General features: G+C 42.5%; 2 protein-coding genes and 1 non-coding gene across 3 annotated transcripts; 2 read left to right on the top strand and 1 right to left on the bottom strand.

Annotated features, from left to right (window-relative positions):
* Nucleotides 1–24152: 24152 nt before the first annotated feature.
* Nucleotides 24153–24660, top strand: LOC135707599 (large ribosomal subunit protein eL20-like). The gene is made up of 2 exons (XM_065229465.1): nt 24153–24350; nt 24418–24660. The coding sequence occupies exons 1-2, from the start codon at nt 24153–24155 to the stop codon at nt 24574–24576; spliced, it is 357 nt and encodes a 118-aa protein (XP_065085537.1). The 3' UTR covers nt 24577–24660.
* Nucleotides 24661–37094: 12434 nt separating this feature from the next.
* On the top strand, nt 37095–37166 carry TRNAP-UGG (transfer RNA proline (anticodon UGG)). Its single transcript has one exon. It is a non-coding gene; the product is annotated as a tRNA-Pro (tRNA).
* Nucleotides 37167–54764: 17598 nt separating this feature from the next.
* LOC135707616 (NEDD8-conjugating enzyme Ubc12-like) lies at nt 54765–55318 on the bottom strand. The gene has a single exon (XM_065229480.1). It carries the CDS (start codon nt 55314–55316, stop codon nt 54765–54767), a length of 552 nt encoding a protein of 183 aa, XP_065085552.1. The 5' UTR covers nt 55317–55318.
* Nucleotides 55319–72089: the final 16771 nt, after the last annotated feature.

The following is a 72089-nucleotide window of genomic DNA, read 5'->3' as shown; positions in this document are numbered from 1 at the left end:
TTTCAAAATAAGCTGAAAAGCTGTTCCAAAGAATCGGTTCATCTTGGGAGAGTTGAACCAACAATCAATACGAAACTAACGATTTTAAATTGGCTCACCACTTTAGTAGCCTATTGGTCCCAAGCAAACGATTAACGTACCCTATTCTAGTTGAAACACTATGTTTGTTTTGATTCGCTATGAAAGTTTGACAGATAACATCAGGGGTGTGTGGATTCATGCAGAACATGCAAGGGTGAGTGAAATAGCTTGGGACTGCTTGGGACCGTTGTTCTGGTACTGAGTGAGCCAAAAATAATAATGATTTTCTTCGGGACCCAGTGGTCTTAGAGTTACCTCTATGGTTGAACGGGTCAGAACTCAGAACCGCTCAGTAAGATGATAAGCTCACCTCTAGCAACCGGTGGAAACTAACGATTTTAAATTGGCTCACTGCTTGACTAGCCTATTGGTCCCAAGCAAATCGATTAACGTACCCCATTCTAGTCAAAATTCTAGTACTACACAATGTTTGTTTTGATTCGCTATGAAACTTTGACAGATAAAATGAGGGGTTAGTGGATTTTCGTATGTTTCAAGCGGTGCATCGATTAGCTTGGGACCAAAAAGAGTACCAGAGCTGAGCCAAAAAGTTGAGCTCGTTTCTTCAGGACCTACTTGCTTGAGCTTGAGCTTGATTGACCGCCCACGGTTGCTACTCTGTTATTGCCAGATCAGCTGTAATTACACAGAGAACCAATAGACGATGCTTGGGACTAGCAATCATCCTCAATGTGTAAAAACTGGTGATCTTGAATTAGGCAATACCAGCGCCGGCCGCGCCCGAACACAGGTCAAGAAAGGAATGGGAAGGATTGTGTTGACATGACACTCGCTTTGATGGAAGCCGAGAACACCTCTGCACTTCCACGAGGAATCACTGGGATGTTGGATAAGAGGGTTGGGTTTGCAGCAGGGTTCGTTTTGGTAAACGATAAGCTGAATTAATGTCCTAACGATCATATAACGCGAAGGAGCTTGGGACTAAACCCACGGTCTTCTGCTCAGTAAGCAAAAACGTTTGCCACTAGGCAGACGAGCACCTTTTTAATCACCGAGTTGCTGTTATTACCATGTAGTCATATTAACAAATAAAACGATTGACGAATCTTGAATGTGGATGGGCCTGAGATTAGACTCATGATGTTCTGCTCAGTAAGCAAAAACGGTTGCTCTAAGGCCACCGAGCCCCTCATATCACATAATACCGTTGCTCAAATTTTTGTATCCATTCAAACCCGGAACCAACGACAACAACGAGTTTCGCAAAATACACGATACACAAGCGATTTTACTATAAATCTCTTTGATATGTAAGGACCTGGGACCGCGTTTTTCTGCTCAGTAAGCAGGCCACTGTAACCGACGATCTTTCAAATCCGAAAACTAAAAACTACGAAAAAGTACTTAGGCCTTCATTAAGTTCCACATTCACGCGACGTACAATGTTTCAATTTGCTCTTTACGCATTGTTCAGGCTAGGCCCTTTTCAAAATTTACGAGAGAAATACGCACAATCGTCACCTACCTCGCAAAACTGGTTCCAAACGACAACAAAGGCATAAGCAACGATGGATTGTTGAACTTTGCTGGCTCCGGTGGTGTAGTGCACAGCAAAAAAATGTAATATCGATCAACGTAATTCAAGCTGATGTATGGAATAATGATGTAGGGTAGATGTACCAGTCACGGCTATACGCTCCTATTATGATGTGTTCCAACTATGGCATATAGGATTTCCATAGGCCATGATTGGAAGAGAGAAAACAAGGAGGTATTAGTATTAGTTATATGTAAACAAACAAAACAAAAGTTAGATAATGCGGCACTGTAACTACTACTATTTTAGAGGTATGATTCGTCATGTTTAACTCAATGTTTCAATTGAGGCAAACTATCTATCTTACAATTACAAAAGCAAACCTAAACTTACAATTATATGCAAATGCAAAATGAAACTTGACAAATCATCGTCAATTCCCTTATTCCAGGGCAGGGCCTGACGATTTGAATCTAATTTTGATCAGTGAACGTGCACCATATGGTACATTTTCTCACCATGAACCTATGATTTCCAGCCTATCTGAACTATTTAATAAATGGAAGCCATAACATGGGTTACGCTCCCCCTAAGCGGGCCCTCCGCATCCTGTCTCTGTCTTATCTCAAATACAAAATGCCAATGGTGTGAATGTATCTATATATAACTTGGAAATGACGTACAATCAAATAAACCCGTAACCCACTCACTTGGTCAGGCTTCAGAATCGTCCAGTGGGCAGTGCACTCTACACTCCAAGTTCCCTTTTTTTTCAAATTTACCGCAAATTTGATATTTTACCCATTGAGTGTTGATTAGTCACAATGAAACATTGTGACAGAAGTTGAGGTTACTAGTGTATTAAATAATCTAGGTCCTATTTAGGATTATATCTGAAAAATCCAAATCTGGCCAACGCCCACCCTAAACCTAAACCTGTTCTAATCCACCTGAAATGACTAACGAATGGAAGACTTTGACTACCCAGCCATGCAATAGTCTCATTCCGTGCCTTATGGCAACTTGATGATTCTATTGCGCTCATCTTTTGGCACCACCCAGGGGAGACTTGGTCCTGTACCCAATGCTTAACTTATCTCCATTCCACTCAGCTACTCGCAATTTCTTGTGATATAGTGGGCGGAATATTATTATATGAGACAATTCAATGTAGACGTCTTTCCAAATTTGGCAGATCGACAGGTAATCGGTGAGTTACCACGATAGTTGCTATTCAACAACTCGACAACGTCCCATGGTCAACGCCTGCTATGAGAATTTCCCACTGCAGACGCCAACGAAATGACGTCATCGAGCTATCGATCAACTACCCTGGTTATCGCCTGGTACCTTATAGCACGATGCTAGGAGGCGAACCGGAAGAATCGATGAGCTACCTCCCCCTCGTTTCTTCAGGACCTACTAGTCTTAGAGTTACCTCTATGCCTCTAGTCCCTATAGGCTAGCCTATAGGTTCTTACAAGGTTGTTGCAATTTGCGTTTCGGCAAATATTTTCAATAAAAGAGCACCCATTTTCATGTTTTTGGCCACCCTAGTGAAAACACAGCGAAGCAAAGGGGACAACGCGAAGCGAATGTACGTAAAAGTTACCTTTTATAGCTCAACTTTGTCTTTGCTTTTGCAAAAATTGCACGCACTATGTAGGAAGATGTCACCTTTGAGAAACTAAAAAAAAACTAAGAAGAACCCAGTAGAACCATAGAGGTAACTCTAAGACCACTGGGTCCCGAAGAAAATCATTATTATTTTTGGCTCACTCAGTACCAGAACAACGGTCCCAAGCAGTCCCAAGCTATTTCACTCACCCCTGCATGTTCTGCATGAATCCACACACCCCTGATGTTATGTGTCAAACTTTCATAGCGAATCAAAACAAACATAGTGTTTCAACTAGAATAGGGTACGTTAATCGTTTGCTTGGGACCAATAGGCTACTAAAGTGGTGAGCCAATTTAAAATCGTTAGTTTCGTATTGATTGTTGGTAGAACTTTATGAAGAGTGTGATATACGATACGTCCAACACAATTAGTAATGCAGTCACTAATTAAGTACATCTGGCAACACTTATGCCAACATCGGACTGGATTTGAACACCACATGTTAGCCTGGATTCAGCAATTTTCATAACAAAAACATACAGATTTAAAAATGATCCATTATGAAAAACTATCCTATGTGGACTTTGAATGATTGGCCTGAGTTTATCCCTATTCCGACCGAAACAATCACTCAAAACACGTCTCATTTTCACAATAGTGCCAACTCAGCATCCTCAACCAAATAATGAAGAACGTCGCGTTCGTTCTACCTCGAAGGAGAGAGCGGGAAGGGTTCACTCGCGCGTGGGCTTTCTATTAGCGAGCCCGAGCCACCCTTTTTTTATGTAAAAACTCGGGGCCAGCATCAGCAGTAAAAATAAATTTTCACCACCCAAACCGCGCGTCTTGGACTCATTCCACCTCCCATTCTCCTCCCTTCTCTTCGACAGACATTAAGAAGAAAGAAAAGCAGGCCTTGCTTGCGCTAAAATCGCTTCTTTTTAGCCATCAGACGACTTGGCCGGGTTGCTTGGTTGAGGCGAGGCTATTAAAACAGATCCCGTTTTCTTCGCGATTTTGCCCGTTATTTTTCTTTGCGCTTTATTTCCTACTTTCTGAAAGAGGAAGAAGAAGAAGAAGAAGAAGAAAAAAGGATCCCCCTTTTTTTTCCTCTTTACTCGCCGTTGGAAATGAGTTCAAGTGAAAGTGGGATGAGGAGGTATTTGCTTCCACGGCAATTTTTCCTCTTCAAGCGCATTGGCGGGGTTGGGAGGAATGAGCGGCGTTTGAGAAAAGGAAAGTCGTGTTTAAAATATATAGCCGATATTTTGTACTTTTACTCCCACTTTCGCTCGAATCTTTTTTTTTTTTTGTAGCTTGTCCAGGGCAGCGAAATTACCAAAAAAAAAAGTAAATGAAGGGGGGATGGAAACGAGTTTCGGTTGCTGGCTCGAAATGACCTTCCGGCCTGGTTGGTAATTCCGGGACGTAAAAACACACAGCGTAAGGGTGTACTCAAAATTCATGGCGCACGATTTTAATTGCAAAAGCATAAGTACCAGTAAAACAACATCAATCTTGTAGTTGCAATTTTAATTTGTCCATTTGTGCGGAGGGGGTTTGTAAAATTAAAGCCAATGGAAATTTTAGCTTTGGAATTTTTTTTTTTTTTTTTTATAATTACTTTATTTGTACAGGCTCAATCGAATAAACTTTACAGAGCCGAGTTATTCTTTGCGTTATACATTATTACTGTCTTAAATTTAAAGTTAAAGGAACTGGACCGAGTACTCGCGGTTGTCTCGAGGTTAGTGGAGATTTACAATTTTTTGGATGGGAAAAGGGAAGAAGGAGGTTTGAAATGTGGTTTACGATACAACTATTTAATTAATCCTAAAGCATGAAATTATTTCTATTCATCTTGAAAACAAACATTGAAAAAAAAACCCACACGTACAAAATACAAACTAAACACAAGGTTAATCAAACTTACAATCTAAGGTTAATATCCTTAAAGTAAACATATATGAGTTTCATAAACTCCAGATCGCGTCTAGCCAAAATATCCCGAACTGGAACATTAGGTTGTCTACCTCGAGCCCGAAGGGAATCATAAAAATGTGATCTGACTCCACGATACTCCGCACAAGACCAAAGGATGTGATCAGCGTCCTGGTAACCTTGTCCACATTCACAGAGATTGCTGTCTCCCAACCCCACACGGAACAAGTGAGCGTTTAGACAATAGTGATTGGACATGAGACGAGACATCACGCGTATGAAGTCTCGACTCAAGTCCAACCCTTTGAACCATGCAAACTTCGACACCTTAGGGATAATTGAATGTAGCCATCGTCCCAAGCTCCCTTCACTCCATTGATGTTGCCAGCTAACGAGCGACTGCTGACGATAAATAGAGAAAAATTCACTATAGGCGATTTGTCGATCATAAATGTCGCCTTCCATAGCGCCCACCTTCGCAAGTGAATCCGCCTTCTCATTGCCTAAAATTGAGCAATGCGAAGGGACCCACGCGAAGGTGATGATGAAAGAGCGCACGGATAAAGCACTAAGCAGCTCTCGTATTTTCAAGAGAAAATACGAGGAGTGCTTTACCGGCCTAATGGAACGGATAGCCTCGACAGAACTGAGACTATCCGTAAAAATAAAGTAGTGGGCTGGAAGAAGTGAAGCAATAGTTTCCAAAGTGTAGTGAATTGCTGCCAGTTCAGCCACATACACAGAACAAGGAGCTTCAAGTTTTCGAGAGGCGCTATGAAATTCATTAAATACACCAAAACCAGCGGACTCCCCTATTAGAGATCCATCTGTGAAAAACGTTCTTGCAGAATCAACATGGCCAAACTTTGCAGCGTATAATGACGGAGCAATCATAGGGATGATGCTCTGGAATTCCGCAGATTTCCTGCGTCATAGATAAATCAAAATTCACTGAATTGCCGAAATCGGAGAATATTACACGATTGGGAATATTTCTTGAAGGGCTGACATCCTGTGTTAAATATAGGTAGTACAAAGTCATAAAACATGTTTGAGGATTTAACTCCAGAAGCTTCTCCAAATTTTCGATCACCAGTGGGTTCATTACTTCGCAACGGGTGAGGAGCCTCAGAGATAACTCTGAAAAACGGACGGATAGAGGCAACATGCCCGCCAGCACTTCGAGACTCATAGTATGAGTCGAGTGCATGCATCCTAACGCGATACGAAGACAACGATACTGGATCCGTTCCAGCTTGATGATGTGCGTTTTAGCTGCCGACTGGAAGCAAAAACTACCGTACTCTAAAACCGATAAAATCGTTGTCCGGTAAAACGTCAGAAGATCTTGTGGATGGGCTCCCCACCACGTTCCGGTAATTGATCGAAGGAAATTGATCCTTAGTTGGCATTTTCGTCTCAGATACTCAATGTGGGATCTCCAGGTGCATTTGGAATCGAACCAGACCCCAAGATATTTAAAGGACATGGAATGAGTGATCGGTTTACCCAAAAGTTGAAGCTTCGGTTGTGCTGGGCTATGCTTCCTAGAAAAAACGACCAACTCAGTTTTCTCCGTGGAGAATTCGATACCTAGCTGAATAGCCCAAGTAGACAAATTGTCCAAGGTATCCTGTAAGGGTCCTTGCAGGTCAACCTCTTTTGGCCCTGTGATAGACACTACGCCGTCATCTGCAAGTTGTCTCAACGTGCAATTGTCACTAAGACAATTGTCAATTTCTCTAACGTAGAAATTGTACAACAGGGGGCTTAAACATGAGCCTTGGGGGAGACCCATGTAGCTAAATCGAAAAGCTGTAGAGTTTCCATGAGAAAAGCTCATATGTTTTTCTGACAGCAAATTGTACAAAAAATTATTCATAAATGGAGACAATCCACAAACTTGGAGTTTCTCTGAAAGAACTTCAACGGATACTGAATCAAAAGCCCCCTTGATATCCAAGAACACAGAAGCCATTTGCTCTTTCTTAGCAAAAGCCAACTGAATTTCCGAGGAAAGCAACGCGAGACAGTCGTTCGTTCCCTTACCCCTACGGAAACCAAATTGAGTATCTGAAAGAAGGTGGTTCGTCTCAACCCATTTGTCGAGGCGAAAAAGGATCATTTTCTCCATCAATTTCCGAATACACGACAGCATCGCGATGGGCCGATACGAATTGTGATCCGACGCGGGTTTATCAGGCTTTTTAATGGCTATCACCCTCACTCGTCTCCAATCGTCGGGAACAATATTGAGCTCCAAGAACTGATTGTACAAGTTCAACATGCGCCTCTTAGCGACGTCTGGGAGGTTTTTCAGCAAGTTGAACTTGATTCTATCAGATCCCGGGGCAGAATTGCCACACGAAAGGAGAGCGAGTGAAAGTTCCACCATTGAAAAAGGCTGACTGATTTCGTCTACCGAATTCGCGGTTTCGCGAGGAGTCAACTGCGACGGCACGGAATCCGGACACACTTTTCGCGCGAATTTAAGAATCCATTGATCCGAGCATTCCTCGCTTTCGTTGTTAGTAGACCGGTTACGCATTCTTCGCGCCGTACTCCAAAGCGTATTCATAGACGTTTCGCGCGACAATCCGTCTACAAACTGCCGCCAGTAACCCCGTTTTTTGGCCTTGATGAGGCTCTTGAGTTCGCGTTCAAGAGATGTGTATGCGTCGAAATGCTCGCGTGTTCCGCGTTTCCGAAAAAGTTTAAACGCGTCGGACTTTTTACGGTAAACCTCCGTGCATTGTTGATCCCACCAGAGCGATGGTGTTTTCTTACGGATTGACGATCGCGGCACCGGTCGTGTTTGAGCTTGAAGGGCGCTGTCGACGATGAGATTAGAGAGGAAATTATATTCCTCCAACGGCGGAAGCTCTTCCACTGACGATACTGTATCGTCTATCGCGGATTGGAACTTAGTCCAATCGATGTTACGGGTTAGATCATACGCGTTAACGGATTCTGACGAGTTGAACCCACTGGCAATCGAAATTTTGATCGGCAGATGATCACTACCGTGCGGATCCTGTATTACATGCCAAGTGCAATCCAACGATAGTGAATTGGAGCAAAAGGTGAGGTCTAATCTGCTACCATTCGAGGATGGACCAGCCAAACGTGTTACTTCTCCATTGTTAAGTATTGTCATGTTGAAGTTGTCGCAGAGATCATAAATCAAAGTAGAACGGTTATCATCGTACAGCTCCCCCCAGCCTGTACCGTGGGAGTTAAAATCTCCCATGATCAACCATGGAGCGGGAAGTACCGCACATATGTCGAAAAGTTGTTTGCGATTAACAGAGACTCTAGGAGCAATATATACAGAAGCAATACAAAGGCTCTTACCTTTAATGGTAGCCTGACATGCGACAACTTCAATACCGGGGAATTCGGGAAGATTCACTCTATAGAAGGAATGGCACTTTTTGATCCCCAAAAGTACCCCTCCTCCACGTGAATCCTCACGATCCAATCGAATAATGTTAAAATCAAAAAAAGGGAGATCAATTTCTGAAGAAAGCCATGTTTCACAGAGGGCAAATGCATCGCAATTATTGTTATGGACTAAATACTTGAACGAATCTAATTTCGGAATAAGACTTCGACAATTCCACTGTAGAACAGTGATCAAATCCCCGACCTCGTTTGGAAAATTATCCATCGAAGGAGATGATAGCTGCAAGAAGGGGCCATTTTGAAGTCAATTGCTTCAAGAAGGATTTCACAGTCGGAAGCAATGTGAGGACAATGCTTTTCAGAGGATCAGAAATGTTGAGGTATTTGAGAATACCGTCCGCAATGTCATCAAATGAGAACAGCCCAGATGAAGAAGGGGTTTCTGTTCTTAAAATTGGGGCATCAGGGGTTTTGGATGTCCCCGGAAGAGGTGGAAAATCCTGGGTATAATCAGTTCTGCGGAATCCAGGAGGAGTAGAAGTCTCCTTTTTTCCACCACTCCTTGATTTGGGCAAGCTGATTTGGAGTTCTTGATCTGCAACTTTCCGCGAACGGATGCGTTTTCGTTTCCGGGCAGAACCTTCCGGAAAACTGAAAGAAACTCCCTCCTCAGCCAAGTCAGAGCCAGACTCGTCATCTGACAAAAGAGCGAAGGGATTTGTCTCGTTGGTCGATGGCTTGGCTGTCTTAAGCATTTCTGCAAAAGACCGCCTGGAACGTTCCTTAAGGGAGCGTTTCATTTTGTCCCCGAGCTGTTTGTACGCCGGGCACGACGAGAGAGCATGAGGAGGAGTTCCATTGCAGTACACGCATTTTGGTGCAGTAGCTGCGCAAGCGCCATCCTCATGCTTCTCCCCGCATGTGGAGCAGCGTGCCTTGTTGCCGCAGTGGGAGGCCGTATGTCCCAACCGCTTACAATTCTGGCAGTTCATGACCCGAGGTACAAACAACCGCACAGGAAGACGAAGTTTTCCCAGCTCGATGTATTGAGGAAGGGCAGATCCAGAAAAGGTCACCCGAAACGAGTCTGTGGGGGTAAAACTCTTTTTACCCTCGCTGAGCGATACTGACTTCATTCTATGAACGGCCAGTATCTTTACCGGAGGAAGCAAGGGGTTCTTGAATCGGCCAACCGCTTGCTTCTCCAGTATCTCGGGGTTCAGGCTCGCCTCAGTGACCACGCCTTCGATCTCCACATCAGAGGCTGGAATGTACACCCTATATTCCAGTGTGAAAAACTGGGAAACAGCAATTTCATTGGCCTGTTTCAGGTTAGCGACGGTCACACGAAGTTTGTTGTGCCTAACCTTCGTTATTTCGGTCACGGCAGAGAATCGCTTTGTCAGATCATCAGATATCTGAACAACATTCAAAGGTTTGTTTTGCTGGGCTGAAAATAGACAACCCATGGGCCAGTCGAGTCATTCGGGTAGGCCCGCAATCTGGAGCTTTTCTCAGCCTGCCCATTGTCAGACTGAGACGACGAACCATGGATGACATCATCATTTTTCTGAGATGAATGGTCATCCATGTCGTCTTCTGACAAAACATCCATTTTGTTCAACTAGTGGGAGCGCAAAACGCTCTCCCACTGAACGCACAGACGCAATACACAGAAAACACTACAAACACAGAAATACAAAATGAAAATTTAACTAATGGAGGAGGAAAAGAAACAAAAAAAAACAAAAACTTATCTGATAATTCTATACTACTACCACCGAGCGTTATATGTGTAGGCGTTTACGCAGATGGCTGGAAGAGACGCGCTGCGTGGATGACCTTCGTTGTGGTGCACTTGATCGAGGCTCGGTACTCAGCGCACACAGGCGCACGATGATTGATGAACGATGTAGATATAGAAACGGGTGCTCACAATCGATGATGATGATACGTGAGCGGGTATGCGTAACCACGCAACGATGATGCCCAAATTTGTTTGCGAATTTCCAATAGCACGGATTAATCTTTCCGAAAATGACACTTTCTACTAAAAAAAAACTCACTTTTCGATCAATTTACCGGGAACTATGCCAGGAGTCACTTAGTGAGAAAAAAAACTGATAATTTATATCAAGCGAATACCGAGAAAACTTCCAAAACAACGGAGCGCGAAACAAGTCGACCGTACTTCTTGCTAGGACGCAGTGAGATGAGCTTTGGAATTTATCAGTCAAAGAAAAAAAAAACGAACTTCTAATACTTTCTGGCCGTTCACTTAAGCTTCTTATCGCAAATAATTAGGCAGAAATGGACCACTTTGCGGTGCGAAAGGAAAATCGTGATGACTACGAACAAAGCGTTTATACCAAGCGTAGCAAATTTTTATGAAGCAGTCAAACGGCCGTAGCGAAGAGCTTTTCTGTTCAACGAAAGAAGAAAAAAAACACGGAACCGCTTATTGACGTGGTTGCAGTAGGCGGTGGTTTTTGTTTATCTTTTCTAGCGAAAAAAAAAATCATTTCACTTTGTTGTCATCCAGCTCCTCGCCCGATCCAAGCAACCATCGCACCACATTAATGATTGACATTTGAATAACTTGATTTGTGTGGCCTTTTGGTTCAATTTCAAATGCAAATTGTTACTACCCTGTAAAATGTTCGTGGGTTCATCATAATCAAAAATTTAGATTATTGTGTCAACAAAAGTTTTTGTTTTGTTCTGGCTACTTCTACCAACAATGCACGGGCGGCACTGCGCTCAATCAGCGCGCAATTATCGACTCTCTCCAAGAGCTTTCCTCCTCGCCATGACAGCATCAAAACTCAAACCCTACTTCGATGATGATGGTGATGGTGGTGGCTGTAGGGGGTGGGGTTTCCTGTTTTCCTCGCTCCTGCAGACAGAAAGTGGACGCGCTCGCTAATTTGCCGGCTTATCTCTCGATTGTACCGGGATAATAATGAAATAAACAAATCAAAAATCTTAAATGCAAATTACCTTGGGTTGCACAGACGGGGGTAGAATTTAAATCTGTTTGATCCATCTAAGAGCTGAAATCATGGAACCACCGCTCTTTAAAATTCAATTGTCAAAACTGCTTTTCGATTAACCTCGAGAATGCTGTCAACAAACATTGGTCCCCATATACCTATATTTGCTTCCTGTAGGTCACTTCAGACAAGCTGCCTTTCCCATAGCCCTGCCTCCACCAGAAAAAAAAATGTCCGTTAGAACTCGGTCAATCGTTTCCCATCCACCAGAGCTGACGTTGTCATCTCAATGCCCGAAATTTGCATTCAAAGAAAAATATATTTTCCCATACACATCATTTTCACACGCACGGCGCATCCCTCATCATTCACCTAAGATTTCTACGACGAAATGGGCCCTAAACCAGGAAAGGCAAATAATTCGCCACTTGATTCTTATCGTTAACTCGCAATCTTGCTCTTTGCTATTTTGTCATCGAAGTTGGCTGGCGACGACAGTGTAGTGTACGGTCGGCAAAACTGATGACAAAAGCCCGCAAACATCTTTCGCCCATCATTCCGTCGTCGATTGTCGTCCAATCAAAAAGGGAAATCGAATTCAAATTATTTGAGGCCAACAATCGGACTTGGTAAAGGGAAGCATAATCGTGTGGTTTGATCGACCGTTGTACAGTAGTTGCAGGGAGAGGATGTGGTTTGCCTGTTTTGTATCTCGGGACGTTCTAGTCACGATAAAGAAAATGAATCTGAAATTTAGAGCGATCTAGTGCTCACTGCAATTCTAACACACTCTCGCAAAAAGTGTGATGAATGTCATTCATACCGAAAATGATCAAGGGATGTCATGTCACCCGTCAGCGACATTCACTACTCATGAACTTGTTCGGTTGTGATTATCTGGTGCAAGGTAGCCTCAAAACTGCTCAACTAAGTGATTAATTAATTGGGACGAATTATGTGAAACAAATCCATGAAAACGGTAAACGACAATTTTTCGAAACAATTTGTAGGAAATTGCCATCAAATAAAAAAATATATATTTTTCTAACAAAATCAAGAATTACTTGCCTATCTCAGAATCCAGCTCGGTGGAAAATTTAGAAAATTTGTGGTGACTGATGTTTTGAACAATTTCGGGCACTACTTCAAAGTAATAGAGGTTCAAAGAAGAAAAATCATTTAAGGAGTTTTCGAGAAGAAACGTTGAATGTTTTGAAGAAAACACACTTGAACAGTTCTATCAACAATCAATATGAAACTAACGATTTTAAATAGGCTCACTACTTGACTAGCCTATTGGTCCCAAGCAAACGATTAACGTACCCCATTCTAGTCATAACTCTAGTACTACACAATGTTTGTTTTGATTCACTATGAAAGTTTGACAGATAAAATGAGGGGTTAGTGGATTTTCCTATGTTTCGAGGGGTGAATCGATTAGCTTGGGCCATTTCTTCGGGACCTTCTGGTCTTAGAGTTACCTCTATGTTTCTATTCCTATTGATTTTGTCGTGGGATGTGGTGAGAAATGGTAGTAAATCAAGGGGTAAGACAGCACCTAATCATGAGCAATTTTAGAGTTGCTTTTGAGGCACCTCGAGTAACTCACATTGCTCAGTGAGCAAGATCACTGTCATAAATTTGCATTCTCTCTTTTCACATCACAGTAAAATATGAAGATGCGAAGCCGAAAAGCTGCTGTCAAGCAAAACAACAACAAACAACCGGCTTTATGTGGTAGAAGAACTCGATCCGCCTGACCAAATACTCCAGAACCGGCAAATTATACGTACCCCGCCGTCCTCCGATACTCGTCGAAGCGATCCCGTTCCCATCGCTCATCAACCTGCCGTTTTCTGCGAAACACCACCGAGATTCTGCTCCGGCCGTCAAAGGAAGTCTCCGTTGAAGTTGAACATAACTTCTTTAAAGAAAATATTTCATCCAGGAAACAGGTTGTTTTTTGTTGATCCTGTACATGGTTGGATCGGATTTACTCTTGAGAATCTTCAGATCGCCAAGAACCCTTTCCTTCCACTCTTTCTGAACCATCTGCAGTAGCTTGGAGCGAACGCAGAACATTTGTTCTTGGTCTTCCTCACCGGTTTTCACTTCGATTTCGTCGGGTAGATCGATGATGGGTTTGGAGACCGGATGAGGATCGTACTCACCGGAAATATTGGGAGCTGTGTCTTCATCGTCCTCCTCCTCTTCGACTTCAGCAGTGTCGATGCTCTGGCTGAACATTCAGGGGTTGTGGTTGGCAGTGTTTCCTTCGGAGCTGGAATTGGGAATCGGATGATAATCGGTTTTTATCCAACAGGGAAAACATTTCCTATGTATGCCAGTGATTTTCCACAACGATTTCACGTTCTTCTCGGTGGACATCTGAAAACGATTCCTGTGTTTATTTTACGAGAACAAATCGCATATCCGGAGCACTTTGAGATTTGGGCGTAATTGCTTTTGTAACAAACACGTCTATCGCCTATTTCTCACGAATAAAAGAACAATTTCACGAACAAACTATACCAAATAATAGAGGAACCATTCCTCTACCTGCTACTGTTGTTAGTTTTTTAGATTGAGCTTTAATTCGCGAGAAATCGACAAATGATGTGTTTGTTTACAAAAGCAATTACGCCCTAATCTCGAAGTTCTCCGGATATGTCCACTTACCTACAGTTAATTCACATTCAACTTTTTGAAACGGAGAAATACGAACAAAAATCACTTCCATCACAATAACAGCAGCAACATCAGCCAATCGGCACAGAGCCATTTCCTGAACAAAATCTGGAATTCACATCGTTTCAATAGCCGAACAATTCTATTTTGTTTACAAGCAAGACTTACGTCTAATATGAGAAAGGGATAAACGGAGTAAGCCAAGGAGTAAGACATCTTTACTCTGAGTTGCTCTTTTGCAGCGAGATCCTCGCGACTAACTCAATGTGCGTCAAAATCTAATTGACGTTCATCTATGTTTCTGTCAATATACTCCTCGGCTTACTCCGTTTACCGCCTTCACATATTAGGCGTCATTCTTGTTTGTGAACAAAATAGAATTCTCGCGTCAGTTTTCAATAGGTCCTATCTACATTGATCGATTCTCTTCATCGATTTTCTCTTTGGATCGCCACGGCCGTGTTAAGATATTTCCGGATATTTTCGATATACAGATCGATGGAAGAAGCAACAATCTAGCATCAATACGCGAATGGCGACAGGAAACGGTTTTGTAGCCGAGTTATTTACGAAAGAGAGAGTCGATAAAGAGAATCGATCAATGTAGCTTGGTATATTTGAAATCGGAGTAGGTAACCTGAATGATGCGACGAGAGCGGGATGGTCAGCATCTAGACCGATCAGCTTGACCGACAAAGAATTATAAGTGCCCGGTAATGCGGAATCATTTACCAGGACAATATCAAGGGGGGCAAACGTCCGTTTCGGTTCGGAAAAGTGAAAAGGAAGTCACCGGCATATGCGATAGCAGTGGGTCAATGAATGATGTGCCGCTGCCGGTGAAGCGCCACTACAAACCAGATTGGTTGTAGTCGCCAAATAGGTGAGCGCGGAGATCGGTCAGTTCTGAAGACGGAAAAAAGTAATCCGAAAAATTGCGATGAATATATCCGGTCATCCATCCACGTTTCCGTTAGTACGATCAACTCATGTTCAGCCTCCGCAACCGCCAAGAAAAACGAGTCGATTTTAGCCCTCAGTCCACGCATGCATTCTTGGGAGCTGGAAACCGAAGGAAATGTATTTACCGAAAGTTCAGAATCGCAATCATACTTGCCTTGTGTTGTTGTTTTGCTTGACAGCTGCTTTTTGGCTTCGCACTTCCATATGTTGCTGTGATGCTAAAAGTGAGAAAGCGAATGACAGTGATCTTGCACACCGAGCAATGTGAGTTACTTGAGGTCTCTCAAAAGCAACTTAGAATTTGCTCATGATTAGGCGTTGTCTTGCCCTTGGAGTAAGCCAAGTAGTAAACAGACAAAAACATCGATAACCGTCGACTAAATTTTGAGGTACAGTGAGTTACTCGCGAGTTACTCGCTGCAAAAGAGCAACTCAATTAAGTAGCAAAAAATGTATTTTTTTCAGCAAAATCAAAAATAACTTGCCTATTTTTCGATCTACTGTGATTAAATTTATGTGTATTGATGTTTTGAACTCAAGTCTCCTTATCCGTTAAATACCTCATCCGTCAAATACCTGTAATTCGTGATTCAATAAGTTCAAAAAGTCCATTAATGGTTGCTTTACAGTACTTTTATTAAAACGTCAAAGTTACAGCATTAGAGGATTACATTTCTTCAGTTCGAATGAAATCTCGAACCTTTCTCTTGATGGAGCCCATCAGCGCCCGCACAGTGGAAATGGACACGGAATCAGCGCATTTCTTCCATTTTGCCCGTATTTGCTAGATGTCCTTGACTGTCCCACCACTTCGTCGAAGTCGCTGCTTTAAAATTGCCCAGTATTTTTTTCGATTGGTAGAAATTCCGGGCAATTCAGAGGTTTCATTAGCTTGGGGACAAAATCGATCTTGTTTGCAGCATACCACTCCAGAACCACCTTGGAGTAGTGGCAGCTGGCCAAATCGGGCCAAAAACATGACTTTGCCCCCTTTTTCAGGCATTCTTCGATGTAAACTTGGCATGTCATCGTCGAGGATGCGACGAATAGTTCGCTTGCCAAATCATAGACTTCTTCCCGTCACATCCCCAATGTAAAACTCGCGAGTTACGCTCGCGATGTAAAACTTTTGACCGGGAGGCTGCTTAAAACCGAGTTTGACGAATGTTTCGTCATCGATGAAAGTGCAGCCCTTGTGTTTCGTCAAAACACGGTCGTATTTACAAGAGCCTTGTACGCTTTTTGGCCACGGAATTCTGCTTCATGTGCCGGTTCGGATGTTTACTGGCTTAGTACGACTTGTATCCTTCCCTAGCAAGGATGTTTCGCACCGAGCTGATGCCGAAAACAACAGTTTGTTGAGTGCTCAAAACCTACAAGGAAACCCTGGGTGTGGAAAGGTTTCAGCGAACCGTAGATTTGACGTAGGATTACGTGCTCGGTATCAATATTTGGCGACTCTGTTAGATCACTCCGCACACCAATCTTGGGTCATCGTTTTTGCAAGTGTGTCGATTGTGCCGATCATATACACTGTAACTGGAAAGTACCCATTAATGGGTGAAAAAGTGCCCATTTCGAAGTAAAGTAGGTAAACTCATTTAATGGGTAAAACGTCTTTACCCATTAATGGGTAAAGACCTTGTACGTCAAATCATGGGGTACTTTTTTACCCATTTTTAAATAATAATTGGCTTTATTCCAGGATTTTTCTTTTAGAATTTGTATGATTTATGGATCATTGAAAGAGCCACAATGAATAGTTAAGAATACAAAACGTTATTTATATTTATATCTTTATTTCACCATTTTCCATCCAGTGGTCTTTCCATCGTTCGTGCAAGAAATGGTGCTCCCAAAGCTCTCCTGGGATCTTCTTGCTGATCCGGCTAGTTCTGTCCCTGCAAGTTTCAGATTGATGTTTAGATGTGGGCAGAAAGAAATAAAATAAGAAATACCTACTTTTCAAACGAGCAATTTCCATTCGACATCGTTAAGACACTTTGCGACTGAAGCGAGGACTGGAAGATGTTATCTAAGTTGCTTTTCACCCATTAATGAGTAAAAAAGTACTCATTATTCTCGCCCGAAGCGCTCTGAGAAATGGGTAAAAGAGTACCCATTATTTGAAATTGAACTTCACCCATTATTTGACAGCCTCATATAGTCATCAAAAATGGGTCCTTTTTTACCCATTAATGGGTACATGGCAGTTGCAGTGAGGGCAAGCTGTGATTGTTTGTAAATACTCATCCCGGCAACCCGGTATTTCTGACACCTTGAAGCTTTTGGTTTGAAAGCAAAGATAAATCGGATTGATGATCACACGGGAAGTTGCGAGTGTGCGAAATTTTGGTGTTTTTTGTTCATAGGATAATAAAAGTCCTGTGCTCTAGGGTTTTATAATGCCATCAAAGGCAGAGGAGAATCCTAGCCTTTCGTGATGTGAAAAGCAACGGTCTATCAGTGATCGGAAAGTGTTGGAACCGGTGAGGAACATTGTTGGAGATCGACTATAGAGGATGATGAATAGACGTCTGTAGTTTGTTTTGTGTGAGTTGTAGCATTATTTGAATTAAGCGTACTAATGGGGTCTGATTAACTGCCTCTTTCTCTTAAGCCCACTCTAGAACCTATTAAGATCTATAATTGAACTGCTGGTCTGAGTGCCTTTGTTGAATTCAATTAGAGGATGTTCCTGAACTTACAGGCAAACAGCACGTAAGGTTGTGAACCACTTCAGCAGTGCTCCCATTTTATTCACAATAATCCAATGCCTATCAAGGTGTGCCGATGGATGTGCCCAAGCTGTGCCGAATCTAATTTCGGTACAATGTCCTAAGTGACTTACCCCTTGGGGAAACCACTTTTTCGCAATTACCCATTATTTCTAAATTGAGAGTATTTCAAGCTGAACATTGCATTAGGTCCAAGGGGTTGGTCACTCTACACAATGTGCCAAAATCAAACTTGGGCACACCCGGGTGCAGTCATTGGTGTTGTTTGGCACCCATGGTTACAATTTTTATGGTCTTTAAAGTTACTGGCAACACTGAACTTTTTCTGCGCCTGCGTAGTTTGCATGTGTCAAAATTTGTTATTGAGGTTGCCACAATATAATCAAATTATTTTCAAAACACAACCGTGAATCTCAACCAAGTCCCGCCATGGATTCTAACAATCGTTACTCCCGTGATGGCAGTCACGTCCACATTTCTTTTCAGACGAAGAACAGCTGACCAGCGGTATCTTGACCTGACCGAGGTTTCCGGCCATGACTACACGAACAAGCGATGCAGGTCCCACGGCTGCGGCTGCTTCCAATGCTGCTGCTGGTCCGTCTTTTCTGACGAATTTATATAGGAGACGGACCAGCAGAAGGAACAGCAGCAGCAGCATTGGAAGCAGCCGCAGCCGTGGGAGCTGCATCGCTAATTCGTGTAGCCGCGACCGACGCTGGAAATCTTGGGCCGGTCACGACAAACGGTGCTTGAGTTTTAATTGGAAAGTCAAAAACTTTACCATACCACTCTACTGCTTTCTCTCTGAGATGATCACGTTGGTCATGACGAGAGGAGCAACACAATAGTTGGGTAAAGAAGAACTGCATTATAACACACCATCGACTGGAAATGCTCTCGCAACGTGGGGCTTTAGGTAGTGATGAAAAACGTCGCTAGAACTATTCCACAGCCGCAGTCAGTTTATGAGCAACAAGAGGGACGCACATTTTTGCCTGTGGACTTGGAGACATACTTCAAGTCCCCGCGTACATCGTACGGGTTAGGCAAAAATGTGCGTCTATCTTGAAAAACTGTCGCATTAATGGCCCTTCGCTCATTTTCAACTTCTATTCAATTTTCATACTGCCGTACTCTAACGGAACTATCCACCTACCCTCTTCTAAAGATCATTCTCTAGCTAATAAATCATCACACTAAAGCTTCATGTTAGCATTTCCAACCAACTCATAAAATCAATGTTTGTGGTTCAATTTTATTAATCGCTGTTAAACGAACTTGACAAGCTTGACAAAACATCTCTGAGTCAAATAATCTCAGGAAAGTATGGAATTCTTTAAATTGCACATCAATCTAACTGACTGAAATTAAAAATTGACCATATATTGATCATGTTCTCATATCGAGCTAACAACGTTTGCCTGTCTTACGGCTGCTCATCCTGAGCATTCCTCTTCGACAAATTTGATACACTATTTCATTCCTGCTTTCACTGCTCATTAAAGATATTGATTAAATTTTCACCAAACCTTCGTTCCCCCTTTATTTTGTCTGCCTTCATTTTCTCGCGAGCCGAAACTCGTTCCGCGAGAGCTCATTCCTCTCATCTCCCGAGGTAATTTAATCCCCACCGAAAAAAAAAATGTCTTATCATTAAACGACCGTTCGGCGTATTTCATTCTACCCATTTATGTACTCGGTCCAACGCGAAATGCGACTGCTGGGCCCTCCCCCTCCTCCGCCACACTAAAACATTTAAAATTCAACAGAAGAGTAAAACTTCGGAGGAAAAGCCATCAGAACGGGAAACATCCTCCAAGGACCGCCGCCGACCGACCCAGCAACCGTTGCGTTGAAGGGGGAAGCAAAATAAGCGAAAGAAATTAAAAAACCCCATCTGCGAAAGCCGGCGAAAAAACTGAGCGGAGCGACAACATTCGGCCGGCGAAACAGGAGAAGAAGAGACTCATTGCTATCTCCGGTGAAAAATCACAAAACAAGCTATAAATTTGAAATGAAATCATATTAGAGGCCAGCTCGCGCAGTAGGCCGAGGGAGAGGAAACCGGCGAAACGGAGGGTACAAAATTTGCATAATGTAACCCCCTCATTTTTTTTACCCTCTCCTCCTGTCGGATCACTCTTCTATACACAGCAGTGATCGAGGACAAGAGGCTACTGGAAACTGGCTCGGATCAGAACTGCATGGGATGAGACGATTTCTGTTTCTCTCATTTGTGCAAGTGGGAAGGTTGTTTTTCTTTCGCTTCCCTCTCTGCAGGATTCTTCCGGTCCCGGTTTCTGTTTTTCCTTTTTCACGGTTATAGGATGAGTTGTAAATAAATTTCCAATTTCGACTATTGGAGTACTCGAGAGGGGTCCTGTTCATTTAACTTTTTTTTTCAATTTTAACTATAAGAGCGAATGGTTTATTGATTTATGACACTCAAACCACGTCTTAAATTTCAATTAGTAGATTGCTTTAGTTTTCTATTTTTGCCATTCTCTCTTTCAATTATTTGAAGTTTACCTTATGCGTGATAATGTTTGCACCGCATCGTACAAATAAGGTTCCCGTTTCACCTGTGCATACAATGCTTTGGTTTTCTTTGCATGTACGTAACGCTCATACCGTAGTAGGCTGTGTATAAAAGAAAATGATTTACTTAGTTTGACAGTTGCACCATGACGAAGTGGCAGCGTATTCGTGATTTGTCCTACTCGCAAATGTCGCAAAAAGACATATCAATCGCCGTGGGAGTGTCCCGGTGGACCGTCAAAAGGGTTTTAGACCGAGAAAAGAAAGGACAAATATCCGCGAAGGTGGCCACAGGTCGTCCGAGGTCAGCTCGGGTTCCGAGGGTTATCGCTGCTATCAAAAGGAAGATTTTGACATTGCTTAATAGTGCAAACATTATCACGCATACGGTATATGGAAATTATTACGGGAAAACTAAATTTTTCGCTGCTGGTGAGAACCTATAAGACTGACATTCAGAAATCAGAAACTGTTTCATTGCGATTGTCTTGGTTTTCTGGCAAGACATCGTGAACTTTTTAGTATTTGTCGGATCCCAACCGACTCCGGATTTTCTTTTCTTCGGATTGGACGTTTTCAATCCAGATCCAGAATGTTTACCTATCCTGGCTATTACAGGACGGTACGACGGTTTGCTTTCCTTTAGTTTTTGTTTTTCAAAACAACAATTGAATGTAAACATTATTAGAAGTGGTGCGAGAATTGTTCAAAACATTAAATGCATGTGAGTGTATGCATAAGGGCTCATACGCGACGATCGATTCTCTTCATATATTTTCTCTTTTTCTCTTTCGCTTTTTTTCAGCTAAGCGAAACAATTTTCTAGAATTTGTTCAATGCAGAGTTGTAACAGGTTGTATTGGCTATCAAAAGCAACAGCAAACGCATCGAGAAACGTTAATTCGAGCGAGTTATTAACAATAGAGAAAATCGACGAAGAGAATCGACCATCGCGTTTACGCCCTTATGCATGCTCAAGGCTCAAGCACAATGCCAGCGGAAGCGGAACGGCAGCGGCCCGATCTGAGTAAAGGCCCAAACGCAATGTGGACGGAAGCGGAACGGAAACGGAAAGTTGTTGACAGTTGTCACAAATTACATCAAGATGGCTAACCGAAGACTCAGATCGGGCCGTTCCGCTTCTGCTGTCATTGAGCTTGGGCCTTAAGCCTACTTGTCGGATTGAAAACTAGTTAGAATCAAATCGACTTTGACAACTGTCAAACTTTCCGTTTCCGTTCCGCTTCCGCCCACATTGCGCTTGGGCCTTCACTGTCGATTTGCTCATCATGCGGCGGAAGGATGTTTGAAGTGTGTTTTTGGGGGTGTTAGCACCAGAGTGACTTACCCCCTGGTTGCACTCCTACTAGCCTAGTTACAGCTACCAAAATAGATTTAACACACTGAAAAGACCTAGAATACCAAATTGGACTTAACATCTTAGAAGCGGCCTGATCTCTTATAATAATCTTTAAAACGACAACTCTTATAAAAATCTCGAAACATCAGCATAGTCTTAAAACATCAAAAATGATCCGAATCAGTCAATATGGACTAAACTTTCCAAACTGGCTTAAACCTCAATGCCAAAATGGCCTTGAAATTATAGTCGCTATATTCATAGTCTGGCGGATAGAATTTCGATCTATCATAAAGCGGAACCAATTCAATATATTTTAGACCAACAATTGAAAAGGAACTATGGACTTTTAAGACTATGAATATAGCGACTATACTTGAAATCACCAACAAAATTACAACAAATTAGTCATTACAGGCGTAACATTTGATAACGGCACAAAAGCATTTGTAAACAAACTTTCTAATGCCCTTTACACGCAAACCAGGGGGTAAGTCACTCTGCCACCTTGTGACTGTGCTGATTGTGTTTCTTGTGTGTTTTTGGGTGTTTCAGAGTGTTTCTGTGTCGAAGGAGCTGTCAAAACGTCAAGCGGCAACATACAATGTTTACTGGCAACCATGACTTCCACATCGCTGAAAATGACAGATCCCCCTTGGATCGTCGTTGTTTATTGGCGTTGACGGTGACTGTATACAGCTATAGCTCATTACTCCTATGGTAAAATCCAATAGCAAACGACAGTCTTTGCGTGATACATGGCGGAATTGATGCACATCTTCTCACCGGACCAGATCGTGGCCAAGTCCCGTTTCTGGTACTCCTGCGGCAGCTGCCTAAGTTCAAGAAGGCCACCGGTGAGATTGTCTCGGTCAAGCGTAGGGTTACCATATGGTATCCTAAAGGAGGACATGTCCTCCTTTTTCAATATTTTTTCTACATCCTCCTTTTGCCCGAAAATGTCCTCCTTTTTAATCCTTGCATTTTTTCAAGTAACATATTCATGAAATTGTTTTCAAATGGCGTTGATCGCAGAGCTTATTTGTTTAATTACGTCACAACCTCATCTTATCTAGCAAATGTCATTCAATGGTGGGACTAGGAGTATACTACAGCTGTCAACCCGCTACATTTAGATTGAATCCAACATGTATTCGATTTTGACTTTCTGGTTCTATGGGATTTTAGGTATTTCAAGCATAACTATTCAAATCGACGTATCTTCTTCTTCTTTCTGTTTGAGCTGTCGTCTGACAGCTCAGTGTTGGGCAGTATCTAGACTATATGCCCAATCGACGTATCTGATTTTGTAAACAATCACTTCAATCGACGATTTGTGACAACTGCAAGCTCACTCACAGAAACTAACAACATCAGCTAGTAGGCGAAAGTTTCCCCTACCTGATGATGGTGTTTGTTTGCGTGGGTGATTGTTTACAAAAACAGATACGTCGGTTTGCATAGTTACGCTTGATTTGTTTAGGCCGCTGCCATACTGAGAGCTAAGACGAACGCGAAGCATGAAATCGAGTGTAAGGAACAATATCAATTATAGGAATTCTTTTGTATAGAACGCTTAGCGCGCTTCTTCGCTCCCACTAAAATTTAGTACCATATTTAATATGGCAGCGGCCTTAGAGTCCTATGCTGAATCAATGATGAAATTAACAGGTTGCTTAGATGTTCCATGTTAGTTTGAATCAGCGATGACATATATCCTGATTTTTGTACATGAGTTGGGATGGTTTTAAGGCTGTAAGCTGTAGTTTTCATGCAAATCAGCTAGACTATCACACTAAAAAAATCTGAATTTTACTGGTGATGTAAACATCCATACATGCAAACATTCATGCATGTAAACTTCCTCTTCACGTAAACTAGCAGCTTGCAAGAAATGTTGCAAACAAAGGTGGAAAGTTGCATACAATATATGGAATATTGCATGACATGTCTCATAAAGTTACACGATTTATAATGTAAATTTGTATGATTTATGACGCTCCATTTATGTGCATCATAGTAACGGAAATTTACACTACTTTTTTTTAGCTGTGTAGATCATTTCCAAGTATCAAAAATGAATTATGCTAGCCTTGATGCATTTTTCAGAAATATAATGAGAAGATGATTTGAAATGGTAACGACTACAAGTTATGAACCATCTCAATTGAACCTTTGCAAATCATGAATTTTGTGATAGCGCACATATTATTGAATCGTTTGATAAAAACTCATTGTCCTCATTTAATGTTACGAAAAGGAATCATTGTCCTCCTTAATCTCCAAACCTCAAATGAAATGTCCTCCTTTTCAAGCTTTTGATATGGTAACCCTAATCAAGCGTATCCTGGAGAAAACTCCGCTGCGCGTGAAGAACTTCGGCATCTGGCTGCGCTACGATTCCCGTTCCGGTACCCACAACATGTACCGCGAGTATCGTGATCTGACCGTTGGCGGTGCTGTCACGCAGTGCTATAGCGATATGGCTTCGCGCCACCGTGCCCGTGCCCACTCCATTCAGGTGAGTTGCTTTTTGGTAGTATTGACCCGGAAAAAATCACTGATGGATGCGAATGTTTTCCCAACAGATCATCAAGGTCGAATCGGTTGAGGCCTCCAAGACCCGTCGTGCTCACATCAAGCAGTTCCACGACTCGAAGATCCGCTTCCCGCTGGTGCAAAGATACCACCACAAGCGCTACAGGAAGCTGTTCTCTTTCCGCCGACCGGATACTTACTATCAGTAAACCAGGAGCCGCCGTTCATGTACTGTTAATTCCACTCTTTTTTAGGGAGTAAAAATGATGAAGATCCGTAAGAAACCATGTGAACATCCTTCGTGATTAGTTGAGAAAGAAAATCCGTGAGTGGAATAAAAGTGGATCCTACTGGTTGGAACCGCTTCCCTTGAGAACAACTTTTTTTGTGAAGATGGATGAGTTTGAATTGGCGATTTCATGCCGCATTAAATTTAGCAATGACGGAAATTCGCTCGTTGCTCCAGGTCGCTCGTCTACCCTACTTTTAAGTGATGTTCCCAAACCTAAACGTTTCGAATTGTCTATGAAAAGAAAACAAATGTTTGCGAATGAAAATTGTATTATTTTTTAAGTTGACTAAATTCTTATTCAATCAAGGATCTTTGTCACTATTTTCGTCAGGATCTTCGTTTAGTGCTTCTATGTAGTATTTCATAACAGTCACTAACGGTAGAAATAATTGATCGTTAGATCATCGAAATTTAGTGTTGAAATTTTATTCTAACCTTGGGTAAGCGGATCTGTGACTTCTGGTATGTTCTTAGCAGAGTTCTCAGCGATGTCATCAGAGCTTTAGCTGGGTCTGTCTTCAGAGATATCGTCATATTTGTCCTCAGGGCTGTACTCTAGGATGTCTTCGTCCAGAGGATTATCCTCAGGATTACTGTCCAAAAATTCGATAGAAACTAACAAGTTGCGAGAATAGAAAAATTTCCATTTTTAACTAATTATTCTCTCTTCTGTATACAGGTATTCGACTATAGACGCCCACATGCATCAGGAACAATTTATTTCCAAATATATTTATTTTATTATTACCTTGGGCAAGAGCATCGTTGTCTGCAGCCATGTCCTTAGCAGGGTCCTTTTCGATGTGCTCATAGCTATACCTGGGTCTATCTTCAGAGATACCGTCTGAGTTGTCCTCAGGACAGTACTCAATGATGTCCTCAGGGATGTCCTCGAGAGGGTCCTCAGGATTATTCTTCTAAAATTCGACAGAAACTAAACAGTTGTGAAAATAGAATAATAATTTAATATATAAATATGATTTCCAACGATATGCTTAAACAGTACAAGACAAAAGTATATGACCTGATTTTTTTTTCTTCCCAGCAGGGTTGCTTCCACTCACTCGCTATAATTTTTTTTTTTTTGAATTATGAAATTATTAGATGTTGTAATGATAATTAGTACTTGTAGGTTACACGAAGTGGTTGCGCTGATTGTGACGCTCTGAAAGTGAAATTGACAGGTTTTATGGGTGAAACACACTTTTCAACTTCTTCTTGTATGTTACAGGCATTTCTATTCTATACCTCAGAAAAATATATTTTTGTAGCAAAGTGAGACGAAGTAACCCTGCTTCCTAGAAAAGTGGAGTTACAATTCTTACTTTACTGAAATTTTGACAGTTGGTTGACCAACTATTGAGCAATTATCCACTTTGTCAAGCAGTTTTGGTGTGACTTTCTACCAGCGATTTCACAAAACTGGACTAAAAAATTACTATTTTTTATGAAACGCACACATTTCGACTACTTTTCTCGTGGTTCTAGAAGAACCATATATCAGCTGATATACTAACATTGCATCATGAAATCTTCATCTTCGTCAGGTTCGGTAGCATTTGTCGACTCAAGCTTGAGGTTGGCAACCAACGGAGACGGTATTGTTGATGAACATTGAGTCTCGGTGAAATGAGTCGTATCACCATTTTGCTGATGGTCGCTCTCGATGCCGATCGTGTTCTCTATTTCGCCCATTTCAATTAGAGGAAGCTTCCTCGGAGGAGGTGAAGCTTCTAGGCAAACGACATCAGATTCTGACGAAAGGCGTGTGATGACTTCTGATGCCAGTGAATCATGCAGCTTAGCAACATGCCGCGTGAAACTAAATTTTTTTTTTTTTTTTTTTTTTTTTTTAACTCTTTATTTGTTCCAAATTCAAAATAAATTACATTTCATTTTAACCTAGGTGCTCCAGTTACTGCAGTAACGTACCAGCCTTAATTGTTATGATATATATCTAAGTGTTTTTACATTGTTCATGTCTTGGCAATTCAGTATTTTAAACAGGTTTTTTAACCTGCATGTCAGTATAACAATTGATATCTTAAAACTAAAAACTAAAACTAAATCTTATCTAAGTATAAAGGGAATTAATCGTTGCAATTGAGGATTGCAACGATTTTTGCCTGAAATTATTAATTATTTTGTTGGACATTTGTGCTAAAGTCTCAACATTCGAAATTCTATGTACTTCGGTTGTACTGTACCAGGGAGGCAACTTCAAAATCATTTTCAGAATTTTGTTCTGAATCCTTTGAAGTGCTTTTTTCCTGGTAGTGCAGCAACTAGACCATATTGGCACAGCGTAAAGCATGGCCGGTCTAAAAACTTGTTTAAATATTAGAAGTTTATTCGTCAGGCAAAGTTTGGATTTCCTGTTTATAAGAGGATACAAACATTTAATATATTTGTTACATTTGGCTTGAATGCCCTCAATGTGATCTTTAAAAGTTAATTTTTGGTCAAGTATTAATCCAAGATATTTCACTTGGTTTGACCAGGAAATTGGAACTCCGTTCATAGTGACTATGTGACTACTACTAGGTTTCAAAAACGAAGCTCTAGGCTTATGTGGAAATATTATAAGTTGAGTTTTGGAAGCGTTGGGAGAAATCTTCCATTTTTGTAAATAAGAAGAGAAAATATCTAAACTTTTCTGCAGTCTGCTGCAAATAACACGAAGACTTCTTCCTTTAGCGGAAATGCCTGTGTCATCAGCGAACAAAGATTTGTGGCAACCCTGAGGCAAATCAGGGAGGTCCGAAGTGAAAATGTTATACAATATAGGCCCAAGAATGCTACCCTGAGGAACTCCTGCTCTAACAGGTAGTCGATTAGATTTGGAATTTTGATAATTTACCTGCATAGTTCTGTCAGTTAAATAATTTTGAACTAATTTCATAATATAAAGTGGAAAATTAAACTTTTTCAATTTAGCAATCAAACCTTCATGCCAAACACTGTCAAATGCTTTTTCTATGTCTAGAAGAGCAACTCCAGTTGAGTGGCCTTCAGATTTGTTTGAACGAATTAAATTGTTAACTCTTAAGAGTTGATGAGTAGTTGAATGCCCATGGCGAAATCCAAACTGCTCATCTGCAAAAATTGAGTTCGTATTGATGTGAAGCATCATTCTATTCAAAATTATCTTTTCAAAAAGTTTACTTATTGAAGAAAGCAAACTTATTGGACGGTAGCTAGAAGCTTCAGCTGGATTTTTATCCGGCTTCAAAATTGGAACAACTTTTGCATTTTTCCATTTATCAGGAAAGTATGCCAAATGGAAACATCTGTTAAATAATTTTACCAAGAAAGACAAGGTACTCTCTGGGAGTTTTTTGATGAGGATATAGAAAATTCCATCATCACCTGGAGCTTTCATATTTTGAAAATTTTTAGTTATAGACCTTACTTCGTCCAAATCAGTCCCCCAGGAATCATCAAAAATATTTTCCCGAGAGAAAATATTCAGAAAATCCCGAGCAACCTGATTCTCAATAGGACTAGTAAGACCCAAACTGAAATTATGGGAACTCTCGAATTGCTTAGCAAGTTTCTGAGCTTTTTCCAAATTTGTGATCAAAATTTTACCACCTTCTTTAAGCGCTGGAATAGGCTTTTGAGGTTTTTTCAAAATTTTTGTGAGTTTCCAAAAGGGTTTGGAACTCGGGTCTAATTTAGAAATATTATTTTCAAAAGTTTTGTTCCTCAGGGCAGAGAATCGCTTTTTAATTTGTTTTTGCAAATCCCGCCAGATAACTTTCATGGCAGGATCGCGTGTTCTTTGATATTGTCTCCTACGGACATTTTTAAGACGGATCAAGAGCTGAAGATCATCGTCTATTATAATTGAATCGAATTTAACCTCGCATTTTGGTACTGAGGCAGCTCTTGCTTCAACTATAGAAGTAGTCAGAGATTCAAGAGCATAATTAATTTCATCTTTGGTTTGCAAAGGAATGTTTGGATCGAAGTTATATTCCATAAATGTTCGATACTGCTCCCAATCAGCTCTATGGTAATTGAAAGTAGAGCTGTTGGGATTACAAATTATTTCTTGGGATATTTCAAAAGTTACTGGAAGGTGATCAGAACCGAAGTCAGCATGGGTAACCAATTGGCTACAAAGTTGACATGAATCAGTTAAGACCAAATCAATAGTGGAGGGATTTCTTGCAGAAGAAAAGCATGTTGGGCTGTTTGGATATTGAATAGTGTAATAACCTGCAGAACAATCATCAAACAGAATATTACCATTGGAATTGCTTTGAGCATTATTCCATGAGCGGTGTTTTGCATTAAAATCACCAATAATGAAGAATTTAGACCTATGACGGGTAAGTTTCTGGAGGTCACCCTTGAGAAAATTCTTTTGCTGGCCTACGCATTGGAATGGCAAATAGGCAGCTATAAACGTAAGTTGTCCAAATTTTGTTTCAACAGAAACCCCCAAAGTTTCAAAAACTTTGGTTTCAAATGAAGAAAGAATTTTATGTTTGATTCGTCTATGAATAATGATGGCAACGCCACCACAGGGTCCATCAAGACGATCATTTCTATAAATCAAGTAATTTGCGTCCTTCTTAACCTTATGGTTAGGTTTAAGGAACGTTTCAGTTATAACGGCAATATGCACGTTATGAACTCTTAAAAAGTTAAATAGCTCGTCTTCATTATCTTTAAGAGATCGAGCATTCCAATTTACAATATTTAATGCTTTAAAATCCATTACTGAATTTTAAAGTCATGACAATATTATTTGCAAATTTTACTCCAGTTTGAATAGCATCAAACATGGAGTTAGATTTAAGCATATCAGAAATCATGTCAATTAATGAATTCTGTAAAAATTCCATTTTGGGGGCAGTAATGCTTCCTAAGTCAAAATTGTCAAAATTTCCATTAGAACGTTGGTTAGTATTTTGATTTCTACCCGCTGCAATAGCAGCATAGGTAGCTCCATTAACTCGCTGAACATTGTTAGCAGCGAGGGGAGTAGGTACAGATGAAACATTTGAAGCAGGGGAGATATTTGTACCTACGGGTACGAATGTAGAATTTGTTCCTCGCTGACCGTTGTTAACAGCAGAGGAATTTGTACCTGGTCGGAAACGTGGAGCGTTTCCTACCTGACGGTTAGAACGAGATTGTAGGATCGCTTTGCGAGTCTTACATTCCCAAAAATTGGATTTGTGGTTTTCACCACAATTTGAACATTTAAATTTCTTAGGATCTTCCTTCACAGGACAGTCGTCCTTTGCGTGAGAGGAATCACCACAATTCATGCATTTAGCTGGCATGTAGCAATTTTTAGTTCCGTGACCCCATCCCTGGCACTTACGGCACTGGGTGAGGTTTTGGAAATTTCCTCCAGTCTTCCTGAAGTGTTCCCACTTCACTCGGACATGGAGCATAAGGCTAGCTTTTTCTAAGGCCTTAAGGTTGTTTAGTTCACTAGACTTGAAGTGAACTAAATAAAAATCATTAGAAATCCCGTTGCGCGAATCGCCAGGACGGGATTTCATTTTCATTTTGATTACTTGGAGTGGCACAACTCCAAGTAATTTTGCCAGTTCATCTTTGATCTGATCCAGGGATTCACCACTGGGCAGTCCTTTCATGACAACCTTGAACACACGTTCAGTTTTGGTGTCGTAAGTAAAAAATTTGTGCTTCTTCTCAGTAAGATACTTGAGAAGACATTTAAATCCGTCCAAGGTTTCAGCCAATACACGGCATTCACCCCGACGTCCAATTTGTAGTGAAAACTTAACTTTCACGAAATTCAAAAGTTCCATGCGAAGAGCATGGAAATCGGTAGTGGTTATCACAATAGGGGGAATCTTTTCCTTCTTGGCATTAAGCCGGGAAAGTTTACTAGAATTTTTCTTGGATGATGGATCATTCTCATCATCCGTGAGCAAATCAAATTGATTACTCAAATTAATTTCATCAGAAGGGGGGTCAAGAGTTTGCCCCTTTCTTTTGCGTTTAGGCGCCATGGCGGCAGTAAATTTTTATCCAGATCGACTTCCAAGCAGATTACTATAAGAATCTGAAGGATCGAAGAGGAATTTTCCAAATCGATATCCAAGAAGGATTACCTCGGGTAGGGTCCAAACAAGGATCGAAGAGGAATAAGAGTTGAACAAGGTAGAAAATTTTTACAGGTTGAGCACTGAAAAGTGCTGTTTAAATTTGTTGTAGCTTTAGGTAGTAGTAACACTTCCTTCAGCAAAAAGCAAATAGATCCGCACGGCAAGAGAGCACGATGCGGACTGCCGCGTGAAACTAAAGATGTTCCAGTTCTCAGAGGCATCGGCGATGGCTGTTAGCTTTGTGGTCTGCCCGACCAACGTGCACAATGGACGTGTTATGTCAGCTCTGAACTGTCCTGAGCTTGAAACCGTGGCGATCGAAATTTTCAAGTTGGACATAAACTCCTGGAGGTTGAGGCGATATTTCCTAAGAATAAATTAGTATTTAAAAAAACAAAACGAAATTCAAACTTGTAATATGTAAAAAAAAAAGCTTTAAGTAATGAAATATGAAGAATACATATATTCTGAAAAAATCATACAAATGCAAGAAACGTCATACAATATAGTATAGTATTAAATACATAATTGAATGTGATTACTTAAGATCAGTTCAGCTTCGAACCTGTTCGGATACGGTTGTGTATAAGTTTATTTCTGTTTTGTGCGTGCGTTCGCTGATTTTGCCAGATTAGCGCTGGCACTCTGCCTCCCGGACGGTTATACGTGTGTGATTGGTGGTTTTCTCGCTTTCCGAGAAGTTTTGGAATCGAAAAAGAAAACGTGATGCATCATGTTTGCAGGCATCAGAAGAGATGTCGCTATCTGCGTTGTTTGTTTTTTTTTTCTTCGCTTGTGCTCCCGGTACAGAAATTTTTGGCGTCGCGAGTCATATTTTTTGATTTCAGTTTGTTTACGCGTTGTATGATTTTGTGAGCGGTCGCTCCGTGTTTGCGTCATGGAGCAATCGACTACATTCGACCAGAGGATTGATCCCCGTAGGGCGGGTCTATGATCGGAGCTACTACACCAAGCGTGACATAGCTGCTTGCAAGGGATTCAGTTGGACTGATTTGGTGAGATTGTTCCATTTTTCTACTTTTGTCTATTTAAACTTAATTTCTATGAATGCGTATCGTTTGGAATCATTTGATTCGGATGAGACTCTCAACTTTTATTTGTTTACATTGTGTTTCAATTAGTATTCTTAAGAACTTCACAAAATAAGGTTTCAATATTTAAATTGAGCAGCTCGACTAGCCTGGTGGCTGCCGCTTTTGCTTACTAAGTAGAAGACCGTCGGGGATCCACATTGTAAAGATTCCCTATTTTCAGCTTTTTTACAGGCTGGACAGTTGTTGTTTGAACCATTTAGTTTATCAATTTAATTTATCTGTATAACAATTATTCACAAGCATTCCTCCAGGTCAATTCAAGAATAGTTTGATGATGATAAATCTTCCTAATATTCACATTACAGTTATGAACCGATCCTGTCAATCTCTCCGCGCATCAGACTGTTATTTTTCAATAATTCCACATAATTGTAATTTCATACCTTCCTCCTTCAAGATGAATGTTTAAGATACACATACTTTGCTAGCTGACAAAATGGGGTCATTGCTGTATAATTATTCTCTTTTTGCAGCCTTCATTCAGACTGGATCTATTGATTTAAATTATTTGAGTTTTCTTCCAGCTCTTTGATGACGGAACATCACTAGATTTATACTGTAATGATTCACTCTTACAGCTTTCACCCTGGTTTTGTCTGTTGATTTGATTTGTTTGAATTGGTTTTCAGCTCTTTGGTGTTGGCAGTCACGGGCGATCAATTTTGCTCATGCTCATGCTCTAAGTTCATTTGCAGCATTTCGATGATGGAACGTCTTCAGATTTATATTATAATGGGGCTTATTACGGATGTCACATCACGGTGAAAAGTTGTCACTTGTCGTCACGGTGAAGTGATTCCCATTTGATTTGTACGGTAATCACGGCTCTTATTCTGAGTATCACTTGCTTATCACCGTGTAGTGACACCCGTAATAAGGCCCAATGATACACCATTTGGTTTTGGCTTCGGGCAAATCCAAGTATAATGCATGATAACACTGATTCATTTAAAACCATGATCGCATCACTTATCAAGGTGAATCCTGATCCAACGAACCCAACTTACTAACAAAATCTCCTTTTCTGTGTCTTTTGTTGGGGTGCAGAGGTAAACACGGCCCACAAACAACAAAGGTCACTCTAATATTCCTTCCCTACTCCACCTGATTGCAAGGACGTGGCCGGCGCCGTTATTGATCTACAACATATAGAGTCACTGAAACTTGTACAATGAGAATGGACGGTCACTCCCAGCCCCATTCAGTTGATTCATTGTACAATTTCACTGATTTTGATCAATCACGGAGTGCAGTCAATCTAAGCTAAGCTAGCTATTGGTTATCCTATTTGTATAGTGTTTATAGTACTACATATCTTTCATTATTGACTTTACATCATTTAATATTATTGTAAATTACATTTTATTATACTTAATTCTTAATGTTAGCTATTATGAGCGGCTCCAGGGAAGCATAGTGTCAGCTTGAAAAGAAATCTGAATCGTTCATTATCTGTTTTGTAAAAATCTTGTGTTTATTGTATCTTGTTACATGGCATTATAACGCATTTTCAATATTACATTACATTTAAATAACCCGGTTACACACATTTCAGGTCATCCAGGTCTTAAATAAGATGGGATCCGTTCCTTTTATCAACAGTTGTGATATTGCATCATATGCTGAAAATATATGAATTATCGCGTATTTCTGTTGTTCATTACATACCAGGTGAGGGCTTAATCATGTTTTGCCATCTAGTGTTTTGGTTTTGAGATGCTCGATAACCTTAGAGGGATCGGTTTTGCTTAATGAGCAGAACATCATGGGTTTAATCCCAAGCTCTCCCACAACATAACACAACACAAACATATCAAGTATCATTCTAGCTAAAAATATTTATTTGCATAATATAACCTGGAAATTTCAGGGTTACATCTTCCTTATTGGGAGCTGAGGAGACATAGAGCTGCATCATATTGTATGTAAAATAATTATTATTTTCATTGCGGAATACCAGTTTTTGTTTTATCCATATAAATGTATTTTCATTATTACGTATTTTAATGTTCTGATATATTTCATTTCTCCATTACATATGTTTACTATATATATAAATAAATACTGGGTTGGGAGGGAGCATCAGGGTATCATTTGACCTGGAACTGGACGATTGGAGTGGTATGACAACCGGAGTCTAGGAGGGAATAAACACTATCATTTTCTTTATCCTACCGATTCGATTGTGATGGTGTGAATTCTACTCCAACAGTTTCATGGAGATTGACGCGCCCTTCTTAACAAACCATCCTGTAGGAAGCTTAATAAGTATTGCGAATTGCGTTATTCGATTTGTTGGATCGTATCGTTGGAAGGAGATTCTTAAATTCCCGTGGATTTCGCGTAAGTGCCTCTGCTTACGGGTCCACCCCACCGTTTTTGGCCCTTCATACAGCGATATTGTGAATTCAGATCGGTAGCTCAAATTGATCTTGCTATTAAGTGGAGCTGCATACAAGACAAGATCTTCGAAGGGATGGTGGCTACCTTACATACATACATACAATTGAATGTGATTACTTAAGATTAAGACATACGGATTAGAAAAATGTGCCGAAATCTTGAGCCGAAGTCTGTCAAGCTCATCGGTAGCGGACTCGTGTCTCAACTGTCCATGTGAACTTTTCCCGATTTTCATCACCGGGCAGATAAACGTCTTGACCCCATGAGTTTGGATGATGTTCGCTAAGTCCATTACACATAAAATCTCCCCCTCGAGGAATTTAAATTGATGCGGTCGGCCTGCAAACCGCCCATACACGCTTTCAAGCGAGGGACCACCAGCATGCGCTTTTGCGATTACATCCTCTGCCATCTCTCGCAGATCTTGTTCGACAAGCATTATCTCTTTCCTGGTCAATCTACCAAGCGACTGATTGCATAGGTTAGACATGCTCAATATAGTTTTTATATGAGTATGAATGCTTCCATACATTCCTTTCAGTTTTTGCCAGAAGTAATCCTGCAATAAAATTCGGTGTTAACTAAACAATTAAAAATGCAGGTAAAAATGCTAAATAAAAACTTACCTCGTCCATGGTGAACTGTAATAATATCGCGAAAATAAATTTACACATTTTAAAAACAACCCAGGAAATAACCGCAGAATACAGATTAAAAAAAAAACGGTAAATAGGGTAATAAGCTATATAAAAACCTACAGCAAAAAAATCGCTGATATCCTGGGTCACATAAATAAACCAAGCGTTCTAAATAATTTGGCAGGTTAGTTTGGTTTGTTTACTCATTTGAGAGGTTCAGATCAATAAAAAGCAGATCATACTGTCAAAAATGAATGATAAATTCAGATCATGGATGATGTAAACATTCTTCGAAGTGGTGCCAGGATTGATGAAAAACTATCTGTTATGTGGAGACTGCCTGGGTGGCAAGGTGTTTGGAGTGTGTCGGAGTGTGTTTTTGTGGGTGTTAACACAAGGTGGTAGAGTGATTTACCCCCTGACGCAAACCAAAGTACGCCCACGCAAACCATGACCACTTTCGGAAAGGTGATAGTTGCCGCTATCCGATGATGTTGTTGGTTTGCGTGAGCGTACTTCGGTCCGCGTGTAAAGGGCCTTAAAAAGTTTATTTACAAAAACTTTTGTGCCGTTATAAAATGTTACGCCTGAATTGTACTTCAATTTGGATTACCATGATTATCATTATGCATTCCGCGACTCATCTAAACACAGATCGCGTTCCATATATTGAAAAAAGCTGCTCTAGACCCATGAAGCCGCATGAATCAAGCCCGCAGTTGATAGATGCAATAACATTTCTTCAGCCAGCAGATTTTCACAGAGCACCACCACGGTATGTCGTTGTGGACAAGGCCAAAAGCTGCTATGTACCGTATGCGTGATAATGTTTGCACCATTGAGCAACGTCAAAATTAAAAAAATTCTCAAAAATTTCGTTTTCAAGTTTTTTTTTATTTATTCAAAGGGGGGATATTTCTCAGAGCCTTAAACTATGTTAATCATGGATTGAGTTTCCACTTGCTGCACTTTGCGGCCTCCAAACGCTTCCGGAATGCACGGCAGGTTCTAATAATGTAGTCTGGATCCATTTCTCTCGAAGTACGGGTCAATGTTTGTCTGAGGCTTGCTGTACTCGGGTGGCGTTTAGAACAGGCCTTGGCCTTCATGACGCGCCATATTGAGTAATCTAGCGGATTAAGGTCGGGGTTGGATGGCGGCCACATATCCTTCGCCCAGAACGGAGAATGTTCCTGCAACCACTTCTGAGTGCGGTTCGAGGTGTGGCACGGAGCCCCATCTTGTTGAAATACAACATTTGGCTTCGGACCGTACTGTTCTTTGATCCACGGAAGAACATACTTACTTAAAATCCCGATGTAGACCTCCGTGTTGACCTTGTCACCTTCTGGAATGAACACCGGGTCCATTGTTTTGCCATCGGAAGCCACCAATCCAAACACCATAACGCTAGCAGGATGCTTGGTCAGATACACGCTCTTGTACCGGAAGAGAGCTATACCGGTCGGTTCTGGAATTTGATACGGGATCGACGGTAAACATGCTCTCGTCGGTGAACAGGATTACCGGATTTTTTCGCTTAAGGAAGCTCAAGATTTTCTTGCATCGTTCGACTCGTAGCTCTCGGATGCGGTTGGTAATTGTGTGAGTTTTTTTTTTTTTTCGTGCCCTCGACTTCGCCCCGCAATCTTTATTTACGATCTTCCGTGCCGTAAAGTAACTGATTCCGTGTTCCTATGCCACTTTCCTTATTGAACGCACTGGATTCACCCGAATCTCGGTCTTTTCTCGGTCTAAAACCCTTTTGACGGTCCACCGGGACACTCCCACGGCGATTGAAATGTCTTTTTGCGACATTCGCATGTGGGACAAATCACGAATAAGCTGCCACTTCGTCATGGTGCAACTGTCAAACTAAGTAAATCATTTTCTTTTATACACAGTCTACTACGGTGCATGCGAAGAAAACCAAGGCATTGTATGCACAGGTAAAACGGGAACCTTATTTGTACGATGGTGCAAACATTATCAAGCATACGGTAAGTATGTAGGTTGCTAACTGTACATGTTTGATTTTATCTCTTGCTTGTTCGTGCAATTTTGATACATAGGTAGGTACGCCTATTTCGGTTAATTGCGTGGTTCGTTTGTGTGGCTTTCATTGCCAGTTCGGTGGGCATGCGAACAGTGCTAGTTTTGAAGAGCAATCAATTAGTAAGTGGCTCAATGGTCTAGGGGTATGATTCTCGCTTTGGGTGCGAGAGGTCCCGGGTTCAAATCCCGGTTGAGCCCGAATTTTTTACGATCGATCAAATCGATTTTCTATTACAGCATTATTTCCACATGATCTTAAGGATTTTATAGGCTTTTGTTTTAATGAACAACGGTAAAATATGTTAAAACCTGAGTGGTGCGAACTCGATCACTATCGATTTTCAACACGGATACGAATTTTGTTCATTTAGATCAAAAATATAAATGTTTATACTCTAAACATATGAATTATTCAAAGTGAATTTTGTAACATTCTTGGTTACATTCGTTTCAGTGTCAGAAGCAAGTGAACTTAGCCGGCGGCGGCGCCGATCGAATTATGAATATATTGTGGTGATAGTATATAGGTAAACAAAGAACAGATGATTATTGAATGTTGTTTATTGCTATGATTTGCTATAAATAGTTCCTGAAATAAAGACCACTGAGTTCAGTTAAATACCAGTGACAACCGTAAACAGTCCTGTTTCAAGTTATTTAAACAAGTAGTGATCACAACAATTTGACAACGAGGAGAAAGTAGTTAAAAGTTGCGTGCGGATTAGTGGCCTAAAAGTTGGCAATTTGCGATTGGTGGTAAGAAGAAAATTAGGACTGTCGTTATTTATTGAACGCGGGATCAGAAGGGATCCGTAAAACAAGAGTGAATTGCCGTTTTCTACAGTGCCGGTCGATAGAAGCGACGCCAATAAGGACGCCGATGTATTATTGTAGACATTGTGAAAGATAGTGTTTGAAAAATAGAAGTTTGAGTTGGTGAAATTATTTGCCTAGGTTAATTTCGGAGTCCCAGTGGAGAGACTAGCTGGTAGCCGACTGCAGCAAGGTAAACGGACAATTCCTGATTGCTATTGGATTGTATCGGGCGGATCTAGAGGAAGTTGTTGCAGTAAAATTCAAGGCATGTGATTTTTTTTTCCTTCACTATTAAAAAAAAAAAAATGGTGATCAAAAGTGCGCACATAATTTTTTGATTCGGTGCAGCTAAAATGGCGATCCGTATGTGCCCGGTACCAGTTTCTCAAATTATGTAGAGTTGATTGAATATTTCTTTTCTTCAAATGATATTGCGGAAGACAAAAAAAAAAGATATTTTTATGAGCTGTGCAGGACTAACGGTTTTTGAGGAGTTAAAGCTTTTATACCCGGCTACAGATCTAAAGACATTAAAGTATGTGGACATAACGAAAAAGCTTAAGGAACGCTTTGACAAAATCGATTCGGAAATAATGTTACGATACAAATTTCGTTGTAGAAAACAAAATCCTACTGAGAGTGGTGAAAATTTCGTTTTAGCGGTAAAGCTTTTGGCCGAATCTTGTGAGTTTGGCGCATTTCGTGATTCTGCTATTCGCGATCAGTTGGTTTTCGGAGTGTACAATAGGGAATTACAAAAGCGTTTATTAAATGAAGAGGACCTCAATTTACGATCTGCAGAAAGGATTATCAAAGGTTTCAAAATGGCGAACAGTAATACGCAGTACATAAATTCGGAAACAGGAGTAAACTCGGTCAGGCATCGTCTCGGTAATAGGCAATCTAGGATCGATGGGCGGGATCGTAGTCGGAGTAGGTCTAGGGAAAGATATTATAGTCGGAACAGAGATTCTCGTACACATTACAGGAGATTTGAAGGACGTTCAAGGTCGGGCCAACGAAACTCGAGCCGAGGCAGATACGCCAATTTTGTCTGCCATTTTTGCAGGAAGCGCGGGCCTCCCTTAGCTCAGCCGGTAAAGGCGCAGCTACAAAGCAAGACCATGCTGGAGGTGGCTGGGTTCGATTCCCGGTTCGGTCTAGGAATTTTTCGGGTTGGAAAATTTCTCGACTTCCCTGGGCATATAAGTATGATTGAACTTGCTACACAATTATACCAATGCAAAAATGGTACAGGCATCGAAAGCTCTCAATTAATAACTGTGGAAGTGCATCTAGAACACTATGTTGAGAGCACGCAATAAGCTAATATGCGATATGCAATAAGCTTGAAATGCGAAGAAGAAGAAGAAGAAGCGGGCACATTCAAAAGAACTGTTATCGTTTTCTGGAAGGTCAAAGGGATTCTGTTAAGTTCGTGAAGGAGGAAACACAGGCTAACAATGTTCACGACTATTTCAAGAGGCTTCGAGTAGATTATAATTCCGACACCGAGGAAGAAGGTGATTATCCCTGTCTTATGATTTCTTCTATTAGAAAAGTAAGCAAACCTTGTCTACTCGAAGTCAAAATAGAAGGAAAAATGTGTGTAATGGAGGTCGACAGTGGTTCGGCCGTTTCTGTAATAAGCAGGACAGAATTTATGGAGAAATATCATGGCGTCACTTTGAGAAACAGTAACAGAAAACTAATTGTGATCAACGGATCAAATTTAGAAATTTTTGGAAAAGCATTTGTATCAGTCTCATTGAATGGGGTTGTAGCAAAATTGGATTTGGTTGTTTTAAACGGTGAGCATCAGTTCACTTCTCTTATTGGTAGAAACTGGCTGGATGTATTTTTCAACGGTTGGAGAGATAACTTTATAGGACGGTCAAAGTCTTTCAGCTCGTGTGGAGTAAACAGTATTGGGGAATATCAAGAACATACTTTGAGCATCATAAAACATCGTTATTCCAACATTTTCAACAGAGATTTTTCGACGCCTATCATTGGTTTTGAAGCGGAGTTGGTATTAAAAAATGATCAACCAATTTTTAGAAAACCGTATGAAGTACCTTACCGACTAAGAGATAAAGTGTTGGACCATTTGACTTTGCTAGAAAAAGACAAAATAATTACTCCCATCAAAACCAGTTTATGGACTTCCCCAGTTGTGGTGATCATCAAAAAAGATAGCGATATCAGGCTAGTTATAGACTGCAAAGTATCTCTAAACAAGGTTTTGATAGCTAACACCTATCCTTTGCCAACAGCTCAGGATTTGTTTGCATCCCTGGCTGGCTGTAAGGTTTTTTGTTCCCTGGATTTGGCTACGGCTTATACACAACTGCAGTTGTCTGAAAATTAAAAAAAAAATGTGGTTATCAATACAATAAAGGGACTTTTCACATACAATCGGCTCCCTCAGGGCGCATCTTCAAGCGCAGCCATATTTCAACAAATAATGGAAACTATTTTACAGGGAATTGAATACGTCTATTGTTATCTTGACGATGTTCTCATTGCTGGAAAAAACTTTGACGATTGTTACAGACGAATGATTTTAGTGCTAGACAGATTATCTGATGTAAATGTTAAAGTTAACTTAAAAAAATGTAAATTTTTTGTGAATAAGTTGCCATACTTAGGACATATTATAACAGACAATGGACTTTTACCTAATCCAGAGAAGGTTTCAACTATTAATTCGGCACAAATACCCAAAACTACTACTGAATTGAAAGCTTTCTTGGGGTTAATAAATTACTACGGAAAGTTTTTGCCAAATTTATCAACAGTTCTAAGTCCTTTGTACCATTTGCTGAAAAAGGAGGTTAGGTTTTTGTGGGATTTTAAATGTGAAGAAGCTTTTAAGGGTTGCAAAGAAAAACTACTAAATGCAAATATTTTGACATTTTATGATCCAAAAAAGCCCATTGTGGTTAGTACTGACGCTTCCTCTTATGGTCTTGGTGGAGTTATTTCACATGTTATAGAGGGAATGGAAAAACCAATCTGGTTCACATCATTTTCGCTCAATCAGGCGCAAAAAAGTTATCCCATACTTCATCTGGAAGCGTTAGCAGTGGTATCAACAGTAAAAAAGTTTCACAAATTTTTATTTGGTCAAAATTTTACTATTTTTACAGACCACAAACCTTTATTAGGAATATTGGGAAAAGCAGGTCGAAATTCAATTTCAGTAACAAGAATTCAGCGTTATGTTATGGAGACCAGCAGACCAGCAAACAAGATGGCTAATGCTGATTTTTGTTCACGTTTCCCTTTGGAAATAGAAGTTCCCAGAAGCTTAGAGAAGCAATATGTCAAGAATTTGAATTTTTCTCAAGATTTACCTTTGATTTTACTGATATTGCAAGAGAAACTGTAAATGATTTTTATTTGCAACAAATTATATTGTTTATGAAAAATGTTTGGCCAGAACGAGTTGATCAATGTTTTAAAAATATTTATTCGCAACATCAAGATATTGAAGACATTGATGGGTGTTTGCTATTTCAAGATAGAGTGATTATTCCTGTTTCTTTACAGAAGAAGGTTTTGCAAATCCTTCATGCAAACCACACCGGCATTGTAAAGATGAAACAACAAGCTAGAAGAAGTATTTATTGGTTTGGAATCAATGGTGACATAGAATAATTTGTCAAAAATTGTGAAGTATGTGTAAAAACATCTGTAGCGTCGAATCAAAAAGAAACATCGGAATGGATTGGCACAACACGGCCTTTTAGCAGAGTTCATGTTGATTTTTTTTATTTTGAAAGGCGTACCTTCCTTTTAATAGTGGACAGCTTTTCAAAATGGTTAGAAATCATTTGGATGAAGTATGGTACTGATGCAGAGAAGGTAGTTAAAGAATTTATCGGTTTGTTTGCTCGCTTTGGACTTCCGGATGTAGTGGTAACAGACAATGGTCCTCCATTCAATTCGAAATATTTCATAAATTTTTTGGAACGACAAGGTATTCAGGTTTTTAAAAGTCCACCATACCACCCTCAAAGCAATGGCCAAGCGGAACGTTTGGTTAGAGTATCGAAGGATGTATTAAAAAAAATTCTTTTGGACCCAGCGATGAGAAATATGGACCTTCAGGATAAAATAAATTATTTTCTTTTTAACTACAGAAATACTTGCTTCCGAGAATATTTTGAGCTTTAAGCCAAAAACTGTTCTGGATTTGGTCAATCCTAAAAATAGCTACAAACGGCAGTTAGCCGAACCATTGGCATTGAAATATGAATATAATCAAGATGATACAAAAGATCCTTATGCTAATTTGAAGTTGGGTGATAAGGTTTATTACAAGAATCATAATCCTAAAGATATTGAAAAATGGCTTGAAGCAATTTTTATTAAAAGAATTTCTCAAAATGTATTACAGATTGCCGTGCGGTCAATCCTCGTCTCGGCCCACAAGGGGCAGGTGAAGATACGGAGTCAGACGGGACGAAGGCGTAATTTGACGCTCCAGTCGCAGAAGGATAATTACGTACATGGTAATTCAAACTCGGTACCAGGTTCGGTGGAGAGGAGTGAAACCCTTGGACGTGGAAAGAAGAGAAGATTCGAAGAATTGGAAAACAGCGATGATGAATTTTTAGGATTTACGCCTAGCCCATATCCACCTTTGCATTCAAGTAGCGAACTGCATCCCAGAGTATTACAACCCGTTCCAGATTCAGTTGCACTACATTCGCCAATTTTAAGAAGATCAAATCGAAAGAAAACAAAGAAGATCGACAATGAGTATACTTATTCAAAATGAATTTACACCTTTACCTTTTAACATGAATAACATTTCTGAATTTCCGTTAAGATCGAATTTTTATTTTGAATTGAAATTTAGGTTTTATAAATGAATGTTTAACTAAAGGGGAAAGGTATTGTAACATTCTTGGTTACATTCGTTTCAGTGTCAGAAGCAAGTGAACATAGCCGGCGGCGGCGCCGATCGAATTATGAATATATTGTGGTTATAGTATATAGGTAAACAAAGAACAGATGATTATTGAATGTTGTTTATTGTTATGATCTGCTATGAATAGTTCCTGAAATAAAGACCACTGAGTTCAGTTGGATACCAGTGACAACCGTAAACAGTCCTGTTTCAAGTTATTTAAACAAGTAGTGATCACAACAAATTTGAAGCATGTTTAAAACTAAAATATTTATGTTTGAATTAAATCGAAGGCATCAAATCAACATTGATATGTTGTCTTAGATTAAATTCAAAAGCATATTTATTTCAACAATACCGAAATCAAATGTATCTGGATGGTGGTTTCTGTGTTGCAATTATTTGACAACCGTTATAACATGTTATAACTCTCCAGTCTGGACAGCGTTTTATAGATGTACTTGGGACCAATAGGCTAGTCAAGTAGTGAGCCAATTTAAAATCATTACTTTCCACCGGTTGGTATTACTGTTTTGTCTTTTCAGAAACATATGGAAATTCGGGAAGTGGACCATATTGTTGGACAATGTTTTACATATGATTATCTTAAATAAATTAAAATAAATTTAAATTTGTGTTTTTGTAGAACATACAATGATAGAAGAGCAATAGTTTGCATCGATTAACTCGGTTTGTTTACATTCGTTACTTAGGATCTTTTGAAAAAAATACTCCAGATTTTATTTCGTTTTAAGATTTTTAGTTCATTTCTAGCACTAAGCAAAGAAAAGGTACATTTTCTCAATTCATCGTGGACGCTGGACCCACTTGACTTCGCATCGAAAGTGACAAATCTAATCGCACTGAAGCACTCCTCACAAAGTCAAACAAACATTTCCTTTCACTCTCGCAAAACAAACCCAAAAAAAAAGCGGATGGATATTAAAATTTAAATTTTCATTAAAATATCCCACTCAAACAAAACCCCTCATTTGCCACCACCGCACCAATAAAAAAAAGAAAAAAAAAAGCAAGAAGTCTTTGGATTCCATCCGGCCGTTTGATGGATTTTACTGAGTTCCGAAAGACATCCTCCTGCGTCTATTTAAACCAAATGTACGTGGAGTAAACACACCTTAGCTAAACGCTCCCCGAAATGATTATGAACTTGTTTGACTTGACTCGCCCAACACCCGGCCGAACGCCCCCTCCCCCTCCCCCCTCTACCAGGGGAAGACCCTCAAGCCTTAAAAGGCAAATAGACCATTACCTTCCAATCACGTTTCATTTCGGCGGAACCACTCGTCGTCGTATAGGAGTAGAAGCAAATGGCCCACAGCAGAGCTCTCAGTTCGGTTGGACGAGGGACGAAAGATGAAACGCTAAAAAGCAACAATTAATATCGTTAAATTTCTTAAATTACACGCACATTTCAGGTGAGTGTGTTTGCCAATCTCGAAGAAACGCGTCGTCGTTGTCGTCTTCCGAGGGGGGGGGTCCATCAATGAGCGAGCGGTCAGTCGGAGGCGCGGGGAGGAAATTGTTTTCATTTTTATGGATTTTAATATCACTCGTGGCTCGGCTTGGTCGGAAAGGCTCATCAGCCAAGTCCGCCCATCCTCCTCCATCCGCCATTCCGAGAGCAGTTTGTGTCAGTCAGTGTTTTAAGGTCCTTTATGAATACTTATTAAATTACACTCATTAATTATGTTGTTTTTCGGGCATACTTACGAGGCGGTCCGATTGAACGACTATTTTTGGCTGAATGGTTGGTTGGGGCTCTGACGAGGAAGCGTTTTGTTTCACTTTGTTTGCTCGCTTAATCAGTGGATTTCTATCTTAATTCGGCCTTTTAAAAGTTTAATTTTTCATAATTTACATGTGGTGTGCTCGGAGAGTGCCTGTCTATTCGTGTTATTATTTTCGCTGTGTGTATGTGTTTGGCTGTTATCTCGAATTGGCTTTATGGGTTGGTTGGATTAAGTACCGAAACCGGTCCCGAAGTGGTTTTGAAGGTATATTTCGAAAAAGGTGCTTTTATAGGTGTCATTTCAAATTACACCGCCGTTTGGAGGAAATTGGTCGGAAAATTGGTTTGTGGTTTCTGGAATGAATGTGCTAAAACCAAATTGTTGAACTTTTGTTTCACTATAGCTTTTAATAGCTTTATACGTTGTTTTGAATCAGGAATTGAATGTCAGAGTAAATTGTTTGAATTTCCAGTTGAGTGAATGTAAAAAGCAGTAAATGTATCTTTTCTCCGGGATATGCTCATTAAACCTATGACTTCTATGTGTCTATGACTAGACACTGAAGAAGTTTGCAAGTGGTAAACGAAATACGTATCTGTTACAGTTCAAAGTGATAGGGAAAGTGAACTAGTGAAAGTGAAAGTGATACAAAAGTACATAGTATAATTGTCGTTCATGCTTGTAGTGTCCACCAGCGTTGCCAGATATACCGATTTTGAAACTTGATACCGATATACAGATAAGGTTTCTCAAAATACCGATTTTTGAGTTTTAATACCGATTTATGCCGATTTTTTTTTATTAATAATCAAAATGATTACACCCTGCCCGCACTGAATTGTCAGAGGAAACTATTGTGAGAGACTTTTATCTTTTTGAGCCTGCTCTAAAAAAATTTCATCTTCAAAAATGTCTTATGATTTATACTCTTTTCGACTAATGCTTCCATTTCCTCGCCATTTTTGGTTACCAAGGAGTCGGAAACAGCTAATGGGTCACCCCAGTAATTTCTGGAAATCGGGAAATACTTCTATTCAGTGGAAAAATAGGTCCATAAAAACGTTAATTTTTGAACTTCCTGAAATTTCTTCAATCATTCCTTTGAAGTTTCTTCCAACTTTCCCTAGGAATTGCCGTCTACCTTACCCTGTAAGTTATTTTCCGATTCCTTCCGGAAAGCTATTTCGACTTCCCTTGGAAGCTTCTTCCGTCTCCTCCCGTTAGTTTTTTCAACTTCCCCGGAACTTCAGTAATGCTGCCAGAGTTTTATTGCGGTTCCATTAGTTTCAGGAAAACTTCAGGAACTTCAGAATAGTTCGGACTTTTGGGTAGGTTTCGATAAATTAAAGACAGTTTCATTAACTTCTGTTCAAATCCGAGAACCCGGGAATCTCAGGAAATCCCAGAGAACTCCAATGAACTTAAGAAAACTGAAATATTTTAGAATCTTCACAAGCCCAAAGAACTTCAAAGAAATTTAATGTTTTTTTCGGATAGTTCCATTTGTTTCAGGAGAATTGAGATAACTTTAGGGAAGCTCTGAGAACAGCAGGACATTTAAATTCAAGGAAATTTCTGAATCTTTAAATGAGTTTCGAGAAACTCAGGGAATTTCCTAAAACTTCAGTTAAGTTCCGAGAGGTTCATGGAAATTTTGGAAACGTAAGGAAAGTTAAAGGGTGATACGGTCAAAATTTGGTCAATATCAACTTGACGTATTTCTTTCAATTTTGCATTTAAAAATCCTGAACACCCCTCCTCATTTTGAAGGTGTGTGTGTGTAGAATGTTGCTCCTATTTTGATTTTGGAATTCACTCTTCAGTTGTCAAAATGCCGTCCAAGCAAGAAGAGCAGCGTATCAAAATTTTGCTCGCGCATCGCGAAAATCCGAGCTACTCGCACGCAAAGTTGGCAAAATCGCTAAAAGTTGCCAAATCAACCGTTACAAATGTAATTAAAGTGTTTGGGGAACGTTTGTCGACAGCCAGGAAGTCTGGATCGGGGGGAAATCAAAAACCGGAAGCCGCTGAGACGACAAAGAGAGTTGCCGGTAGTTTCAAGCGAAACCCTAACCTCTCTCTCCGAGATGCCGCAAATAAGCTGGGTGTATCGTCTACAATCGTGCATCGAGCCAAAAAACGAGCCGGGCTATCGACTTACAAGAAGGTAGTGACTCCAAATCGCGATGATAAACAAAATACGACGGCCAAAGCGCAATCCCGGAGGCTGTACACGACGATGCTGACGAAGTTTGACTGCGTGGTAATGGACGACGAAACCTACGTCAAAGCCGACTACAAGCAGCTTCCGGGACAGGAGTTTTATACGGCAAAAGGAAGGGGAAAGGTAGCAGATGTTTTCAAGCACATGAAACTGTCAAAGTTCGCAAAGAAATATCTGGTTTGGCAAGCCATCTGTACCTGTGGCTTGAAAAGCAGCATTTTCATAGCTTCCGGGACTGTCAACCAAGAAATTTACGTGAAAGAGTGTTTGAATAAACGTCTGCTGCCTTTCCTGAAGAAACACGGTTGTTCCGTACTGTTTTGGCCGGATTTGGCATCTTGCCATTACGGTAAAAAGGCCATGGAGTGGTACGCCGCCAACAACGTGCAGGTGGTTCCCAAGGACAAGAACCCTCCCAACACGCCAGAGCTCCGCCCAATTGAGAAATACTGGGCTATTGTCAAGCGGAACCTAAAGAAGACCAAAAAAACTGCTAAGGGCGAGCAGCAGTTCAAGGCAAACTGGCTTTCTGCGGCGAAGAAGGTGGACAAGGTGGCTGTACAAAATCTGATGGCAGGGGTCAAGCGTAAGGCCCGGCAATTCGGATTTGGAAAAGCGGAAGCCTAACTGAATATTTTTCCTGAATTTTATACTAATTGAACTTGAAAAAGAAATTTAATTTGATTTTTTAAATAAACGATTTCACCGATTTACACGCGTTTTCTCTTGACCAAATTTTGACCGTATCACCTTTTATAAATCAAAAACGTAGTGTGCGTCTTAGGCTAGACTTTGTGTGTGCGGAAAATAAGCTAGACCAGGTAATGTGCTCGTTAAAGAAAATCTGTGCTTAATGTTCTTTTCACCAGCCGATGGCTACGTTTATGTTTCCAACGTCATCATCTGCATCCCCTGGGCGAATAATCCCGGCAACCGTCACCTTGTCCGGTGAAAAGCGATCCACATCTACATCGCTGAGCGGGGCTTTGTGGTTCGTCCACCCACGTGGAAATCGTTGGCCGTTCAACACCAACGGTCGAACGCGCATTGATTGAAGGTAGCATCGTCACCGCGCCAGTAACAGCAGCGCAGCAATCAACAGCAGCTAAATCCACTGGTGAGTCCGTTCTGTTTTTTTCGTTGAGTGTGGCGTCCGGCGAGGGCGCCACGGAGGACCTTTTTTGCCGACCATAAGGTCGAAGAGCATGAATTGCTAATATTTGGATTAGTCCAATAATTGTAAGGTTAGGGTGTCGGCAAGACAAACGTGCGCACGTATCGTCGTATATGGATGCCCACCCAACCCATCAATGTTAGACCCCCGGGGGCATGAAGTAGTTCGCCTCCTCGTGGTGTGCCCTGGAAACGTTAATTATCGAACCCAAGGGAGAGATATTGCGGCTAAACGAACTACCGCAGAGAAGCCCTGCACAAACCCTCGTTGTGCAAAGGCAGGAGTGACGCCGGGTTCTTAGTGCTTAGCACAAGCAGCTGGTAAGCGGTCACATCTGTCCTAAGCTACCCTGTTGGACAGTTGGCTGGCTATCACGTCTGCTTAGAACCGAGGCGAACAACGAACAGCGAACAACAAGAGGAGGTTGAGAAGCCCTGCACAAACCCTCGTTGTGCAAAGGCAGGAGTGACGCCGGGTTCTTAGAGTGCTTAGCACACGCAGCTAAGCGGTCACATCTGTCCTGTACGGGCCCTTGACAGTTGGCTGGCTATCACGTCTGCTCTAGAACTCAGGCGAACAACGAACAGCGAGCAACAAGAGGAAGGCCCTGCACAGCTGCTCACTGTGCAGTAGCGAGTGTCACGTCGGACACAACACCTAGTGATGCGCCATAGCGCAACCGGCCCCCTCCCATGACGTAATGCTTTCGGGCGGTTCCGGGGAGGGCAAGGGCCTAGAGCACAGGGTAAGGTTTAGTGGGTCGGGAGAGCTACTTCTCCCATCCCCACACCCTGAGTTATCTTCTCAGGTGTCTGGGAGCAGATTCCCCCCTGTATAAAAAAAAAAAAAAAAAAGACCCCCGGGTGCCAAGCTTTGCCGTTCCCCGCTTGCTGCATCGTCGTGGGATTCATCAGGAAGAAACACAAGAGCACAGCACAGATAGAAGGTAGTTACGCACACAAGAATAGGACTAGGTAGAGAAAGATAATAAAGAGGAGTAGAAAATACAAGCAATGGAAATTTTGTGAAAGCACGCTCTAGTTATAATAAAATCTAAGCTTACCGTTTTCCGTTGTGAAATAAATGTTTTGATTTGATTTCGAGGTAATGTTGTCCTATTAAAAATTAGAATGAGAGGAAGAAAGTGTCTTCACGTTGTTTCGAGTCCGTGTAATTCTGTTGTTGTCTTCCGCGTGGTCGGAGTTTGACTTTATGTTGCGTACCTCGTTTGCTGCAGCTGCACCTCTGGCGGAAATAGGTGGAACTACCGATGAGGAAAGCTTGACGTGTAACGTTGTTTTAGGTTTGTGTGCTCTCTTACCGTGAGCTTTGGGGAAATATTTCGGGGTGTGAGAGATTATGCTGTTTTTGCAATAAGGGTTTCTACCCGTTCAAATTCGGTGGTAGTGAAGCTGGCTCGATCTCTTCTTTTTAGGAAGATTACTCTTGGACTCGCCCTGGGGCAGTCTCATCCCGGCAAACTCAACATGGTATGCGGTCTCCTTTACCGGAGTGGCGCTTAAGCCGCATACTTATCCGAGATCGACCAGTGACGGCTAGAACAGGTCTATTATGTTGCTTTCCCTAATAAAAATAACCATAAAAGAGAGCTTAACGACGTGTTCGGGGTATCATCCAAACCATGTGTGTGATAGTTTACCCATCGGCGATACAGTTCGTTTATGGCATTTGATTATTAGGGTTAGGAATGGTAGCAGCCGCTTTTCCAGGCACTCCTGGACGTAGATCTCTTGATAGATGGTTGCCGCAGTAATGAAAATGCCGCTTGTTAGACCACACGTGCATATGGCCTGCCAGACGAGATATTTTTTCGGGAACTTCGATAGTTTGATGGTTTTGAAATTTTCAGCCACCTTCCCTTTTCCTGATGCGGTATAAAACTCCTGTCCCGGAAGCTGCTTGAAATCCACCTTCACATAAGTTTCGTCGTCCATGACGACACAGTCGAACTTTGTGAGCAAATTCGTATACAGCTTTCGGGAACGCTGCTCTGCCGACGTGTTTTGTTTGTAACCTCGGTTCGCCACCTTCTTAAACGTCGACAACCCGGCTCGGTTCTTGGCCCGCTGCACAGTAGTATGGGAGACATTGAGCTTTCCCGGGACGTCCCGGATGGAGAGGTTAGGGTTCCGCTTATATTTCACCGCCACCTTCCAGGCTTCCTGGCGATCGACAGACGCTCCCCGAACACTTTTAAAACATTTGTCACGGTCGATTTGGCCACATCCAGCAATGTTGCCAACTTGGCATGTAAGAACGTCGGATTCTCTTGCTGCGCGAGCAAAACTTTGACACGCTGCTCCTCTTGCTTGGACGTCATTTTGAAAACTGGAGAGCAAACGATGAAAACTCATCATAGCAACCATTGTATATACACGCAACTTCCAAATGCAGCATTTCAGGGTTTTTTTTATGCATTTTCAACAGAAACACACCAATTTGAAGTTGACCAATTTTTGCGCGTTCCAGACTTTAATTTCCTCAGGCATGATAACAAAGAGATCGTACGGTAAAGGGCCACCCACATTAGATCCGTTTGCGTTGACGTTAATTTGACAGTTAGACAATAGATTTAGCTGTCATTTTACCGCAACGCGTCCGATCCGGATCTAATGTGCGTGGGCCTTATGAATTGCGATCACACGCTGGTTTTCAAGGCTTTTCAATAGCTATTACTTTAACCTATCTCCATGCTGGTGGAACTATATTGAGTTTGTAACCAGTGGTGTGTCTGTCTGTCCTTAGATAATTAAAACATAGATTTGCCACTTCGGAAATAAACTGGCAACAAAAATGTGGCGCCTTACTGAGAAAGGCGGTCAACGGGTGAACTATTTTTTTCTCCCTGCGCATTCATAACTTTGCCCGCTAAGATTAATTTACTTAGATTGCACAAATAAATTATCTTGATTGGGTGCATAGCAAACAAACCCAAATGGTGTTCATATGATTTATTTTCATGCAAAATTGACATAAATTTTCCCGTGTTTTGGTTCGTCCAGTTTACGCCCAATTTGAGTAAACATAAGCTAAATACGGCTTAAATAATCACAGCATGCAGAGTAATTTGTGATTAGCGTGTATATCTGCATTTGCGTGAACAAACACTTTGAGTGCCGATTTCTGTCTAAAACAACAGTGATTCATACCAGAAACCAAAATAGGGTTTCGACGGTGGGAGTTTCAAAATTGTACGAGAGCTGCTTCCAGTCCAAATTAAAAAAACGTTTCACAAGGTTCTAGTGAAAAACATGTGTTTCCCTAGCTGTTGTTTTTTGATGAACATTTGAATGATATTTTCTTGGGTTCCAGCTCAAGAGACTTGGAGAAATGGATTAACGTCTGCGGTGTCACGAAATTCTCGAAAGAGTCGGTTATTTGCAGCGATCAGGATGACGACCTCATTTTTCCGCTTTGCAAAATTAAGGAATTAGCTGTTCCGTCTTCAAATCGGAACGTTGCGAGCCAAATTTCACATTTAGATGGCATTAGTTCGATGGATGTTGACTTTCAATTTAGCGAGTCGGAATCGGAATGTATAGAGATTGACGATATTCATGACAATACAGTTGTACATTATTAATATTATTGACAATATTTCTCCACCACTTAAGATTGAACACAGCTAATAAAAAGCAAAACAAAACCGATGTGGCATACACAATTTCAATTTTCAACGTCAGACGTGGAATGCGCCATCCAAAACATTAATGTACGCAGGGCAGTTTTGATTCGGAATGCGCACCCATTTCGGCTGCTAAACTTTTAGCTCACCCGTTGGCCGACAGATAGCGCACTATCAATGTTACTTTTCGAGTAAAAGCAGGGATGCCCGACTGAGCAATCTATGTTTTAATTATCTAAGGTCTGTCTGAGATTAGTGAGATTGTCGCGATTAGTGTTTCGTATTTTATGTATAACAATATGCCAAGGAAAGGTTTGAATACAAGCTACCAACACCACCCATCGCCCACAAAATCACCCACTGGACAGTACACAGCCACACCACTAAACGACTGGAAGATCCTCTACCTACCACCAGATGGCACTGTTTACTGGATTTGGAGGCCATTAGGAGGTGGCATAATGGGGCCATGATGAGGCGAAATAGGGCGGAAGGACGATGGCTCAGCGAGGAGGAGAGAGGATAGGTCAGCCGCCATCGTTGAGAATTATTTGATTGGCGATACTCAACAGCGATACTTCGTAAAGCTAGTTCAAGCAAGTTCGAAAATCAGTAAAAACCGTGAGGACGTAAAAAAAAAGTGAAGAAGGAGAGTGAGGTGCAGAACCATCCAGGTAAAATTCCCTTCTAGAGAAACACCTTCTCGATCGCCAATAACCGCCATCGTGATTCCCCATTATGTCCACAGGACCCCGTAGTTTACCGCTGGCAATTCATCCACGGCGTGGTCAGACCCCGTAGTGTCCGTCATTCGGCATACGGCGCGGTTAGACACGGAGCATCTTCCGATACGAAGGTATCCGAGAATACAAACCAACGGCCCATCGACCGTTAGACGCCACGAGTATAGTGAGGAGAGAGAGAGAGAGAGAGAGAGAGAGAGAGAGAGAGAGAGAGAGAGAGAGAGAGAGAGAGAGAGAGAGATCGAAGAGCCGTCGCGGAAAGTACCGAAGTACGCGACCGGCTTGCGAACCAAGTCGAAGGAAAGGAACCGACTGGGCTGTGAAAAGAGCCCAGAAGGAAGCTGAGGAAGGTGAAGGAGTGGCTGTAGAAGGACCAACAGCGGGCCCGCGCTGAAGCATAAGAAGAAACTTCAGGCGAAACGAGGTAGGAGATAGCCAATAAGAAAGTGGGACGAAAGTGGGAACAATAAAGGTACCTATAGCTAAACAAGTGTTGTGTATGTTGGATATTTGAGTGTTTCCTTGGCCGTGATATTCGAGCGCGCATGCCGACCCTGAGGTAGTGTAGAGGGGGGTCTCATTAGTGCTGGGCAGGGAGTACCCCATCTGTTACAAGTTCCATAAAGGAATTATACAGGTTAAGTAATCGACTTGCGGGAAAACCCTTGAGAGGTGGCTCTGCGAAAATTCAGATTTACCGGGAAAATGGTGAATTCCTGAAAATAGACCTGATGATCCGCGATTTTTTTCTAAATCGTGTATGAAAGTAGATAGCCATACCTTTCGAATGGTGGCTGAATCATAACGATTGATTATCGCATTGTCGAGAACCAGCCATGTCAACCATGTATTGACACTTGGGGTTCTGTCAGTAAAAGCGAAGACAGCAAATCAAGAAGACTGGCAACCCTTCCATTTTCTCATACGAGCGCTATGGGACAGGTACAATCGCGTCATCTGCCGCTCAAAGGTAAATGCTTCGAACGAATTTGATAGCAAAGATTACATCCTCAGAAGAAAGGTTTGTGTATTTGCTCATTTTTCTATGCGTTGCTTCCACCTTCACTCAAGTGCAGCGCTATTGTATCTGTCGCTTGGATTCTGGCAAAGTTGCCAGTCTTCTTGATATGATGTCTTCGGTAAAAGGCATATTGCGATTTTTATATTGCCAGGAATAAAAACAGTGAATAGATTCGGTTTGCGACAGCTTTTTTAATTTGTCAAAATCTTAAAAAAAATCATTGTTCAACGGTTTCAAACAATGTAGCATTTCCAGAGGTGAGTGACAGGGGCATCCATCGTCAGGTAGAGAGGCTCATTATCGTTCCGTTTCCGGCGCTTGTTCAAAGTTCAATTCAATCGTTCGTCGATGTTAGGTGAAATTCAATATTTTCGACACCAAAAAAAATTCTCGAACAACGCACCAGGGATGGATGCTGAACTATAAGGGGGGTGATCCAGGATCTCGCTTCTCTCATATGTATGTGCGTGTATGCATATAAAGAGGCGTTAATTTTGACTTATTGACACCGCATCAACATCGTCATCGCCGTCATCACCGTCCTGTTGAAATGCGGTCCGAAGACGGGCTGGGGGAATAACGAACTTTTTGGCTCTTTGTTTCGCATATATTCCGTTCCCCGCGCGCTCTTGTGGCCGATTCGTTGAATCTTTAGGGAAATCATGATACCCAACAACCGGTGGAACTTTGGCGCGCTTCCAAATTCCATCAAGTCGCATTTTTCTCACATACGAGCATTATAGGTATAGCTTATGACATACAAAAGGTTGACGTGGGGAGATTGGAACGACACCGATATGCAATTATTTCGAGAGGGAAATGTTCGCTTTCTTTTTTTTTAAGAAGCGAAAGTACCTTCATCTCCCCGGAGTTTTTCGCGCGAGCGCGCGTGTTTTATTGACCTGCTATCGGAGTTGGGAAGTTTTCCGTTGAAACGAATAAAACTGTCATTCTGTGTTTGGAGCGTTAAATTTACATGTGATTTTTTTCTTCTTTGCATACGCATCTCAATTTGAATCTTTGGTGACATATTCACATGACAGTACCTGACAGTTTGTCGATTGTTGCCCATCAATAAGCAATCACAGAAATATGACTGGCATAAAAGCGCCGGCGAGAACGAGCTGGTCGTAAATCGGGAAATGGCAATCTACAGGTTTTCATAAATCCGGCAGCGATAAAGGAAGATGGGAAGCACAGAGAGGAGCCAGGTAGACACCGAAATGGGTCATTTCGAGGAAGCATTTCAAGTAGCAATCACAAAGGTGTAAACAAAATTATGCATTTTTGATTTACTCTCCTGAAATGCGAGAATTGTATACTCAGAATAAGAGATAATTTAGGAAGGAAGTTACTGCCTTCGAGTGAACTTGTGATCTTCTTCCATAAGGGTAGCGATATGTGAACAATCTGCATTTTTTAATCGATTTTCTCTGTAGATTTCTGTAGCAATTTCCAATTGGTTTTTTCTTGTATACTGTATGCTCGGTTTTCTATGCTTCACTTGAGACAGCGCTCGAAATAGGTCTCGCCAATGTAGCTGCCGAGCATCGCCTTGAACACGTTGTTCTCAAACTGGCGCCGGTTCGTCTGCAGCACTTTGGCTGCCTCTTGGTTCAGCGGGTCCACCGGATTGGGTTCCAAGAACAAGTACTGCAATCCGTACACGATCGAGTTGACGGTCAGCACCGGATTCCAGTCTTCGCGCAGGATGTTCAGACACACATTGCCCTCCAAGTCGATGTTCGGATGGTACACCTGGGTTTCGCATTTCACCTTCGGCGGCTCATGTGGGTAGTTCGGGCCGACCTTGAAGTTGAACACGAATCGACCCCCTTTGTAGAATCCTTCGTCCGGGCAGACGATCAGCTTGAAGTCAAGCAAATCATCCGGATTGGCAAACTGCATGGCACACGTTTCTGGCAAATTCAGCTCGTTGATATCTTTTGTAATTCGCAGCTGGGCCGCGGTCATGGCCTTCTTCCGGGGACCAGAGTTTGGAGATGCCTCATCGTTCTTCTTCTGTTGCTTCAGCGAGAATAGTTTGATCATTTTCTACTACGATTTGTGGTTGATTACACGTTGGTATTGGGATGAAACAGTGGATGAGAATGAAAAAAATTACCAAAAGTTTTGACAGCCACTTTCAACAGGAGATACTTTCCCCTTCTCGATCGCCACTCGTAGAATCAATCAACAACTAATTATTACTGATATACGGCCTACTACCGATATTTTTGTTTTACTCTGGCGCACGGATAATAAGTAAAGCCCTCTACTGTAGCGCTTTAATAATAAGTATACTTATAAGGAATATAAGGATGCTATCCGACAGCTTAAGAACAACAAAGCAGCTGGTAAAGAAGGTATCAGAGCGGAACTTATTAAAATGGGTCCGGATAAGTTGGCCACTTGTCTACACCGACTGATAGTCAGGACCTGGGATCAGTGTTGGAAAAGTTCACGATATTTCACGAAGATCACCAAGGAAAAAGTTCGCGAGTCATAGTGAGTTTTAGTGAACTTTTCCATCACTGCCTGGGATACAGAGACCTCTGTTTATCAGCATTAGGTTTTGCACCGTCGAGGTTAACCTCAATCTGATGACAGTTCAGTGGTACTGTTTACGTGGACTTAGGCTCTGAACCATTTCAGTGCTAACATTTGAAAACGGCACAAAAGCCATTTGTAAACAAATGGTTTGTGGGCCCTTTACTCACTACTTGAAGTACACCCACTCGACACAACAGCAACATCGGGTAGGGGAAATTTTCCCCTTCCTGACGATGCTGTTGGTTTGCGTGGGCGTTCTTCGGGTAGCGAGTAAAGGGCCCACAAACCATTTGTTTACAAATGGCTTTTGCGCCGTTTTCAAATGTTAGCACTGATTTGGTGGATTATTTTAACTTTTGGTTAAAATTTGACAGATGAAAAGTTATCGATCAACCCTGCTATCCGAGCATGGTTATTTCTGACAGACCATTTGCCGGGTTAAATTTAACTCGTGGTTAAAAGTGACATTTCGAAAGTTATTTTCTATGTTCGAAATCCCTGTGTTACCGATCGATCGGGTTTCGAGCAGAACTCAGTCGCTGTTGTCAAGATTTAACTTCTTGTCTGTCAGAAATAACCACGCTCGGATAGCAGGGTTAATCGATAACTTTCCATCTGTCAAATTTTAACCAAAAGTTAAAATAATCCACCAAATGATTCAGAGCCTTAGTCGATTTTTTCTTGGGTAGATTTTCTAGATAACTTTTCAGATTGCAGTGAGATGTAAACCACACTTTTGCAATGTCCACGAACAACATCCTTTCACCACGCATTTCCTCGACAATTTTCAAGTTAAAATTCGGAAATTTTAAAATATATATTTTTCGAAAAAACGACTAAGTGCTTGTAAACAGTACCACTGAACTGTCAAAAAGGTTCAGCCGATTAACACTGAGTTCATTTATGACGTCACGCTGCAGTACCTAATGCTGTGAACCATTTGCCGAGTTAAATTTAACTCGTGGTTAAAAGTGACATTTCGAAAGTTATTTTCTATGTTCGAAAATCCCCGTGCTGTCGATCGACCGATTTTCGACCCACGGTTGTCAAAATTTAACTTCTTGTCTGTCAGAAATAACCATGCTCGGATAGCAGGGTTAATCAATAACTTTCCATCTGTCAAATTTTAACCAAAAGTTAAAATAATCCACCAAATGGTTCAGAGCCTAAGTGAACTGTTGCGCTTACAACGGAGGGCTGCACACACGGCTTGCTGACTCGTTAAGCGTCAAGTTAAGACCTGCTTACACTAGCGCTAATATTAGGTTTTGCACCGTCGGGGTTAACCTCAATCTGATGACAGTTTAGTGGTACTGTTTACGTGGACTTAGTCGATTTTTTCTTGGTTGGATTTTCTCGATAATTTTTCAGACTGCAGTGAAATGTAAGTACATTTCTGCAATGTCCACGACCAACATCCTTTCAACGCGCAGTTCCTCCAACAATCAATACGAAACTAACGATTTTAAATTGGCTTACTACTTGACTAGCCTATTGGTCCCAAGCAAACGATTAAAGTACCGTATTCTAGTCGAAATTCTACTACTACACAATATTTGTTTTGATTCGCTATGAAAGTTTGACAGATAAAATGAGGGGTTAGTTGATTTTCCTATGTTTCGAGGGGTGAATCGATTAGCTTGGGACCGAAGAGAGTACCAGAGCTGAGCCAAAAAGTTGAGCACGTTATTTCGGGACTTTCTAGTCTTATGGTGGTAAGCTCCAACCGGTATTATCCTCGGATTAAATCCCGATCAAGAATGTCCGGCTGGTTTGATGTCGACATCAGAGTTAATCAACATAATTCTGAGCAAACATTTTTCAGATCATACAAACAGGGACGGTATTAAAAGTTAATCCGAGTTGGAGCTTACCGCCATTAGAGTTACCTCTATGGTTCCTCGACAATTTTCAAGTTAAAATTCGGAAATTTTAGAAAATTTTTTCGAAAAAACGACTAAGTGCTTGTAAACAGTACCACTGAACTGTCAAAAAGGTTCAGCCGATTAACACTGAGTTCATTCGTGACGTCACGCTGCAGAACCTAATTAGGTTCTGCAGCGTGACGTCACAAATGAATTCAGTGTTAATCGACTGAACCTTTTTGACAGTTCAGTGGTACTGTTTACAAGCACTTAGTCGTTTTTTCGAAAAACAATATTCTAAAATATCCGAATTTTAACTTGAAAATTGTCGAGGAACTGCGCGTTGAAAGGATGTTGGTCGTGGACATTGCAGAAGTGGGGTTTACATCTCACTGCAGTCTGAAAAATTATCGAGAAAATCCACCCAAGAAAAAATCGACTAAGTCCACGTAAACAGTACCACTGAACTGTCATCAGATTGAGGTTAACCCCGACGATGCAAAACCTAATTAGGTTCTGCAGCGTGACGTCACGAATGAACTCAGTGTTAATCGGCTGAACCTTTTTGACAGTTCAGTGGTACTGTTTACAAGCACTTAGTCGTTTTTTCGAAAAAAAAATTTCTAAAATTTCCGAATTTTAACTTGAAAATTGTCGAGGAACATCGCATTGCAAGGATGTTGCTCGTGAACATTGCAGAAATGTACTTACATTTCACTGCAGTCTGAAAAATTATCGAGAAAATCCAACCAAGAAAAAATCGACTAAGTCCACGTAAACAGTACCACTAAACTGTCATCAGATTGAGGTTAACCCCGACGGTGCAAAACCTAATAGACATTGCTAAAGTATGATTGTGTCAGTGACTTTCATCGGGAAAATTTTCCGTAATGAAGTTTTTTTTTCCCGATGAAAACATTTTGCGTATACGTATACGTGATCTCGTACGTGACGTAGTGTGCGTACGATAAACGTCAGCAATCTCTATGCCACACATGACCTATTCAGGACAAATTATTTTTATCTAGATAAAAATGTCTACACTAATAAAATTCCACACATTTTTATTCGCGAATTTCCATGTGAAATACCACATGATTTTCATGTGACCACACATAAACAGAATCCACCCAGAAGCACACATGAAATTTATGAGTTAAATTTATAGTATGTGTGGTTGCACTTGGCTTTTATGTGTACACATATTAAGTATGTGTCCGGCACATAGATATCATTTGTTGATCACATTGCAAAAATGCATGTGTGGGACACATAAAAACAATCTTTGAAATTTTATCGGTGTATGGTTTTGACAGTTCGGATCGCTGCACATTCTAATCGGCCGTTACTGATTTTTGGGAAAAATGTACGATTTAGTTTCATGTCAGTTTGTCGGTGGTAATATGCCCAATATTAAAAAAGGCGACAAGCTAGAATGTGAGAACTATCGAGCGATCACTATTCTCAACGCGGCCTACTAAGCGTTTTCCCAGTTCATCTTTCGCCGTCTATCGCCGCTAGCAAGCAGATTTGAGGGAAGTTATCAAGCCGGTTTTGTGGACAACAGATCGTTCTTGGTGCATTTCAGCGCTGAGTAAATCTGTTGTGCTGTAATCATATCCGGCGGAGGTACGACACAAGGGGGGCATCTAGGTTTTGAACGCATTGCGCAACCTGATCTTTGAGCGGACTTTGGATGTTCGAGCCAAGCAAAATCGCATTTGCTTTCTCCTGTGGGGTGATTGAAAGATGATCGATATAATTTTCAACTCTGAGAGGTGGAACGGGTTTGGGATGAGTTTCCAAGACCTTGGCCACCTTCCAGAATGGTCTGTTCAGATCGGCCCTTTCACGTTTTTGCCCAAGTCTCCAATCCTCTGAAACTGGCGTCTACGCACCATTCTAAACCCAATTAGTAATTGGGTGTGGGAATCAATAGCAACAAATTTACCCCTCACAGGAACTTGTTGAACACATGCCTCGTCAGCCACGGATATGGCCTGTTGGAGTCCTTCCAACGCCCGGTCGATGTCATCTACGGTGTCAAGCGGCGGATCTTCGTCGATGCCTCTGTCAACCACATGTCCAAACTGCACTCAATTTACGTGCTGGTAGTCTTTGTACCGGTTAATGGTCGAAACGGACAGGAAAAAAGTCCAGGGAGATGAAAGTTGGTTCGTCTGGAACCTGCACAGTGTACATTCCACGTTGTGCTTGATCGAATAGTAGACATCCGTTCCGGTTCCGCTGGTAGTAGTATGGGTGATGGTGATCAGGTCATTCTTGAATTGTCTTGCTAATCCGTTGATGGCGGCACACTGCCGAGGGCAGTAAACAGCGATGCACCGGACATTTCCAGTTGGCGATTCTACCTCCACACAAAGAGCTTCGATGATAGAAGTGTGGATGTGACAAGGGGTGGGTCACTTCGCACACCAATTTTGGGTCATCTTTTTTGTCAGTGTGCCGCAAGTATGCTGATTGTGCCGGTCATAGAGCAAGCTGCGATTGTTTGTAAAATATCCATCCCGGCAACCCGGTATTTCTGACACCTTGAATGTTTTGGTTTGAAATCGCAAGGATAAATCGGATTGAGGATGACGCGGGAAGTGGCGAATGTGCGAAATTTCGGTGTTTTGTGATCCATAGGGCAATAAAAGTCCTGTGTTTTAGTGTTCTATAATGTCCTCAAAGGCAGACCAGAAACCTAGCCTTTCGGCTGGAAAGAGTTGGAACCGGTGGGGAGTATTGTTGGAGACCGACTATAGAGTGTAATGAATAGACTTCTTTAGTTTGTTTTGTGTGAGTTGCAGCATTATTTGAATTAAGGGTATTAATGGGGTCTGATTAACTGCCTCTTCCTCTTGAGTCCACTCTAGAACCTACATTTCGTATTTAGACCTATAAGTGAACTCCTGGTCTGAGTTCCCGCATATGCAATAATCATAAGAAGTGCCTAACTACCAATTCGCGATATCATTCTAACTTTATGCGGAATGGTCTCTCCATCTATGATATCGTTTGTGTGCGGTACCCGTTCATAAAGGTTCCTCTGGTATATTCAGTTAGAAGATGTTCCTGAACATAGAGTCAAACAGCACGTAATGTTCTGAACAACTTCAATGACAGTTGTCCAGCAGTGCTCCCATTTCATTTACAACAATCTAATGCCTACGAGATTGTGCCGAAGGTATGCCGAAAATGTGGCGATGGATGTGCCCAAGCTGTGTAGAATATAATTCCGGCACAATGTACTGAGTGACTTACCCCTTGGGATGTGAGGCATCGGCAAGATCAATCTTTTTGCTTTTAAAGAGCAAGCATTCCAGGTGACGATAGTTAGCGGTTTAGACGCCATGCTGGATGATGAACTTCCCGACTTGGATCTGCTCAAGCTTATTGTGGCACTTACTAAGAGCACCGGTCATTTTGTTGAAGATTTCCATCAATCAATTCATCTGCTGAGAACAGATCGGGGTTGTTGTTTAGCACTGGTGGTTATCTCCAGTGGAGAACTATGTCCAGCAGAATTACCGGAGGTTTCTTGAGGGGAAGCGGGTTGCACTCGAGAATTTGCTTGCGGGAAATCCTACGTCCTGAAAGCTGGAAACTTTTCCTTCCTGATTGGTTGTTGGTCGATGCCTGTTTTCGGATGCGTTTAAAGTCCTCGCGTCCTGTCTGTCGGAACCTTGATGCGCACCACCACAGTTGGCGCATTCCTTCGGCTCCATCCCTTGGGTGGTTGGAAGTGGCGTGTTCTTGAGCGTAGTTGCTGCAGCGTGGCTTCTTGTTACAGTTGCGGGTATCGTGTCCAAAGTTGAGGCACTGCGTTATGTCACGATGGCCGCCACGGTTTACCTCCCAGCGTACGATGATGGAATTAATCGAGCGGATGACTTGCAGCGCATTGAGCTGCATTCTGGAAGTGTACCAGGAAAAGACAATCGAGGTAGGTCTTCAAGCTTTCGTCTCTCCTCGTCATCCGGAAGACAGCGATTGGGGCCTGCTTGTACCGGTCCTTGATGCGAAATCGTCAATCGGCGTTTTGAATGGCACTTTCTTCACCACCAGTGGAGGAACCTTCTCTCTGGCCGGCAGAATTCTCGTGATCGACGGCATCGCCGAAATCACCGATGTCGTATATATGAAATTTATAATAATTTTCAGCAATTCAGACTATGTTAGTCATTGTGATGATGCCTCTGTAACTCCCAATCCTAGGAACCCGGAACGTGACGTAGAAAGCCCCATGGAAGCCCCCAATCCCTCCGTCTCAGTCCTGCCATCAGCAGCCTTCGTTCATTATAGTGGACAGGGGGTCTTCCAACCCACTCACTATGGCGAGTATTCAATCAGACTTGATGATGGTCAGTTATTGCCTGATGTATCTGTGATTTCCAGGGAGAACAGTCGTTCGATTCCTTGCCACAAGCAGGACGTCGTGATCTTCTACCAAAACGCCGGAGGAATGAATTCTGATGTTGAAGAGTACCGCCTAGCTGTATCGGATTGTTGCTACGATGTAATTGTCCTGTGCGAAAAGTGGCTCGATTATCGAACGCTTTCCAGTCATGTCTTCGGTCCTGATTACGAGGTCTTTCGTTGCGATTGGAATCCTAACAACAGCCACTCCAGTTGATGAAATATTCATTTTTGGTGACTTCAATCTGCCAGGCGGATTCCTGTATCCAGATCCTGATAGAGCAGCATTGAGAAGATTTACGAAGTATCGCATGCTTCCTCTGAAACTACATTATGTGATGCTGAATCACATGTACCAACGAGTCAGTCGTGAATGTTTTTCAAGTTTCCAACGAGGCATCCAGAGCAAACTTAAGCTGCACCCGAAATTCTTTTGGAACTACGTGAACAAGCAACGCAGGGAATCCGGCTTCCCATCGTCTATGGAATTCAACGGAGAGGTTGCTGCCACCGTTCAGGATATATGCCACCTTTTTTCCGATAAGTTTGCCAGTGTATTCACTAATGAGATACTGACTGACGAACATATTAACCTGGCTGCCAGGAACGTTCCAGTAAATGATCAAACGCTGGGTGCAACTGATGTTAATTCTGAGATGATTTCCAAGGCCACGACTCTGCTCAAGTCATCCTTCAATCCTGGACCTGATGGAGTTCCATCTGTATTTTTGAAGAGACATATTGCAGCTTGTTAATTCCGCTTCATCGCCTGTTCCGCATGTCTCTCTCTAGTGGCATAATTCCATCCTGCTGGAAATTTGCGCAGCTGTGGATAACTATCGAGGAATTACATCGTTAAGTGCCGTTTCGAAGCTATTCGAGCTAGTGATTGTGGAACCGTTGCTGTCCCATTGCAAACAGTATTTGAGTACTGTCGGTCGCTCTATAACCACCAATCTGCTGTGTCTCACATCGTATGTCGGATCGGGTTCAAACGGACGTTATTTATTCAGACCTATCCGCAGCATTCGACAAGTTGAACCATGCTATTGCGATTGCTAAACTCGGCAGGCTCGGTGTATGCGGTAATCTTCTGAGTTGGTTTCGATCATAACTTAACGGTCGCTAACTAAAGGTTACCATAGGAGATCGCAGATCAGCTAGCTCCTTCGCCACATTTGGTATGCCTCAGGGAAGCCACATGGGACCGTTGTTTTTTATACAGTAGATCTGGTCATCGAAGGCTCCTCGGTTATCATATGCAGAAGACCTCAAAATCTTCCTACGAATCCGCTCCATTGCTGACTGTCGCTTTCTTCAATGTCAGCTGAAAGTATTCGCTAGTTGGTGCAGTTTAAACAGGATCGTAGTGAACCCAGCCGAATGCTCTGCTATTACGTTCTCACGAAAACGACAACCGATAATATTTAGCTATGAGTCATAGCCATGACTCATGACCTGCTTGGCTCGACAATTGAACGGGTGAATCAGGTGAAAGACTTGGGTGTGTCAAGCAATACATTGCATATGTTGTCGATAAGGCGTCAAGAACTTTATGGTTCATTTTTAGGGTAGCTAAAAATTTCACCGATATCTACTGTCTAAAATCTCTCTATTGTTCGCTTGTTCGATCGACGTTTGAGTATTGTTCAGCGGTTTGGAACCTAAACCCCAACAACAGTGCCAAGAGAATTGAATCTGTTCAACGTCGCTTTCTTCGTTTTGCGTTGCGTAGATTGTCTTGGAATGATCCGTTTCGATTACCCAATTACGAAAGCCGTTATCAACTTATCAACCTGGAACTTCTACGGACTAGAAGAGACGCAAGTAGAGCCCTAACCATGGCCGATATCGGGCAAGGAAGGACAGATTGCGAGGCAAATTGACCTGAATGTTGAACCCCGACCGCTTCGTAACAACCTTATGCAGGGCTGATAGCGATTTTAGTGGCCATGTCGAAGAAATAAGTGACCAAATAGTGACTTGTAGTTGTAAAATAGTGACTACAAACTGACCTAAAAGACGAAAAGCAGTTGTTCTTATTGTGATCGTAGCAACCCAGTAATTCGCGTCGCTATATGCACTTGTTATTAGTTGCTAAGTTTCTGAATAAAATTTTCATTCCACTGTTCAACGTCAACCGATAAAGACGTGTTTCAATTACTCTCTACAATTGGTTATGGGCCCAGAATACCTAACCGGAAGACTCTAAAATTTCAAGACCAGAAGATGTATGTCCACAGGCGGAAGTTTAGGATCCGGACAGCAAGGTCAAGGAGATGGAGGCACCAACGGAAACGGCAGGACTGAAGCTGGAAGCGTTCGAGTCACCAGAAGTTCCGTGGCACTGCCAGCCATTGACAAGCTAAGAGGCCGGGAGAACTACACGACGTGGGCATTTGCGATACGGATGATCCTAATCCGTGAAGGAAGCTGGTCTGCCATCGACTGAGACGGAGAAGGTGTTCCTGAGGATTTGAAGTTGCAGGCTCTGGCTACGATTTGCTTAAGCCTCGAAAGCTACAATTACAGTCTGGTGCAGGATGCGGTTACAGCAAAGGAAGCCTGGACAAAGCTGCAATCTGCATTCCAGGACAGTGGACTAACCAGGAAGATTGGACTGCTCAGAAAATTTACGTCGGTACGGCTGATCAACTGTGCTAGCGTTGAGGCGTACGTGGACGAATTAATGAGCACAAGCCACAAGCTTGCATCCGTGGGCTTTAAGGTGGACGATTCCTGGCTCGCGGCGATGTTGCTGATGGGTCTTCCTGATCAGTTCGAGCCCATGATAATGGGACTCGAAGCCTCTGGAGCGGCTTTGACAGCGGATGCAGTGAAATCCAAAATTCTACAGGACGTTAAGCTAGATCGTGGTCCGGTCAGCAGCGGCGCGGCAAAGGCGAGAAGTTATGTTACACCTGCAAGAAGCCGGGTCATTTTGCTGCCAAGTGTCCGGAGAAGCAGCAGCAAGCGAAGGCGAGCAAACACAAGGGTCTCTGTTCCATTTTTGCCATGGGAGACGTCAGCACCAGTGAATGGTATTTCGATTCGGGTGCCACTTGCCACATGGCACGGCCGGATCAGAAATTTCTCGATGAAGTCAAGATGGACCACAACGTCGGAACGGCGAACAATGCCACTATGAAGGTCGTAGCGAAGGGTTCAGTCGTGTTGGACAGCAACGATGGTCGAATCGATGTCAGCGGTGTTCTGAAGATTCCCGACCTAGCCACCAACTTGTTATCCGTAAGTACGATCTGCAAAAAGGGCAAAACTGTTATTTTCACCAAAGACAGATGCGAAGTTCGGAACGAAGACGGTGATCTGGTTGTCACCGGCGTCGAGGAAGGTGGCCTCTACAGAGTCAATTGGCCAGAGAAGTCGTTTTTGGCAAGCGGCATGAAGCTCTGGCATCGACGTCTGGGGCATCTTCACAAAGGTGGTTTGAAGAAGCTCAAGCGAATCGCCAACGGAATAGATTTCCAAGATGGGTCGTTAGAAGGATGTGTTGCCTGTCTGGAGGGCAAGCATACGAGGCGTTCATTCCCAAGCAGCGAGTCAAGAGCTGAAGAACTGTTGGAGTTGGTACACTCCGACCTCTGCGGACCAGTGGAGATTTCGTCGTTGGGTGGAAGCCGTTATTTCATGACGTTCCTGGACGATGCAAGCAAGCGGGTGGTGGTTTACTTCTTGAAGCAGAAAAATCAAGCACTCGAAGCGTTCAAGTCGTTCAAGGCCAAAGCGGAAAGACAGACGGGCAAGAAGCAAAAAATCTTGCGTTCAGACAACGGAAAGGAGTACGTGAATGCAGATTTCCGAAAGGTGTTGGAGTCCGATGGGATTCGACATCAAACCACGTGCCCGTATACACCTGAGCAGAACGGGGCGGCAGAACGCATGAACCGCACGCTGGTTGAAAAGGCGCGGTGCATGCTCAACGATGCGAAGCTGGGAAAAGAGTTTTGGGCAGAAGCTATTTCGACCGCGGCTCACGTGGTGAATCGATGTCCTACTCGTTCCCTGGAAGAGAAAACGCCGGAAGAGGCGTGGACCGGAAAGAAGCCGAATTTGAAGCACCTCAAGATTTTTGGCTCGAGCGTGATGACTCTGGTACCGAAAGCGAAAAGGAAGAAGTTTGATCCCAAATCTGAGAAAGGCATTTTCGTCGGCTATTGTGAAGACACGAAAGGTTACCGGGTGTATGATCCAGAGAATGACCGTTTCCACGTTAGCCGAGATGTCATGGTACTGGAAGAAGGCGTCGCTATCTGTATGGCAGAACAACGAGTGCAGCCGGTGGAGTTCATGGAGCTTTGTTCGGATGAAATCCATGATCGTCCTGAGTCCGGTGCAGCTGATACTCCTGAAGATGGTCAACACGCTGTGCTTCCTCTAGGCGAACAACCGAATGGCATCGTCGTACCTGGTGCAGCCGGGCCTGCTGTTGTTATCGATCAACCGGGTGGCAATCCTGGTGAAACCGAAACAACGGAGGAAAACATCGTCGTTGTCGACAGTTCGTCCAGTGAGGCAGACGAATTCGAGGATGCCTGTGCCGATTTTGCGCTTTCACCGCAACTGATTAGACCAGCTGAGTTGCAGCAAGGGTTAAGGCGCAGCGGTCGGGAGCGCCGTAATCCAGGCAAGTATAATGACTTTATTAGTTACGGTTCCTTTTCTGGTGGTGTTCATTACCCTCAGTTATCCTTCAACACGACGAGCGACGATGATACGATGGATGATCCGACGAGCTACGATGAGGTTCTGCGGCGGCCGGACCGAGATCATTGGATTGCGGCTATGCGTGAGGAAATTGCATCCCTCAGCGAGAATAGCACGTGGGTGCTCACCGATCTGCCTGAAGGGCGGAAAGCGATTCGGAACAAGTGGGTGTACCGAACGAAGCGAGGTCTCGACGGAACCATCCAGAGGTACAAGGCCCGCCTCGTGGTGAAGGGCTGCTCTCAACGACCTGGTCTGGACTACGACGAGGTGTACTCCCCGGTTGTGCGGTACGCGACCGTCCGGTATCTGATGGCACTGGCGGTGCGGTACAACTTGGATATTGACCAAATGGACGCGGTCACTGCATTCCTGCAGAGCGAGCTGAAGGACGAGGAGATCTACATGCTCCAGCCAGAAGGGTTCGATGCGTCGAATGGAAAGGTGTGCAGACTGAAGAAGGCCCTCTACGGTCTCAAGCAGTCCAGCCGCGTATGGAACGCGCAGTTGGATGTGGTGTTGCAGGAGTTCGGACTGAAACGGTCGAGCGTGGATCCCTGTTTGTACTGGTGCATCCGTGGAGGAAAGATGATGTTTGTGACTATCTACGTCGACGATCTCTTGATTTTCACAAACGATCGGAAGCAAAAGAAGAAGCTGAAGGCCCATCTGCACAAGCGGTTCCAAATGAAAGACCTCGGGGAGGCGCAACAATGTCTTGGCATCAGAATCACGAGGAAGCGTGTAGAAGGCAAGCTGTGGTTGGATCAACAAGCCTACATCGAAGACATCGTCAATCGCTTCGGTATGGCCGATGCCCACCCAGTTGCAACACCAGCAGATCCAAGCATCAAGTTGGACAAGTCGATGGCACCGAAGACGAAATCTGAAATGGAAGAAATGAAGTCAGTGCCATACAAGGAAGCAGTCGGGTGTTTGTCGTTTGCAGCTCAAGTCACCCGACCGGATATTGCTTTTGCCGTCAACGTTGTGAGCCAGTACAGTGCCAACCCTGGCCGTCCTTACTGGGAAGCGGTGAAGAGGATAATCCGGTACCTGAAAGGTACAATAACCAAGAAGCTAGAGTACTCGACAAGCGGTCCAGCGGACATAGTTGGGTACAGCGATGCCGATTGGGGAGGAGATGCGGACGACCGGAAATCCACAACCGGTTATGTGTTCATGATGCAGGGAGGTGCGATCTCGTGGAACGTCAAGAAGCAGCCTACCGTAGCCCTTTCGTCCTGTGAAGCGGAATACATGGCCATGTCTCGCACGATCTAGGAAGCTATGTGGTGGAGTAATCTGCAGTCGCAGTTTTGCGAGGCCAAACCGATTTCCGTGTGCTGCGATAATCAATCGGCAATCAGCATCGCCAACAACGGTTCGTATAACCCCCGGACCAAGCACGTCAGTATACGGTACCATTTCGTGCATGATAGCCTGCAGCATGGTGTCGTCCAACTGAGCTACACGTCGACAACGGAACAGCCAGCCGATGGGTTCACGAAGCCGATGACCGTTCAGAAGCAGCAGAAGTTTCGGAAGCTAACTGGCGTCGCGGATTAGGGAGGAGTATTGTGATCGTAGCAACCCAGTAATTCGCGTCGCTATATGCACTTGTTATTAGTTGCTAGTTTCTGAATAAAATTTTCATTCCACTGTTCAACGTCAACCGATAAAGACGTGTTTCAATTACTCTCTACAATTGTTCTGATGGCACACCAAATAAATGTTTGATGTTCTAGACTTATTCAATTAGTATCTCACAAACATTTATGTACGATGAGAACCTTTGAAGCGAAAGATTCAATAGAAAGTTTATGACCAAACCCACGGTATTAGTCAGGCCCCCTTATTCTGCGAGTCACGTGACTCTCTCTCACCGGTGAGGTGACAATTGTCACCTCGTGTGAGGTGACTCTCCATACAAATCAAATGGAGAGTCACCTCACACGAGGTGACTATTGTCACCTCACCGGTGAGAGAGAGTCACGTGACTCGCAGAATAGGGGGGAGGGTGTCTACTAACTGCCTCATAGCCTAGTCATTATCCTTACCGATTTATGGAGGGTCCGCAAGTTCGACATTGTAGCGCTGCAGAAGGTTTGTTGGAAGGGATCGTCGGTACAGGGTACAGGTTTCATCGTGATGGGCGAAATGCAGAAGTACGTGATTGTGTGGTGGTCAATCGATAGCAGAATGTGCAATTTGATGATCAAAGGCCGTTTCTTCAATATCAGCATAATCAACGTGCACAGCCTTCACTTAGCAAGTGACGATGAAGATAAAAACCCTTTTTAAGCGCATTTGGAACGGGAATACGACAGCTGCCCAAGCCATGACGTCAACATTGTTATCGGAGATCTTAACGCTCAGGTCGACCAGGAGGAAGAATTCAGACCGGTTATAGGAAAGTTCAGCGCTCACCAGCTAACGAACGCCAACGGCCTCAGACTCATCGATTTCGCCGCCTACTTCCAGCATAGCCTCCCATATCGGTACACCTGGAGATCACCGCAGCAGACAGAATCGTAAATCGACCACATTTTGATCGACGGAAGGCACTTCTCGGACATTATCGACGTCAGGACCTATCGCGGCGCAAACATCGATTCGGACCACTGCCTTCTAATGGTTAAGGAGCGCCTAAAACTTTCCGTTGCCAACAACATTCGGTACCGACGCCCGCCACGATACAATCTGGAGCGACTGAAGCTGCCCGAAGTCGCAACTGATTACGCGCAATGCCTCGACGCAGAGTTGCAGGATGAAGGAGAGCTCACCGAAGCCCCTCTTAAGGGCTGCTGGAACAACGTGAAAGCTGGTAAAGATGATATCGGAGCGGAACTTATTAAAATGGGCCCGGATAAGTTGGCCACTTGTCTGCACCGACTGATAGCCAGCATCTGGGATACATAACAGCTACCGGAGGAGTGGAAGGAGGGAGTAATATGCCCAATATATAAAAAAGGCGACAAGCTAGAATGTGATCGAGCGATCACTATTCTCAACGCGGCCTACAAGTGCTTTCTCAGATCATCTTTCGTCGTCTTTCGCCGCTAGCAAGCAGATTTGTGGGAAGTTATCAAGCCGGTTTTGTGGACGGGCGATCGACAACGGACCAAATCTTTACGTTGCGGTAGATCCTCCAAAAGTGTCGTGAATATCAAGTCCCTACGCACCACCTATTCATCGATTTCAAGGCCGCTTATGATACTATTGACCGTGAAGTGCTATTGAATATTATGGACGAGAATGGTTTTCCCGGTAAGCTGACCAGACATATCAGGGCTACGATGGACAAGGCGATTGTATTTCCTGCCTCCTGTTCAACATTGCGCTAGAAGATGTTATGAAACGTGCGGGCTTTATCATGCGGGGCACGATCTTCAATAATTCCAGCCAGTTCATCTGATTCGTTGACGACGTGGACATTGTCGGAAGAACGTTTCGGGCCGTGGTGGAGCAATACACCTGGCTGAAACGTGAAGCAGAGAAGGTTGGATTGGAAGGTGAATACGTCGAAGACAAAGTATCTGTTAGCTGGAGGAGCCGAGCACGATAGGGCTCGCGTAGGCAGAAGTGTGACAATAGACCTCGGTTCATTGGTGGCGTCGGATAACAACTGCAGCAGAGAAATTCGCCGGAAGTCTTGCTTACTACGGACTCCACAAGACCCTGAGGTCGGGTAAACTTCCGTTAGATATAAAAGGTGGGGGCGATGTTTCTATCAACGCCGTCACTGCACCCCAATGATGCCAACGTCTCAAGGTAACGATCACTTTATCATTCTCTGTCAATAACCGAACAATAAAGACGTGTGAAGCTAATAGTCCGTGTTGCGTGTTATTTCACTGTCGCGAAACGCCATTGGAACTTCGGTCGGTTGTGTTCTCCGTGCTGCGCTACCTGTTGGGTTGTCCGGTTCTGTAACCGGTCTGCTGGTGTCCCACAGGTTATGGGCCCAGGGCTTGTGGCAGGAGAAAAGTGATTCCGGGACTGTGAATGTTTCCTGAAAGGCATTAGTGCGTGAGACGGCTCGGTGTGGGTACAGTTTTTTTTTCGGTGCGGTGGTGGCTCGGATTGTGTGGCAGCACGCGTTGAATTGTAAAAGTGTGCGTGTGATTTCGGTGGTGACTCGAACGGTTTGCCTTCGGTGTTGGTGTGTGTGAGGCCGGGAGAAATTTGGTTGGACTCGACTCGGTAGTTTTTTTGTCTCGTCGTGTGCTTTGTGCGTCGATCGATCGAAGCAGAAATGAGTGAGAAATTTCTATTTGCCCGCCTCAACAACCAAAACTTTTCTGTGTGGAAGACGCGCATGGAAATGTGTTTGAAGCGCGTCGATTTGTGGAGTGCCATAGTGGGAACAGCACCCGTGCCGGTAACTGCGGCCTGGACGAAGGCAGACGAGAACGCGCTGGCTACCATTGTGCTGTATGTGGAAGACAGCCAGCTTAATCTCGTGCGTAAAGGGTGTCCACGATGAAATTGCCACACACAAAATTGATTCGCAAAATTCGAGTTTTCATCCGATTGCCATCAAATTTTCAGGGATTGAGAAATAACTATTAAACTTCATTTTACCATTTTACTCGTATTTTATTTACAGTCCATACGCAAATGCCCGCACCTTGGCCTTAACACCGGCCATAAGATTCTGCACAACCTGTGAATCAACCGTTTTTTGCATGTAAACCCATACTTTCTTCAGTTCCTCGACTGTCTTCACTACCTTAGGTCGTTTAAGAAGGTGCTGCTTCATAATCGCCCAGTACTTCTCGATGGGGCGGAGCTCCGGAGTGTTGGGAGGGTTGAACATTTTCGGCACGAAATTGACCTTATTGTCCGCATACCACTTCAGCACGTCCTTGGAGTAGTGGCATGAGGCCAAATCCGGCCAGAAGATTGTTGGGACGTTGTGGGCCTTCAGGAGAGGAAGCAGCCGCTTCTGGAGGCACTCTTTTATGTACACCTGTCCGTTCATCGTGTCCTGGGTCATGAAAGGTGCACTCCGCTTCCCGCACGTGCAGATGGCTTGCCAAACCAGGAATTTCTTCGCAAATTTGGACATCTTCTGAGTGCGGACATGCTCCGGAACGCTGAACTTATCCTTGGCCGTGAAAAACAGGTTGCCGGGGATCTGTTTGAAGTCGGCCTTCACATATGTTTCGTCGTCCATGATGCAGCATTCAACTTTCGTCAGCATGTTGAGGTACAACTTCCTGGCACGGGTTTTGGCGGACTTGTTCTGCTTCTC

This window comes from Ochlerotatus camptorhynchus, unplaced genomic scaffold, assembly GCF_037179485.1.
Source record: "Ochlerotatus camptorhynchus isolate MF236.1 unplaced genomic scaffold, CSIRO-AGI_Acam_v1.1 ptg000314l, whole genome shotgun sequence".
Lineage (NCBI taxonomy): Eukaryota > Metazoa > Arthropoda > Insecta > Diptera > Culicidae > Ochlerotatus > Ochlerotatus camptorhynchus.
The sequence above is the reverse complement of the archived record's forward strand: the minus strand, read 5'-3'. Positions and strand labels throughout refer to the sequence as shown.

Coding starts and splice junctions, on each gene's coding strand:
- LOC135707599 (XM_065229465.1), top strand. CDS start 24,153: ATGGTAACCCTAATCAAGCGTATCCTGGAGAAAACTCCGCTGCGCGTG. Junction 24,351..24,417: donor CCCGTGCCCACTCCATTCAG/GTGAGTTGCTTT, acceptor TTTTCCCAACAG/ATCATCAAGGTCGAATCGGT.
- LOC135707616 (XM_065229480.1), bottom strand. CDS start 55,316: ATGATCAAACTATTCTCGCTGAAGCAACAGAAGAAGAACGATGAGGCA.